Source organism: Sardina pilchardus, chromosome 6 (genome assembly GCF_963854185.1).
Source record: "Sardina pilchardus chromosome 6, fSarPil1.1, whole genome shotgun sequence".
Classification (NCBI taxonomy): domain Eukaryota; kingdom Metazoa; phylum Chordata; class Actinopteri; order Clupeiformes; family Clupeidae; genus Sardina; species Sardina pilchardus.
The window spans coordinates 7,214,983-7,272,482 of NC_084999.1; the positions used below are offsets into that span (position 1 = coordinate 7,214,983).

A 57,500-nucleotide genomic window follows, 5' to 3' on the forward strand; every position below is an offset into this window, starting at 1 on the left:
TAACCAGCAGTGCAACCAGTGTTTCATCACAATAATTGCTTTTTTAGTTGATTTGACTGCCTGACAGAGAGCCTGCTCTGATTCACTGTGGCAGAGTTTCTCATTACCATGCTTGCAGAGACACAGAGAGAGAGAGAGAGAGAACGAGAGAGAGAAAGAGAGAGAGAATGAGAGATAGAGAGATTTCGTATATTTTTTTAATTGTCAGAGGATTGTGGGAGGTTCTCGGTCTGCTGTTTATAACACTTCCATCGTGCGTAGTTATCATCTTTTGCTTTTTAAAGAAATAAGTGAACACATACAGAGAAACTCCTTTTGAGGTACATCAATACAGAAAATGTACTAATTCATACATGATGCAAACATAATGTTATTTACACCTGGAAGCTGTACTTTCGTTACTCTTTGTTGATTTATTTCTTTATCTGACAGCTTTATAATCCAAAACCTTCCAGGCCAACTACCAACTACTGCATGACAGTTGCCAGAGAGAAACTGGTCAGCTGCTATATCTTTCTTTTCTTCAAACACTTGATGTGTCTCTGAAGTGAGGATATGTAGTGTTTTGTTTTTTCTTTTTTTCCTTGTAAATACTTGTGTATCTACAGTAAGCCACCACTGTAAGTGTAACCCCCCCCCCTCCTCCCCATTTTGTTTTGTTTGATTTTCGTACGTTCTTTTTGTTTTCAGTTACGTTTTACATTATGCATTGCTGTTTGGTGTGTATTTTGCTTTTTATGTGAAAGCAGTACAAATATGTTAACAACAACAACAACAAAATTTTGCCAGAGAGAGCTAGGCCAAGGTGACCATACATCACTATTAATCTCAGAGCAAAGCAGAGGCACGCTGCAGAGCTGAGGCACGCTGACCTTGACAGTGTCCTGAGTTCGCTTCTGGTTTTCTATATTATTTAGTCTAACTTTTTGTCGCCTTACTGAAATATCATTGATTTATAGCCATTCAAACATCAAAAACTCATATATCATGAAGAGTAATCCAAACACAGAAAAATACTGCAGCTCGATAATGAGGAAAGTAATATTTTCTGGCAAAGCCTGCCGCAAGGTCATCTGGATCTACCTAACTCTATTCTTCGCTCCTCAACAATGTGAGTGAAATTATGGAATGATGTGAATTGATTTGTCCCCCCATGGATAACGCACACAAAACAAGCCCTTTGCTCCATGTTTCATGGTCTCTTTTGACATCTGCCAGTTTCATGTTCCTTGGTCTCTCACATACAGAGTCTTACATCTAACATAATCTGCAAGTTGCGCATTTGTGTGATTATAGCTACGTACGTACATGTATGTGCAAGTGAATGTAATCTCTCGTAAGGGTTCCCATATGTGCTTACTTCTTCGGAATGCCGTATTCTTAAGCCAACAGGGATGTCTGAAATATATTATGCGGTCACCTTTGACCTGTGTGTTCACGGGGACCGTGCTGCACGTATGGTACAGGCTCCGTATTACACAAGCTGTCACACACACTGAGGCTAATCGATAGCATAAATTGGCATACTCGGAGCCGGAGGCGCTGTACTGGAGCGCCGGCGCAAGTGGGCCCATTGGTGCCCATGAGCATGTTGCATGGTGCATTGAACAGGATGCTGTGCGCAAGCAGATAAGCAGCAGACGACCCTTCTGGAGCCTTCTGCAGCCTCAGGGGAGGCATTTTAAAAGACGGGGCATTTTTTTATTTATTTATTTTTTTCCCCCCCATCATCCACAGATGCTATAAATCCACACAGGTTGCACACAGTACACGGCAACACAACACACAACGCACAACGCACAACACACAAGGCGACACGTCGCGACTCCACGACAGGGAGTAATGAGAGTTCCGTCTACCCCTGGCTGCTCTGTTGTCGACGTTCCGCTGGCATTCCACTGCTGCCTCCGCGAGTCGCGCCTTCACACCTCGCCTGGCAGACACGGAGCGGAGCGGAGAGGAGCGGAGAGGAGAGGACAGACCTGGAGGGAGGCGGGCGGGCGGTGGAAGGGCGGAGGAAGGGCGGAGGAAGGGCGCGGCGTGGTGCTGGAGCTCGGAATGATCACACAAGAGTGGAGATGTCAAAGGACGAGCTGAAGGAGAAACAATAATCTCACTAATGCGCAGGCAGCAGCACAGTCACACACGCACACGCACACACACACACACACACACACGCGTGCACACACACACACACTCACTCACACACACACACACGCGCGCGTGCACACACACACATACACACAAACACACACACACACACACACACATACAAACAAACAAACACACTCACACACACACACACACACACACAAACAAACACACTCTCTCACACACACACACACACACACACACACAAGCAGGCACACATAGATAAAAAAAAGTCATACTTGAACACAAACAATCACACTTACGTACACTGACAAAGAAACTTTCAGGCACATTATATCAGACGAGATTGAAATTGATTGTCATTGTGCAGCATACAGGTGCAAAGAAGATGCAGCATCGTCATACCCATATAGTACATGAACAAAGAGTTACAGATGCACACCAACAAGAATGCATGGAAATACAGCCACAAACAATCATGTCACAGACAGAGTATACCAATAAGCCAACCACACACACATACACACACACAGACGGAGAGAGAAACACGTGCACACATATACAATAAAAACAGAAAGAAAGAAAGAAAGAAAGAAAAAAAGAAAGACAATTTACCATTTCTATTAGTTGCCCTTCAATCTGTGGTCTATGATGGTTGCTATTGTGAAACTCAAGCCAACCCTGACTGCTTCAACAAAAATTTCACCTCCTCACAATGCGAACAAAAGATAAAGACTTTTGGAAGAACCTTCTGGGCCCTGGTTACTGCTCACCTTCAGACAGGACAGGCATTTCGGCGGCCCAAGGAGGGCTCTTTACTGAGCGCCCCCATCCAGGAGGCAAAGAACTTGGACAATCGAGATAAATAAATAAACAACAACAATATATCAACAGAATGGATAATGCATAATATATTCTTTACAATACTATATTATAATAGTACAGATTACACTCTATCAAGATAGTGTTTTTGGTGCACATGTTATGCATTGCCAAATCGTCCATCTCTCTCCATCAAATTAGTTTCAGTTTGTTTCCCCAATAGCGAGCAGTACAGTGACAAGTACTGTATGTGTTACAGTGTGTGTTTGGTACAACAGAGGCAGCCTCATGGTATATTGTGGAACATTATGGGATATGATCAGATGGCATCCAACACACTTCCCACTGTGCACCTCCTCCACTGCATTCACCGACAGTTGAACCCACTGTCTTTGAGTTGACACTGTCTTTGTTTTCCTCTTTCACACGGTGTGTGTGTGTGTGTGTGTGTGTGTGTGTGTGTGTGTGTGTGTGTGTGTGTGTGTGTGTGCGTGGGCATGTGCGTGTGTCTGTGTGTGTGTGTGTGTGTGTGTATAAACGTGTAAGTGTTTGGCCGGCCGGGCTTGTCCGTCGTGCTCTGCTGGCTCTGTTAGCGAACCTGTCTGGTCCGGATTCTTTCTGGCCATTTAGCTCAACTAATGGCCATTCTGCGGCCCCAAACGGGCCGTCTCCGCGCTCCGCCAACTAGCCATCACGATGATGCGCCCTAATGTAAATATTTGGACCTGTACTCGCGCCCCCCAGGGGCACAAAATGAGCTCTTTAATTGATATACAGCAGCTCCCCCCCCCACACCCTCCCAATCCTTAACCCCAACACACACACACACACACACACACACTCCTCTTTGGGGAGGATGAGAGAGCTGGTGTTGTGTGGGTGGGGGGTGGGGAACGGAACAAAAGAGGACCAGTGTGAGTTGAGAGAGGGACGAGTCGCTGCAGACCGGATGAATGGGCTGGTGTCATGTGAGCTCTCAGATCTCACAGCGCTTATCTGCACATCTCACACCAGGAGACAGACCCAGAGGCCCGAAACTGTGTGTGTGTGTGTGTGTGTGTGTGTGTGTGTGTGTGTGTGTGTGTGTGTGTGTGTGTGTGTGTGTGTGTGTGTGTGTGTGTGTGTGTGTGTATGTGTGTGTGTGTGTGTGTGTGTATGAGTGTGTGTGTGTTTGTGTGTGTGTGTTTGTGTGTGTCTGTGTTTGTGTGTGGGTAGGGGGGAGATTCAATTCTCTTGAATATCCCTCGCCCTTAGTGTAGTGGACCAGACACTTTTGAAAATCCACCCATGAACTCTATTTTCAGTGGAATAAAAACAAAATCTCCATTGTCATCTGAAAAAGAAAATACAATTGAAGAAAGAGAAAGCGACTCGGCGGCACAAAATGGTGGAGTTCTGGCTGCGTGGCGTGGCGTGGCGTGCTGAGGTAATGGAGCATGGCAGCAGCATGGGAGAGGAATAGAGGGAGACGCATCTCAAGAGCGCTCCACGATCACCAGCAGGGAGTTAATCTAGTGCTCCCTAACACACGGCTTCGGTTTGGTTTGGGAGAATCATGGCTTTCTTTCGCTCACGCTGACGCGCACACACACACACACACACACACACCCACACACACGCAGATACACACACACACCCACGCAGACACACACACACACACACACACACGCAGACACAAGCACACAGACACGCACACACACACACACACACAGCGAGTGCCTTATTACTGTGGAGAACTGAAGCATACAACATTAATCTCTTCGATAAGCTGTGATCCATGCCAAACAGGCCGTGTCAGAAACAGCGCGTGGCACAAGAGCCACTATGCGCTCACACGGCGGGTTGTTGCATCAAGTTCAGCTAAAAAGTTCATCTGACACTAGGAGTTGAAACCCACATTTTTCCCCTTCTACTCTGAGGAGAACGAAAGAGAAAGAGTGAGAGAGAGAGAGAGAGAGAGAGAGAGAGAGGGAGGGAGAGAGAGAGAATGGTGCACGAATCCTTCACATTATCATGTTTTTGTAAAAACACAAAACATACCATACATACTGTATATATACATATATATATATATATATATATAAAGTATATACAGTATATATAAACACACACACACACACACACACACAAACACACACACAAACAAACACACACACACACACACACATAGACACTTCCCTAAGGGACGGCGCAGGTCAAAGACTAAGCAAACTCATTTAAGAATGCCGGACGGCGCTCAGCCCTTCACACCTCCCCGCGCGCCGGCTAATTGGGCGTAATTGCCAAATTTACTGGTCTGTGATTTAATTTCTTCTTCACACCCCTGTGCCCTGCACTCTATAGTATAGACTTTAAAAAGGGGCAAGGCTGGCTCCGGGTGTCATGTCCAATAACACCGAGCACGGCAGGACCCAATTAGCGCTGTGAGCCGCTGTGCGCTATGGGCCCTTGGAAAAAGGACGCCTCACGGGGATGTGTCCCGGGGACATAATTGAACGTGACACCGGCTTTAATTGTACGAGCGCTGCAGGCAGAGGAGAGCGGCCAGGAGAGGCTGCTGGGAGGAGGAAGAGGCTGCTGGGAGGAGGAAGAGGAGGTCGGCGTTGGTCGGCAAGGTGCGGATAGAGGAAATGGACTGCTGAACAGAGACGCAGATTACACTGCACTGATGGTGTCGAGTTGTGATCGTAATTTGTCTAATGTTTCAGTGTCCAGATTATAAACATTCAAAGAGGAATACTTGAACCTTAAAATGACAGCTGCACTCGTCCCAATTTCAAATGCTATCCAGTACCAATCATAGCCCTGTTATTTTACTTCAGACAAATACTGAATGAATTTATGTTATGTAAATAATTATATCCAAAATGTCAAAAATAACATTCACATTCATATTTTTTTCAGGATGAATAAGCAATCCCATGCTTGCACAGTTTCTATCACTGAAGAGGGTGAACTACACAATGTGTCGAGTGAGAGAGATCAGTATTGTGAAGCAGGCACTGGGGTATCTGTGTTCAGTTATATGTCGTCATTTGCCATATTATTTGTATTATGTTATGTTGCTTTCTATTCCTATTTTATTTTTAGGTTATGCTACGGTTGTAAGCTGAATGTGCAAACGTTTATTGTGGCATATTGTGAACAGACATGACATGAAGCTAAAGGACTTTTATTTTAAATCAGAACATTGTATAGACTGGGTAAACCCAGCTCAATCTGCCGTCGATGGGATTTCACCCTGCAGCTCAGACTGGAAACCTGCACATCTATCTCTCCTGGTTCCTATCCACGTTTGCTGGAACCAATCACAATGGGCTTATCCACCAGGCACCCCCCAGATTGTTGGTCTGATTGGTTTAAGGACTATCCAACTTTGTACAGTCATTTGCAATATGCCCATTGATCATGCCCCATATGCAGAAAAATCAGGCCTACAGTGCAGACTCCTCAGACTAACGTTCAATCTTAAAAGACTGAACTTGGTGATCGCCAGGCTAAACATTGTAATGTATGTATCACCGTATGACGCCATGCCAGCGCAAAGAGAAGAAACACTGATAATAAATAATACATGTACTTAGAATACATTACTTCAGTGATCTCTAATGGAAGATGAGAACGAATATACGTTCAGCAGTTGCTAACTAAGTTAGCAAACTAAGCAAACTTGCTAACTAAGTTAGCAACTAACTAACATACAGTAGTTGCTAACTAAGTTAGCTAATTTGTTTGTTGCAATGCAATTTCCCATTGCCAGCCGACTAAGTTGCTAACAGGTTAGCAATGGCTTTGGGAAACGCACCCCATAACAGTAAATCCCCATAAATGTTCCAACACAAACAGTCCAGCATCAATTGATCAGAACTGGGGCTGGAGGTGCCTGAAAGCTATAGTGTTAAATAAGGGAAGGCTAGGCGACACCAGAGAGGGAGGAAACGGCTTTCTAGCGATGTGAAGGACAGCTCATTCCCTACTGTCATCACCTGAGATGGTGTGAAAGCATCTGACAACATGCTCTTTACCATGTCTCTCTCTCTCTTTCCCTCTTTACACATCTTCCCTTCATCTCTCTCTCTCTCTTGTCACCTTTGTTCATTCATTTCTTCCACTTTTTCTGTCACCATGTCTTTAACTTCCACCCTGTCTCGCGCTCAGACTCTTTGCACTTTGGTGCTATCCCTCGCTCCCATCTCTCTCGTCTCTCTCTCTCACACACACTCACTCTCTCTCTCTCCCTCAGTCTCTCTCTTTCTCCCTCCTAATGGTCTTTGCTTAAGGCGGGTGGTGTGTGAACGTGGTGGCAATGGTGGCAGCGTTGGTGGAGACTTCAAGACCTTCAGATCACATTACCCCAGGCCAGTCCAGACCGGACGCCTGAACTTGTAACCTTATGATCCTCCCGGCCATCTTTAATGGGCACCAGAGTACCAGCCCGCCCCGACCAGCTCCGCGCATCAGCGTGTCCCGGTTCCCATGTAGCGTCCAGGCTCGTCGGAGAGGCCCATCAGGCGGTCAGTTCCCAAACGCGAGGCGACACCCCTTGGGCCTCTGGACCTGCCCGCATTTAACGCCGGCCTCCCCTGCGGTCATGAGCGTGTGCGCGCGCGTGTGCGTGTGTGCGTGTGTGTGTCGTGACATCACTGCCCAATTGCGTTGCCCGGGGCCACCACCAGCGCTGGCTGGGCACTGGGCGGAGGGGAGCGACCCAGAAAACGTGCAGAGCGGCCAGTGAAGGCCGGTTGAAGTCATGTGACCTGCTCCGGAACATCTGGCAGGTATCGCCACGGGGACGGGAGAGTGGACTCGGGGAGTCGGGGGCACGCACAAGGATGAGAGAGGGGGCCTTGGGGCAAGGACCATTACTGCCCTAGACTAGTTGCCCCTCAGGATAAAAAACACACACACACACACACACACACACACACACACACACACAGACACAGACGCACGCACACTTGCAAGAGATGAGATGACAAGTTGAACTCAGAGACGATAAATGGATGATATTTTAGTGATCGCATTTACTGCATTCATGCCTCCAGGCTCCAAGTTGTTTTTTACAATGTAATTACTTAAAAGTAAGTCATTGATAGAATACATTGCACTTCTTCCACTTCAAACCCTTAAATAGACACAGCACTGATACATTTCTGAAAGATATTTATGGAATTATCATGAACAACATTTGTACTATAGTGCCTTATATAAGGTGGATCAGGATCTGTATTACAAACTGTAATATCCACCTCTAGATTGTAATTTTGGCTCTTGAACACAAACAAATGATGCAAATATACACAATCACGTTCACGAGTTTGCAAAGGACGTACAGTATGCATGTATATGCAAATGTTTGAGTGTGTGTGGCATGTACACACGTTTATCCATGTTTGTGTGTGCGACGGAGCATATATGCATGTGTGTACACACGTGAGTGTGTGTGTGCGCGTGTGTGCTGAATCATTTCAATGGAAGGGAATTAAAGTACAACGTTAATTTTATCCCATGCGAGGGGAAGCAGAGAGGCGTCCGTGAGCCTAATCGCTCGGCCCACTTAGGGAGCAGCAGTCAGACGCATTACGGCCCTGGCTGAGGGGGCGGCGTAATGGAGGCCAACAAGTTGACAGGGAACTAGTGAATCTGTGGTGGGCGCTGAGCAGCTGACAAGTCGGCCCCCAACCCCAGCGTTGGCTCGGCTAGTCCTTCATCTGATTGAATTACTGTTACTTAGGAGCCGGGGAGAGCGCTCAGGCGTGACTAAGTCCAGCCTCCTCCTTTCTCCTTTTTATCTCCAACTCATTCTCTCATCATTTATCTATCTATCTATCTATCTATCTATCTATCTATCTATCTACTGTATGTCTGTCTGTCTGTCTGTCTGTCTATCTATCTATCTATCTATCTATCTATCTATTCACCAATATACATTCATTCACCCTCTGCATATCTATGCTGTAGTTCACCCATTCGCTGTTTACAATTCTATGTTCTCTCTCTTGCTCACCTTTTTCTTTCACTTTTCCCTCTCTCTCTCTCTCTCTCTCTCTCTCTCTCTCTCTCTCTCTCTCTCTCTCTCTCTCTCTCCCTCTCTCTCCATTTCTCTATCAGGGCAAAGAGGACAAGGACAGTTTTTAATCTTCCCTAACATAAATGAAGGAAAGTGCCCTCCTTGTTCTAAACCAGCCAGATGCACTGTTCTCAGCGTCTGAGAGGATCTATGAAGAGATGATAATCAGGGACTTGATTTTGATTTTGCTGCTGATGTGCTGCTGGCTTACGACTGATCAGCCAAACCATTTGACTATTTCACACAAAAGATGGAAAAAACATGCATACTCATTCATTCTGCATTCTTGAAAAAAACCCAGAAATCACTGTTGTAACAATGTTGTTCATTTTTTCATCCAGGCACATGTGTGTGTGCTTGAAACATGAGTGTGCATTTCAAGAAAAAAATAAATAAAGGCATTACAGTAACATTACAGTTTTTCTCAGTCGCTTTGGTACATTTCTCAGATCAGAATTGAAATTCTCAAAACTACCTGTTCAATATTCACATCATTGTGTCACTTGTGCACATCAAAAAAGCAGCTTCTCATTTCTTTGAGCAAGTTGCAAATGTTTTGGTCCATCCATGCAAATCATTATGAACAATCTTCTGCTGAATAGTCTCACCCCCAACATTTAGGCATCAGTTTATGCAAAATGGTTTAACATGTTGTCATATGAGAATTTGTGGCCCAAAACACAGAAATGGTCAAATTTCTACTTTATTTCATTTTTTTCCTTTGTACTATGCAGTGCTGTCTTTTCCTTTCTGTGTCACAATGACAGGGTCTGTCAACAAATTACAGTAAAAGCGTAAATGTGAATATTGTCGATCAAACTCCCACATACACTAAGGTGTAACCTACAATTTACCAAGAAAATTTAGCCATAGCATCAGAACATTCCTCCAGAGTACACTTTTATACTGACAACAAGGACTTTTCATTCTGATGCACTGTCTGACATGTTCATTGACACAAATCGAGGGCTGAGAACCAAAGGGGCGTAAGTGACATTTTGGTCAAAATTGAGTTATATATATCACCTGAAAGCTCTTGATGAGCTCTTTCTAGCTGACAAAATTATAGAAGTAAAATATTTATGAATATAAAGTTATTGAACAAAAACCAAAGGTCTTTAACTGTGAACATATAGAAGCAGTTACATGTAGATTTGTTTTGGCTCTCCTGTAAAGTTGGTGAAATGTCACTTACGCCCCTTTGGTTCTCAGCCCTCAAAATATTTAGTTTTGAGAGATGGACTAAGGCTTTTGAGCAAGAAACTGGCTTTGCAGGTAATCCATGGTGTTTTGCTATTTGTACAAATAGTTTTGAGAAATGCACTTACTGTTGAGCAAATCTCAAGGATGATTCGAGAAATGTACCAAAGCGACTGAGAGAAACTGTAATGCTGTTTTGTGACTGTTGTTATGTGGTATGTATACAAATTGCACACTCGCTGTTAGTACCCTGGTGCAAATATACTTTCTTCCTACACTCTATATTTTTTGTTTTGACCAGATACAACCGTAGTGCAATTATTTCAATTAGCCTGGAGTATTTCATCTTTATCTTGCCTTCATGTGGGCATTGGGTGAACTTGGACACTGTTATTCTGTTTCTTCAGAGGCCATATGTGCAAGTCAAAAACACAAGCAGCCAACAGAGGCCAGAGCCCTGTGTTAACCACTGATCAGTAAACACCATGAAAGCACCCTTAAGAGGCACAAATGAACTATACCGACAGACAGGCAGGCGCGCGCGCGCGCGCGCACACACACACACACACACACACACACACACACACACACACACACACACACACACACACACACACACACACACACACACACACACACACAGACACACACACACACACACGCACACATGCTGTACGCATACACACACATATCAAAACCTCTCTCCTATTCATACATGTCATTATTTTTTAAAGTAGTCTGGTGATACAGGTCTCTGTTTTCAATTAAGTTATTGTGTATTGTGCCACAGGTGCATTGTCCATCTAGCTGTCCTGTATGCTATTGTGACCACTAACAACAGATAATGAGGTTCAATATACAAACACACACACACACACACACACACACACACACGCACACACACACATACACACACTCACTCACACACATAAACACACATACATGCACCTTAAAGACCCCTCAACACACACACACACGCGCACATATACACACACACACACACACACACTGCGCTTACACTTTCATGTAAAAGAAGAAAACCAACATATATCACCTTTTTAAGATATTGCCTTCATTATACAGTTTGTCTCTGTCAAACATTTGAGGTCATTAAAAAGCTGAATGCATGCTGACTTTTTCAATGCATTCAGCATTGTTTTTATTAGTTCTTGTGTGTCTTTGTTTACATTTGCATTCACGATATAAACATCTCAGCCGCGATAAAAGGCGGCAGCCCAGGCTGAAAGGGACTACTGCCAACACCACTTCACTTGTACCTGCCCTGTCCAGGCCCTCTGGCTTTGATGTCAGTCTGCATTTAAACATCAAAAATAAACTAACCTCATCCTCTCCTTGGATCATTTAGATGCTAATTTGTTGCTGAGATTGGTTTATGAGGCATTCACGTACAAGGTCAATGGGCCAATCAGTAGAGCTCTTAGACAGATGCTCCTCACTCTCTGCTGCTGCCTACTGTAAACATAATAATATAGCTTCATAAGTACTGGGGGACATGATGCTATGGTGCTCATGGAATGAAAAGCAGCACTGGTTTGAATATTTTTCAAACCTTTAAGCTATTTTTAAGTATTTTTTAATGATTATTATTATTCTCTTTTTATTCCTGTAAGTCCAGCAACACAGTCAGTGACACAAAAAAAAGAGGTCCTCTTCACTTCTACTGAATGTGGGCTTTCAAACACATCAAATCAGAGCTCTTATAATGGGCATGGTTAAGTGGCACACGTTGTAGTGCTGATCCTAACAGCCAGGATACACAGGGTACATAACTGAAGCATTCCTTTCGTCGTTCTGTGCCACTGGAGATGCCTTGGGAAAACACATTTGTCTATGCTATTGAAAAGGCCTACAGTCGAAGCTAATTGTTGCAGCATACGCTCCACAAACACAAACTCTCAATAGCGCACCCGGTGGAGCATGTCTATACAGTGGCTGCTTTCAGACACAACCTCTGCAGTAAATGCGGATCCTTGTCAAACAGAGAGGTCCGACCCTTTGGCTGATTCAGACATGATGCTAAGCTGTGGACATTATGTGTGAACGACAACGACGCACATGTAGGCCTATAACAGGTTGAATGTGGTTGAATACAAGAACAGAATCACCGCATGTTCTTTGCTTCATTCAGCCAATTTACATACTGTAATGTATGTCGGAAATCCTTGGAGACTAGTGTTAGAGCAGGTTAAGTTAAGAACTCCAAATAGCCAGTTGCTCATATATACGGCTCAACCGCTTGATATCGGCAGAACATGCAGACCTACAAGTAGGTCTGAAAGCAGCTGATGACTAAGACCATGTCCACACGTAGCAAAACGAATTTTCCCCCCTCCGTTTTACCTGGCAGCATTTCAAGAGTATTTGCGTCCAAACGGATCCATCTCAATCGATCTCAATACGACTCAATACGCTACTTCATATTCCAGGCCTTTACGTGGCGCTGTTTCAGTTCACCAAATCACCAAAAACGGAGAGGAAGAAGAAGTTCTAGCTTTAAAAAGACTTGGTTCTAATGAGACGTCGAGGTGAAAACTATTTTTACAGATTATGAGTGGAAGGCTAGAGCACCTGCCAAAAACTCCCGTTTCTCCCTTGTTTCTCTCCTATCTTAAGGTCCTGCCGCCCTCCCGTTTTGTTGTTTCTCCCGAAAAACTCTCGTAATTTGCATGGCCATCATTTGAAAATCACTGATCCATTCATTTTCTGACAACAGCTTGCCATACACCCGACACATATAGCCAACGCAATCACTTACTTTCAATTTATTTCAACCGTTCTGTCAACATAAACCCAATAAGGAAACCGCTGCAGTTCACAACCGAGTCTCGCAAGCAAGTGGGCTAGTTGTTAGCCTAGGCTACTCCAGAATTAGCTGTTATGAAATGGTTGGAAATGTAATTGATTAACACATCACAAACTGTTCTTGAGTGTAGCCTAACTTGTGTCCTCGAAACAAAATCTGACAGCAGCTTTGGAGTTTTGGAAGTAGGCTGCAGGCAGCAGTTGGATAGGCTGCATAGGCTCTAGGTAAGGTAAAAAAAACAACGACCAAAATGCAGTAACGTTATCCCGTTATTTTGAAAGCTAAATGTTGACAGGTATGGACTAGGGGTCGAGGAGTGTGGCGATGACATCATCGAAACGCAGGTATGCGTCTTCCCCCGTCCAAACGAACACTAGAGGGCTGCGTATTCGAACTTATGCACTCTGGGACCAGGTTTCAGATTGATTCGTTTTAGGGCTATGCGTTTGCAGTATTCGTTTGGACGAACGGCCAAAACGAAGCAAAACAGCTGCGTTTCACCCAAAACTCGTCTCCGTCTGGACAAGGCCTTAAATTCACACCCCTGTTACAATCACATTAGTCTTACTGAGATACCGTACATAATGGAATCAGTCAATGCATTTGGCAGTATACTGTATGTATGTATAGGTTCCACTTAACTATGCCGTCCAGATTATGACTGCAGGTATGAATTTGCCCATTGAATTTGACAGAAATAATGAGGACATTTTATATGTGAGATACATTTTTAAAATGGGAGCAAACCACTATATGCTTCACACGTTCAGTGTAAATATAGGCTACTTGTTCTTTATATAGCTGTTAAGTTTTATTGTTAAGTTGTAAGTTGTCATGTTAAACTCATTGTAACTGAACAACGATGGACCATTCCAGGGATATTATGGCATAACCTTGAGCTTCATGTAAGCATCCACTGTGTATTTCAACAATGAATGACTGCTGAAGAAGTACATTCAGTTATTGTGAGAGCTGCATGGCGACAGCAAAGGAGAATATGGTCACTGGTGTGCGAGTAGGAGCCCACAGAACTCTGGACGTCGTATAACTCCTTGTGCGACCACCCGGAAATTTGGTGATGAGGAAGTTAGTGACAACATTTTTCAAGGTTAAAGAAAACATGGCTGCCCGTGAAGCTGAAATGAAAGTGAAAGAACTCTGCTATCAAGATGTCCCAGGGAGGACAGACACTGGTAAATAGAGAACATGGGATCCTGTACTCCGTCACACGACAGAGAACTCCAACAGGCTAAACTAACAAGCATCACTACTGTGTTAGGTCTTAAAAAAAAGGCAAAAAGGAGACAAAAAATCGAGCAGTTTGCAAGCAGTTGCAACATAAAGAAGAATAGCTAGTTATAAAGCCAAAAGGAAGACAGGTTCCAATCGGATTATGCCAATCTCCTTTCACCAGGATACTTTCGGTCTATTCTTCAGAGATTACTTACTACAGCTGACTACAATTGTTGAACATGTGACTCGGAACCAGTGCTCAGAACCTTCAAATTGCATGTATTCAACCACTCACACATAAAGACACGCGCGCACACACACACACACACACACACACACACATACACACACACACACACACACTACAGTATTATAATCTGCATTGAAGCCTCCTTGAGTGGTCTGCTGGGAGAGGGTATTATCCCGTGAGTCAGTGCTGCTGTAAGCACGAGTGAGTGAGCGAGCAGGCAGGAAGTCTGGGAGGGGCGACAGGAGGCGGAGCGGGGACGACGCAAAGAAGAGCGGTGTGAAGCGGTGTGTGTGTGTGTGTGTGTGTGTGTGTGAGGGGGGGGGGGGGGGGGGGGGGCGGTGTGGCATGGCGTGGCGTCCGACTCACGCCCCTGCTCAGCTCAGCAGGTAAGGACATGAAACACCCACTGGATTTACATGCCACAAGTGATGCGGAGAAAGAGCCACCTCGCCCGCCGCAGCCACATCAAAGCAGGCCGGGTTATTAACTGGGCATGGAGAGCACGAAAGGTCCAATTTCCATCTCGCACTGTCCCTCTCCACAAACAACCCCTCACAACCCCCCCGACAACCCCCCCCCCGAGCTCATTGTAAATCAACAAGCGCCATTAGACATACGACTACTTTTAATGTCTCGTTCTGCCATCATCGTGGGTGGCGGGCATTGTCCGTGCCCCCCTCCAATTCATTAGGCAACTTATTGGGCTCAAGATTCAATATGCATGTTAATTTAATGGGTTTTCTGGTTTGGAGGGAAGAAAAGGGAGAGGCTTTGATGTTCACCAAACTTGGCAGTCAATCGTCAGTGGCACGGAATCACGGCATTAATGAAGGCTGAGGAGACAATGGGCCCGGCTATTGTTTTAGGCACATGCATGTTAATATGCTTCATTCACATGCATACAGATGTGCTTGAAAGACCTTTTTTACCTGTCCAGAGCCTTCGTTCTCGGTAATGGACATGCAGATGGCGGTTATGTCCTCCCTGACCTCAAATCAAGTCCAAAATTGTGGACTGTAAAAAATCTAATAATATCTGTATCACTACCACCTGTATCTTAGTCCCAGTGGCAGATACACCCCAACAGAAGGATTTTTAGATTATATATTTATATAAGCTGATCTAACACCTTTACTCACCTCCATCGAAAGTGGTGTGCAGGCTACCCATCACTGCATCCTAAACTGAAACTTTAGATAGGCCAAGCAAGCAGTCGATTCTACAGACAGAAAAAAACGAAATAAAAAAATATATTAATACATTACAAAATATATATTTTAAGAGATGCATGCAAACTATCACATACCCTACAAACCATGACCAAATACGCCTACTTCAGAGGATATGGAAAAGGTCTGACAGAAAAAAACTAAAATATGCCACAGCCAGTAGCCTTCAACAGACGATGTTTAATATTCAGCCACTCACTGTGCAACGGGGAGAGCGATTCAAACCAGTCGCTCTTGGGGTTTTCAAGTAAACACATCGAGAGACAAGGTGCTGAAAGAACATTTTCACCATAGAGCCAAAGTGATAGATTGAGGTCAAATGTAAAAGCCGGAGTTGGTTTGTCATAGTTGGAGCATGTGTTGATCCATCTGGAGCCCTCGATGGCGAGCCTTCAGCACCACAAGCCGCGCGAGCATGTGCCTGAGTTGTGCAAGCGGGAAACTGAGAGAATACATTGGCCTTCACGCGAGTCAGACAGAAGAACTCAATCATCTTCCCATAACTATAGGGTAGTCTAGCCGACTACATTTTATATTGTGTTGTAATTGTCACTATAAAGAATAACGAATAAATCGTATTTCTTTTTTTGGTTTCCCTTAGACCCAGCATAGGTCAACCTAAACAAAAGGTAACTGCACAGAATCAGGCCTACGCGTCTCCCGTTTTAAATAGTCTTATACAACGACCTGTAACCGATTTATCAAGCACAGCACAGAGTGGCTTCGAGGGAACAGGAAATTAATTAAACGCGACTTTAGTTCGTGATCACACTTGTCATATAAGATTCCAAGCGTTTAACACGCCGGGCCGCATGCGGGGCTAGAAGCCCAGTCTAATTACGCAGAACTTGTCAGGCTTCTCGCTTCGGTTTCTGTGGGTGGCACCCGCCCGAGAGACAACAGGCTGTTGGAAACCTGCGCGCACCACTGCCTCGCAGGCGAAAACCTGTGCTGCACCCGGACACACGAGTCGGTTCCAGAATAGCAACGTCAAAAGAAATTAATTCCGCAGTCGTCGTTAATCCTCTGAATTTTGCCTGTTAATTTCCCCTTGTTGCCTTCTGTGCTTTTATTATGGACTGGTACGTGTTTACATCTTAAGCCCGTGTGCGACAGGCCTATGTGGCATCAAATTGTGTTCTGATAGACTGAAAACCAACGGGTCAGGTTAACCTTATGCCACACCTGTAAAGAAGACGCTGGGTGGCCAGGGTAGGCCTAGTGTAAACCAAACATTATTTGTACCCTTTCTGAGTGAGCCAGCTTCCTTGAAAAATATAGTTCAGGCTAAACAAGACTTTATTAGTGCAGAAGGCGTAATCCAAAATCCTAGGGCATCCCGATAAACATGCAGATGATTCGGGTAGATGGATGGAGAGAGAAAGACAGCGGTAATGCTTAGCTTGTAAATTATTGTTCAAACCCCCAACCATTTCAGTTAGAGTTGGCTATTGCCAAAGCGCCATACCAGAGGAGGAGGCTAGCCTAGGCTAGATATATGTTATGTTGCCTGTGGTCTTTCGTTTGGAGACATCAGAAGTAGACTTTGTAAGACCCATGTAAACATTCAGTAAGATACGTCCCGATATTCAAACATGTACGTGCATCCTCTCCCCTGAATTTACACAAAACAGCAGACAGAAAATGAAGAGACGGCGCCATCTACCGTTGAAAACAAAAACAGTAAAAAAAGAAATAAGATAAAAAATAAAGCAAGACATAACTGAACAATTTCTACCAGGGTTAATCCATACTAAAGGCTTGAATAGATTCTGATGGAAGAACATGGTGAGTTTAAAGGCTATGGGTGGCAGAGGGGCTGATGACCAGACGTGGGACATATGCCACCAGGCTGCCGGGAATCCTCTGAGGCAGCACTAATGAGGTCTTGGTGTTGGCGGACACCGGGCACAAACAAGGTCAAACAATGTCAGGTTACAACTGTCACTCATCCATGACCCTGATGTCTGCTCTCTCTTTGATTGGAACCACCCAAACGGCACTCACAGGCACATGTAAACACACACGCACACATACACACACACACACACACACACACGTAAACACATAACACAGACACACGTCATAAACGTACACACACCTCGTCACTGACATCCACAGATACTGGCAGATAGCAGGCGCTTTAGTTTTATTTACATTTAATCCTTTATTTGTTTTGTTTTGTTTGTTTGTTTACATGCACAGATATACATGTCCCCTGGGTGGATTTGTGTAAGGTGTGTGTGTGTGTGTGTGTGTGTGTATGTGCGTGCATGCGTGCGTGCGTGTGTGTGTGTGTTTGTGTGTTTGTGTGTGTGCGTGCGTGCGTGCGTGCGTGCGTGTGTGAAAGAAAAGCTACTGTTGTGTTTGTCAAGCAGAGATACTGTATATGAGAATATATGTAACTACAATATTGTGGTGTCAAGAAATATGTTACTCTTACTTTTACAATGTGGTGGCAAAGAAAACATTTAAATGTAAATGCATAATTCTTTCCAAAAGTACAAGACCCTCACTATTAAGACACAAACTGCCATACCGTAACATTGTCTCAACTTGTGTGTTTTGTTTTGCTGTAAGATTGTAATGGGCAGATAATGGAATTATATCATTGTAATATACTGTATACAGCATATGTGTTATGGTTTTGGAGCCTTAATATGTGGCTACTTGCCAAACTATACTGTCACTTACTGAACACAGAGAAGTCACTCAAATATCAATGATGTTTATTCAACTTTTATTCCGATTCTTGATTGATACACAGAGCAATAACATGACACACTCTGACTAGGAGAGTGAGAGAGAGAGAGAGACAGAGAGAGAGAGAGAGAGAGAGTGAGTGAGAGAGAGAAACATCATTCTGTTTCAGTGATCCAGAGGAAATGATGAGAACAAATGAGTGGTCTCTCCTCTCAGGTTTTCAGGTCCTGCTGGTGCACAAACTCATGCTTGCTTCTCGAATGTTCTCTTTGACACCACATCCCCAAGCTTAAATGTCTACAGAGAGGAACAACAGATGAAAAGAGTTGGGAGTTTAGAGAATTGATAATAAAGCAAATTTATATAGGGAAGAGAACAAGAGGAAGAGAGGTAGAGAGGGATAAACATAGAGAGTTGTATTTTAGAATAGAAACATTCTGACCCAAAACATCTTTAGTCAAACTCAATAAACTGCTTGTCTCCACAAACAAGACTATTTGAGTTGATATTTTGAGTTCTGGAGATCTGTTTTGCTTCTTACCGTGACAAACTTGTTGTCGCTCACAAACTCTCTCACGATGGTCGTCTCCTTGCCATCCCATTTCTGTCTCTGGACCATTTTGCCATTGTCCATGGACACTACATTCTGCAATTCAACACATAGGAAAGAAACCCATCAGATATCAACAGGTAAATCGTCCCCAAATGGCAAACCCTTGATATTTCAAATGCTTTATTGACATGACAATGGTACCTGTGCTATCAAAGTACGTATACAAACATGAATATAGATACATAGACTTGTGATAACAATGATACTATTAATAATAATCAAATAACTAAAACAAACAAAAACAGAGATGTTGAGGTAATCAGATAATAATTCATAATAAGATGTTGACTCACTTTAGTCTGTCTGTCGTCACCAGTGGTCTCTTCGAACTCTTCGTTCAGTTTGAACTTGATATCTTTTCTTCCCCCACTCAGAGTTATGGTTCCATCAGCATCCACGGAAATGGTCATAGTCGGTTTGGCTCTGCCGGCTACCTGGCGGATAGCAAAGCCCACACCTGCAGAAAATGCAAAAAAAACACATCAGATGCCTCACTTACCCAATCTGCAGGTTAACATGCCACAAATACTGTACACATACATGTCTTACATCTTTACCCGACCCTTTCTACAAAGATGTCCTTCAATTGTTGGTGCTGCTCAGTTTAATAAATGAACCCTTTTCATACCCAGTGCCTTGAGGTAATCATCAAAGTTTTCGCTCTCCACCATCTTCCAGGTCCCAACGAACTTCTGGGCCATGATAGCTGTGATGTGTGGTCTGGTCTCTTGGGTGATGTGTCTGAAAATCAACTCTCAGGTGAAGCGCAAGGTGTGCATAGGCTCTCAGGCGGAGGGCTTTTCAATCATCTCAGCAGCTCAGCCAGGGCTCAGCCAGCCAATCAGAGCCTGTGACATCACACCACGCGGAACAAAGAACGAGTTCCGCAGGTGTCTGGTGAGTCACCTCCGACTGGGTGAGAGGACACGGGAAGGAAACCACAACCAAATCATCTAGTTGTGATTGGTTGTGACTGAATCAGTGGTTGTGGTGCAGTGTTGGAATAGTCTGTGTTATTGGATTTTACAAGTGTAAATAGCTTTTGGCTTGGTTTCATATTTTACAGTGTGTTACATGTAATGATAAATAACTTTTGGCACTGTTTCATATTTTACAGTGTGTTACTGATAAATAGCTTTTGGCACTGTTTCATATTCTACAACATGCCACTGATAGCTTTTGGTGCAACAGTGTGCCACAGATTTACATTGTGAACATTTTATTCCCATAAAATCTTCTGCATTCCATTGTTTCAAGATTCAAGATTCTAGATTCAAGATTCAGCCAGCCAATCAGAGCCTGTGACATCACACCACGCGGAACAAAGAACGAATTCCGCAGGTGTCTGGTGAGTCACCTCCGACTGGGTGAGAGGACACGGGAAGGAAACCACAACCAAATCATCTAGTTGTGATTGGTTGTGACGGAATCAGTGGTTGTGGTGCAGTGTTGGAATAGTCTGTGTTATTGGATTTTACAAGTGTAAATAGCTTTTGGCTTGGTTTCATATTTTACAGTGTGTTACATGTAATGATAAATAGCTTTTGGCACTGTTTCATATTTTACAGTGTGTTACTGATAAATAGCTTTTGGCACTGTTTCATATTCTACAATATGCCACTGATAGCTTTTGGTGCAACAGTGTGCCACAGATTTACATTGTGAACATTTTATTCCCATAAAATCTTCTGCATTCCATTGTTTCAAGATTCAAGATTCAAGATTCAAGATTCAATTTATTGTCATTCTCTCATGCACACCTGTACACAAAGAAAATGAGATACCGTCCCCCTTAGCATTTGGTCAGTACACACATAAAAGAACCTCAGAGTCTATACACATAAAATAGGGTTAAATGAATTTTAAAATATCTTAAAAGAACATTTAAGACACTACAACATCAGACACACTACAACATCACAGAGAGGAGGCTGCTGTTGCTGGCTACAGTGCAGGTACAGTTCTATGCCATAAAGTGCAGTGTGCAAGGACAGTCCATAGTTCTTAGGGTGGCAGTGGAAGAGGGCATAAGCTGTTCGCTATCTTCAGTGCTTGTGGGAAGAAGCTGTTGAGCATCCTGCGTCCTGAGCATTGTGCATCGTTCTCATCCACTTCTAAGGGAGGGGACTCTCCTTTCTGTGAGGAGCCTGCACACCTTCAAACCTAATAATAGCTTATTCAATGGATCAAATCATGGATCAAAATGTCTACTTGATTGTTTCAGATTATTGTATTAAAGTTTTCATTGCTCCTCTACACACTGTAAGCAAATATATTAATGTCTTCAGTGATCACTACAGCCAGACTTTTTACTGTGACTAAACTTCCATTCAAAATGTTAAACATTATCTACATGTATTCCCATGTTTTTGATACAATTCAGATACATCCTCTCTTCCTTCCTAACACTGTTCTGAAAGCTGAAACAGGAATGCCAGTTGTCCCATGGTGTGTCATCCTAAGGCTACAGTGCTCTGTGCCACACTAAGACCCCTGCCCATCCTAACACCAGTGCCCTGTGCCACACTAAAGCCCAATTCACACCAAAGATTCCCGACACGACGAGACTGAGTTGCAGCTGTGTGAATTAGAAGTTGCACGTAGTTGCAAGCCGTCGCAGAGCATTAAACACGTTGAGTCGCAAGGTATTAGAACGTCGCGGCTCGTCTCGTCTCGTCTCGTCGGGAATCTTTGGTCTGAACCCTACTTAAGACCCCTCCTTGCCCATCCTAACACCAATGCCCTGTGCCACACTAAGACCTCTCCCTGCCCATCCTAACGCCAGTGCCCTGTGCCCCAGTAAGCCCACGCCAAGACTCGCTGCAGCCAAACCAGGAATGCTGAGATGCTAACGACATTTTTCCCACAAGTTGGCTCTCCGTGACCCTTACACACTGTAACGCTGGTGCCCTCTGCCACAGTCAGACTGCGCCCACGCACCCTGTTTCCTCACACGCGTGATTCAGCATCCGTTTGATTGTGTGGGAGGACACGGTGGAGAGAGAGAGAGAGAGAGAGAGAGAGAGAGAGAGAGAGAGAGAGAGAGAGAGAGAGAGAGAGAGAGAGAGAGAGAGAGAGAGAGGGGGGGGGGGGGGGGGGAGAGGGAGAGAGAGAGTTAAAAGAAAGGATTAGTTTGATGTCTGGTGTGGAATGTGCTGCGAAGCTATTTCCTCCAAAGTTGATCTCTTGAGAAGAACAGGATGAGTCATGCCTGGATCTCAGTGAACAACTCCAACCCAAGTTGGTCCCTGGTCAGAATCACTTGGGAGTGAGCGTAAATCCCACCCAGTCAAGCACCATAGCAATGTTGCATTGTCAAAATCTATAAGACAGAGGTAAACAACAGAGCCTGGGTGGCATCGAGACACTTTTATTGATCAGCACAATTGCAGAGGAGACAGACAGAGGGGGTGGGGTGTGTGTGTATGTGTGTGTGTGTGTGTGTGTGTGTGTGTGTGTGTGTGTGTGTGTGTGTGTGTGTGCGGGGGGTAGAGTGAGGGGGATCTCCCCCAGTTGTGCCCTGCAGCTATGCTTGGGGAGAGACGCTGTCCTTGTACTCGTCTGGTCTGGCCTGGTCGGGTAGCTATCGATCCCATGCCAAGGGCAAAGTTTGGGGGGGGGGGGGGGGGGGGGGGCGCGACCCAGACACTCTGGCCAGCCAGTCCTGTTCCTGGTGCTCCAGTGCTGGCTTCTCACAGGCGCTTGCTCTCCCTTTCCCGATAGCTAGTTTAACACACACACACACACACACACACACACACACACACACACACACACACACACACACACACACACACACACACACACACACACACACACACACACACACACACACACACACACACACACACACCTTCCCTGGGGCTGTCTCTAAGCCCAGCCCAGCAAACACCAGACAGCTTCAAAACACCCCTAACGGTTTTCAGCCACACAGTCAGTTTTCATCATAAGCGACATCGATTGGTATTGACTTGTACTCACTCACGGGCAACAAAGATACTGGGCACCCCAAAAGTGTACACACATTCATTGAGGCATGTTTCATGCACATCGATACATTTTTCTTTCTGATATATTTTCACAGCAGTTTAAACAGGGTGACAACACCACCCCACACTGCCTTGCTCAAAATAGTATATATATATATATATATATATATATATATATATATAAAAGAAATACATTTAGGGCCATGCTTATTGAACATTTACATATATTTAGAAGTTTCTGGGTAGATGCATTTTCAAACACACTCAAAAATACAAATACAGTTATACACAAGGACAATTGAAACATAATTCATTATTCTTTACAACAATATTAATTGTACATATTCAACAGGATTGTTTGGCCATCCCAATTTCAAAATCAGCCTGTTCTAAATTCTGCCAACATGAGCAGTTACACTATGACATGTAATACCATACATTTTCACCAGGGGGAGACAAGTTACCACTGTATCAGTGGTGAATGATGCAAGCTTTTTAGTGACACTTACTTCTTGGCTTGTGGATTCAGGCTTACTTGGAGAAAAGACAAATGCACATTGCTCTTTCTCCCCAAAAAGTATGTAAATCATCTGGCATAACATAACATAAATAAAACAAGAATCTCTAAAATACTTAACAAACCGGTGTCCCGTTCATCGGATTAAGCCTGAAAGAAAACTTCAATGAAAATCTCCATTGACAAAAGCATTTATTGACTATCATGTAGCCAACTGCCAGGCTTAATCCATGAGCGGAAAACTATATGATAATTGGGTCTATGCTGCATCAAACAGGGACACCTTTCACAGGAATGTGGTGGATTATGCTGTGGAATCACTGTGCAAAAAAATGACTCAACAGACGGGACATTTGACATCATCAATGGCGTACTGCCTAACATGGCCTAGTAGCGGCCAAGGAATACAGTACAGTAGCCTACATACAGTATAAGACAAAGCATGTGCATCTCATCATGAATACCGTAACAACTGAAGTGTCTCAGAAGACCTTAATGTACAGGTGATTTTTGACGTTTCTTGCTTGCGTCCTCCATAACCCACCCTGTGTAGAAACTCATCTCCTAATTATATTACTGGAATGCAAACACAGAAAAAAACGTAATCAGTAATCCAAGCTCTCACTGGGTCCGACCAACACCAACTGGAACTGTGCTGATGAACATGGGATCACATTCGGGAATCTGTGCACATTAGCAAGTGCATCACCAGGTAATAAACTCTCTGCTTTCTGAATCCAGTGGTCTCCCCCTCTGTGGCATCAGAGATGTAGAACTCCTTAGAGCTTGACTAATATCGGATATCAAAGAATGGCCGTGTTGATGACAAATATGAACCACATTGCATTAGGACATGCCACGGATCAGGAATTTGATCACACTGTATTGTGAGTCAGACCATGGGCAGTGGGCAATAAACTGGATGAGGACTGGCTGTGCAGGTTCAGATACTGGATTGGGGTGTCCTACGCTGGGTTGGGTCGCTGGGTTGGGTCGCTGGGTTGGGTCGCTGGGTTGATCATCTGTGGGTCAGGAAAGGGTCCTGCGCTGGGGTGGGTGGATTGGTCACTGGGATGGAGCGTGCGGTGCTGGGTTGCTGGGTTGATCATCTGTGGTCAGGGGTCACTGACTGGGGCGGAGTGCGCTGTGCTGGGTTGTTGGGTTGATCATGTGTGGGTCAGGGGTCACTGGCTGGGGCGGAGTGCGCTGTGCTGGGTCGTTGGGTTGAGCTGGCGGCCCTGTGCCGTGTGGTGGCGGCGCAGCCGCAGGCGGAAGTGTCCGCTCAGCAGGATGTAGATGAAGGGGTTGACGCTGCTGGCGGCGTAGCTCAGGCACACGGACAGGTAGTAGCAGGTGTGGTAGGCCAGCGAGGGCCGGCGCACGCTCAGGTTGACCAGCTGCAGCACGTGGTACGGCCCCACGCTCACCAGGAACACCGCCACCAGGACCAGCACCGTCTTGGTCAGACGCACCACCCGATCCCTCGGCACACTGCTGCTGTATCTGCGGCACAGGACAACACAGCAGGAGCATTGAGTAAACAACTGTGGGGGGAATGTCAACAAAAAACATGTGTGTGATAAATAAATAAACAAAATGTCAGCAAATGTTTGAAATAGCAATAGAAAAACATGTTTGTGACGGAACGGGACACGTCAACAAATACTTTAAAGATCGGTTGTCTTCATGCAGTGGACATCATGTAAAGTAATAAGTGGTTCTTGTAAGTGATAAAACAAGCTTGAGAGGAGGACTCTCAGGTCCCTAAAGGGATCATGGCTCCAGTGCACTTCTATCCAAATGTTGTTGTTATGTTTTCTCAATGAAATGATCTACTTTAGGCCTGGGAAATAATGATGCACGGGTTAACCCATAACCTGCAGGTGCAGGCAAGAAGTCCAGATAATGCGCATGGCGAGTGGACCAACTGTGCTTGGACAACCTAGGCTTGGTATAAATATTGTTTGTCTAGTTACTGTTAACATACGAGTCTGTAAGCAACAATACACTGTGCTTTAAAAACTGTTTGAAGAAAGCCACAGGTGGCTGTCAATCCCCCAGCATCTAAACCTTAAATAGAAACATTGATTTTCTTGGCACGCTCTCTCGCTGTGTTTCTCCCTCTCTGCCCCTCTCTCTATCTATCCACCCATCCATCTATCCATCCATCCATCCATCGTTCCACCCATCAGGCATAACTCACTGGCGCGCCTTGTTGTTCCTCTGGTACATTCTCCAGGTGTAGCAGAGGATGAGGATGTAGCAGAGGAGAATGAGTGGTAGAGGCAGGAAGAAGGACACCAGGGTCTGGTAGATGGTGTACCTGCAAAGACACAACACGCACACAGCAAATAAACGTGTGTGTAAGGTAAAGCTCCGGAGAGAGTACAGCAAGAACACAGATCAATCTGCCATTGATTGCCTATTGCAAAAGGATGATTACCAATTGGGGCTTAGTGGGTGAGTCATGCTATCTTGGCCCCTGGCAGGATTTACAGGGTGTTTTGTACCTTGAGGTACCTGACGTCAGTCCTTGAGAAGCAGAGGGCATGTGCGTTAGATGTGTTCTCATTAGGCTGAAAGGTTATTCTATGGCTGAAATATTAGCTGTAGCTCTGAAATAAAATTTAATTGGTGCTGGTGACTTTGGATAAACACGTTTGCCAAATCAAATCAGGCTTATCGACCATGTATACTTGCATATACAAGACATTTGGTCTCTGCATTTATCCCATCCGTGAATTAGTGAACACACGCAGCACACAGTGAACACACCGTGAGGTGAAGCACACACTAAGCCGGAGCAGTAAGCTGCCTTCATACAGCGGCGCTCGGGGAGCAGTGAGGGGTTAGGTGCCTTGCTCAAGGGCACTTCAGATGTGGACTGGTCGGGGATCGAACCGGCAACCCTCCTGTTACAAGCTCGACTAACCAGTAGGCCACGGCTGCCCAAATGAATACATGTCAATGTAATGTAATGTATCATGTACAGTATGTGATGGTGAGTGCACACCAAACCGACTTCAGAAGCACTAGATTAATCTTATGCAGATTTTTGGTTGTATTCTATGAACCATTAAATTAGACCCTGGATCCCCTGTCTATAACCATATGTCTTAACCTAACCCTGTAAACCACTACACAGAACCATGAGTTATTATTCAGTTGGATAGGCAATGCTGTTAGAAATCTGTTTGTGATCTATGTGCCAGCTAGCAGATAATATTCACTGTTCAAACTAGCATTGCAGGTATGTGTTTCGCCAACATAAGGCTGTTGTTTAGTAATGAGTTACTTACTGTTAAGTAATAAGTAATAAGTATGTATTTTTACATTGTTATTTCTACAAGTGGTAAATAAGTCAAGTCACAATATGTAAACAAAAACATTTTGGAATTAGAAGTCTATCTTGTCAATTTTGTCAAACAAACTGGTGCAAACCATTTCCAGTCAGTTATGTGAACTTAGGCCAACAGTGGGGGTGTCAGCCTGGGTTATTGCATACACAGGGAAGAGAAGGGAATTCTTCCATGATTCTTCCAAAGACCAAAATCTTTCCATGCCAAAAAGTACTAGATGAAACAACTAGATGAAACAAACAGAAAAATCTAAATACATCTGACTAAAAAGTAAAACATTTAAGATGAACAAACACGATCTAAAAACAAACCCCTTCTCCCTGAAGGGTATTCTTTTATCTAACTCTGATTTAGACTGCAAACAAGTTAATTTACCAAAAAGTTGGTGCGTTCCTTCCATGAACATTATGCTTTAAGCAGAGTGTCTCAAGCACAGTGCAAACTCTTGATTCACACTGCACGATTATGTAAGGCTTTGTGTGACAGTCAAAATTTATGAACACGTCACGACAACATATGAGTTATCAACGTATAGAGGTCCGGACCCAGACACATCCTGCACATGGCTCACCCATATTTACAACTCCGGCACCAGAACTCCCCTATACATTACAGCAGTGGCGCCTGCAGGCGTACGGCCGTACGCACTGTGCGTACCTTGAGACTACTCATCAAGGAAAGAAAATTACCCTTGTGCATGTGTATTAACATCAAATTGGCCTACCATAACTTCCCAACTATGCACAGTATCCCATTAGCCGCATGCCATGCCATCAGGCTATTTACAATTTTCTATATGAAGTTTGTCAACACGTTATCAAAATTAACTTAATGCAGAGCTACTGTATATCCACGCGCACATATTTCATTTGAGCAGGAGAGATTACGCACGCAGGCGCGCAAGTAGGCTACTTGTTGTTTTCTTTTACTCGGCTATCTATTATGGTTATCAGAACACAATGTGACGCTAAATCACTAACTCAAATACTCATAGTGGATATCGCAAGTTCTTTTAAACAACGAAAAGAGAAAGAATGGAAGATGGAGGCAGGAAAGCTAGAGGAGATTCCAGATGGGCAATAACAAGCTAGGTAGACAATTTGTGTGCTTGTCGGAACGTTAGACTAGCATTACAACACTGTTTAACATCAGACGTTAATGCTTGAACAAAACTAAACGTAACTTAGCAGTAACTTAGCTGTGTAACGTTGTCCAAATGAGTATTGTGTAAGGGATAATCAACGACGCGCCGTGCGTTTATAGGAAAATAATGCACGTTCGAAGTGGTAATAAGGACCCGACGCCGCAGGCGGAGGGGACTATACACTTCGATAAGTGCATTATTTTCCTATAAACGCACGGCGCGGAGTTGATTATCCCGCTTATACCACTGCTACTATCACTTTCAAATTTCTAATTGTGTTATCGCATGTGGATGTTATAGCCTATTGATTGGTGTGCGTACCATAGCATTAATTCCTGCAGGCGCCCCTGCATTACAGCATATCCTTCACATGTTAACTAATGTGTATCTTTACAACCATCACAGAAATGTGTCTTAATCTATGTGGATAGTGTCTTCTTTTGCTCACAGCATGTGGATGTGGATTACATTTGCAACAGAGTACAAAGTCCAACAGAGAATTTCGTTTCTGAGGAAACTTAGATCCTTTGGAGCCAATAAGGACACCCTACACCAGTTCTTCACATCCGCAATACAAAGCATACTGATTCTGAGCACAGAAATGTCTGTGTAAACAGACATTTAAGTATCATCTTATCTTATCTTATCTTATCTTAACTGGATCGAGCAGGCTCTCTGCTTGGACCCCTAATAGTAACCATCACCGTTGTCGTTGCTGCTGTGGCCCCCCATTCTCCCCCCCCCCCCCCAGACATCGGCTCACGGTGCGACGGCGTACGTACCAAAGCAGCGCCCTGCGGGACGGCAGGTTCATGGAGCAGCTCTCCAGGCCGTCGGGGAAGCGCAGGACCTCGGAGTGGACCCAGGCGGGCAGCGCCAGCACCCCGGCCACGGCCCACACGCACAGGTTGATCCAGATGGTCTTCGAGCGGGTCCTCAGGCTTGTCAGGCGGAACGGGTGAACCAGCGCCAGATACCTGGGGGGGGGGGGGGTAGTCACCAGCAGAGGTCAAAGGTTAGAGGTTGAAAGGTAAAGGGGGTCAAATGACTCAAAAAAGCCAACTCTGGCCAGGGAGTTAAAAGTCAACTCTGCTGTGAGCTGCGGTTAAGCATAGATAGACCTTTTGAATAGACAGGGGAGAGAGCAGTGACCCGACCTGGCCCTGACCCCAGGTCTACGGGGTACCAAACCTGCCATGTGACCACCGTGTCAAAGGGTCAGCCTCTGTGTATGGCAGTCAGAGGACATAGCCTACCGTACTCAACCTGCCGTGACTGTATGATTTCACTGAGCGTCTGCAACAATATCTACAACTAAGCACTTGTGATCGGATCGCCCAAGATGCATTTTAATAACATAATGTAAACAGGGCCTGAGTGACTTAAACTATATGACAACTGTAACTATTGTGATGATAAAGGGTGCCTTTTGTTGGCATACAAACTCATGTGTTATATACTGGCTGATTGTCTTTAATTGTCTGGTACTACTCCATGTACTCCACAAGATCATTACACCACATATACAGTAACACCACCAGTAGACTCGGTAGACAAACACTGAGGGTCAATTTAGCAGATCAAACACAGGGAAGGTAGATCATCAACGAACAGTGTAGCACATTAACCTCCTGTAAAAGCCTTTGACGAGACCTCATGACAGCTTCTGGAAGACACTAAGGAGTTATGTCATCTCGTCCCATATGGACCGTGAGCACTGCAGTATAAACGACGACATGCCTATCCTGTTCCTCCAATGGAGAGCAACAGTACAGTGAAATCTGGAGTTCGTCAAGGATGTATAACATCAGCACTACTGTTCAACATCATCATGGCGCATGTCGTGCAGAGGATAACAGACAAAGGGAGAGGAATCTCTGGTATCCAAACATGCTATAACACCATAACCTTGCCGATGACCTCAGTCCTAGATACAGTACACGCATACAGTATACTAAAGACAGCCATACTGCATATCCCATAGACAAGTAGTACTGGTCATCAACCATATTAAAACTCAAGACATGCCCATACACATATGTATACCAAAAACAACTGGACAATACATAGGGGACATAGCTGACTTCACATAACATAAACATAACTGTGTACTACAATGGACATTTATGAATGAACCAGATTAACAAAACAAGGATCACCTCCACTAGATCAAAGAATTGTAGATTGTGGATACAGTTTATAAAGCACACCACAGACCTGTGCTGTACACTATCAAGTCTATTCAATGATGCAAAATGGCGACAAAAAACACAAGAGGACACCTACTGTACATGTATTATGCATTATGGACTTCTGACACTCTCTTTAAAAACCCTTAGGTGTTTCTTTTATGAACTATTAGGGCTGTTCGATTTTTCCCAAAAATAAAATCCCGATTTTCTTCTCTCAAAATCCGATTTTCAATTATGATTATGATTATTTTGTAAAATGACAGAAGGCAAGAAATTATTTCAAATATGCTGTTTATTATTGAACATTTTGCAAATAATTTCCCCACTGGGATTTAAGTGCAAAACTTATTAAACTTATAAAACAATATTAAACAATATTAGTTATTAATAATTCATTTTAATTGATTAATTGAAGAACCTAAAGAACCATTTAGGGATGCGATACTGTATATGAAGCATGCATTTTTGGTTCTACAGTACATGCCATAGCACCTTCCTTTTTAAGAGTGCAGCAGCTTCTCATTCACTTCTTCACCTCTCTACCCTCACAATGCACAACCAACATAGTTGTGACAAGAGTGGCTTTCAAGAATCCAGCTGAGAAAGACTTGATATACTGTAAGGACACCCACACACGGACCTGCCTCACATTATGCATGACGAACACAATCTTGAGCTGCAGCTTCCCAGCATGTGAGACTGAAATGCAGAGACCCATTAGAGAGAGAATGAAAAACAAGCAAAGTGCGGGGACTGTCATCACTGTAAAAATGAATAATTATATTAAAATAAAACCAGAAAAAGAAAAATCCTTTTTTTGTTCCTACTGTCTACAGAGTGCTGGGGAGATTTGCATAATGTAAGAAATGACATACGAACACACGTTATTGCTGTGTATATATTGCCATATATTCTACAAAACATGAGGATGACTGTGATTAATAAATTAATGAGTTAATGAATGACCCAGAATCAATGCTTCATGGAGAGGTTAATGCACTGTGTGGGAGCATTGTTCTTGTGGTTTACTAACATGTGTGTGTTTATGTGTGTGCGTTTGTGAGTGTTAGTGTGTGTGTGTGTGTGTGTGTGTGTGTGTGTGTGTGTGAGCGTGAGAGAGAGAGAGAGAGAGGGAGAGAGCTATATTGTGGTGGTGGTGGTGGAGATGTTTTTGTTGTGAGTACAATACAACATGAAGGGATCTGAGGCTGTAGAACTGGTGACATAATTATGGCAGAAAACACAATCACAGTCGTTTTAATGCTATCCACTTACAGTAGTATGCCTTGCTTGATACTTTAAGGGGGAAAACAAGCAATATGTTCTCTCACCAGTGAGAGGATCCAATTAGCTGTAGCGCCTTATCTAAACACATGATGCACACAAACACGCACGCACACACACACACACACACACACACACACACACGCACAAACACACACAAATACACAAACAAGCATACTCTAATTTACATTTACATGAATGAAATCCATTTCATGTTATCTTGTAGGCGGGATGAGGATGCACTGCATATGCTGGCGTGCACCTGCTCCAGGCCCATACGTTTACATTACATTACTGCCCGGCTCCAGGGCAAATCTGATTTAGAACCAAAGAGCTAATGCATATGCTCTATAGAACCAAGAGCTAATGCATATGCTCTATGGAACCAAGAGCTAATACATATGCTCTATAGAAGGGCAAATTACGGTGCCTTTAGATATAGCTTCGCTTTGGACAAAGGTGTCTGCTAAGCAGCATAACCATAGCCATAACATAACCATATAGTGGGGGTGTAAGATTTGATTTCTGGGTAGCACACATCCTGTGACCCTATACTTGCGGAATCTATGCTATATACAGAGTTTCTAAAACGGATTGTTCCGGTCCTTGATTATGATTGGCTGAATCGCATTTGACGCTGTTGTAAAATCCAACACAAACATACATACATATATTGGGGATGGCCACTTCCTGTTCCAACATGACTGTGTACCAGTGCACCAAGCAAGGTCCATACAGACATGGATGACAGAGTTTGGTGTGGATGAACTTGACTGGCCTGCACAGAGTCTTGACCTCAACCCAATAGAACACCTTTGGGATCAATTAAAGCGCAGAGAGCCAGACTGAGAGCCAGTCACCGCGTCTAACATCAGCGTGTGACCTCAAAAAAGCGCTTCTGGAAGAATGGTCAAAAATTCCCATAAACACACTCCTAAACCTTGTGGAAAGCTTTCCCAGAAGAGTTGAAGCTGTTATAGCTACTGAGAGTGGACCGACGTCATATTAAACCCTATGGATTAAGAATGGGTTGTAACCGAAGTTCATATGGGGGTCAAGGCAGGTGACCCAATTCTTTTGGCAATATAGTGTAGATATGTCCAAAGGTGAACATCCATAACTCAAGCATGAGCTCTCTGCATCTGCTCCGTTACTCGATATTATTGGGGGGATCGGGATTATTGGGGAAGAGTGCGGCATCAGTAATGTAGTCCTAGACTCTTCTTGGGGTGCTATATACAGTAGAACTATGCTGGCTTTAAGGAACACTTTGGGGTTCCTCTGATGAACTTTTCAAAATGGTTTAGAGAACCAATTAGGGGTGTCATATATGAAGCATGCAGAACCATTTTTGGTATATATAACACCTTTTTTCTAAGAGTGTACTGTATATCTAAACAGTAGGCATATTGACATTGATATTGATATCCACCGTTCACGACCTCAGCACAAGCTTGGTTAGACAACTACAATTTACATATCATTGCAACACAGCAAAATAGATATGAATATCATTAAAAGTGACTTGGAGAATACACTGTTGAACTAATTTGGGATACAAGTGAACTGGATTCGTATTCAACTCAGCTGAATCTTTTTCCCATATATCCCCATTATGCCATAGAATAGATCACTCAGGACAGTTGGCATGGCATATGTTATTGACTGTACACATGCTGGATACCAGATAAGGGTATGTATTTAAGCCTAAGTAGCTTACACTGCTGTGTAGTAACTGTCACCAAGACTCTTGTAATTAACACATTGTGTGTGTGTGTGTGTGTGTGTGTGTGTGTGTGTGTGTGTGTGTGTGTGTGTGTGTGTGTGTGTGTGTGTGTGTGACTGTGTGTGTGTGTGTGTGTGTGTGTGTGTGTGTGCTGCATCTCTCTCTCTCTCTCTCTCTCTCTCTCTCTGTTTATGTGTCTGTAAGTCTGTTTTGTGTGCAAAGGAATATCCTGCACCTCCCGCCCACACCTATTGAATGTTATCAGTGTCCTTCATCTTACAACATGAGCAGAAGGTTAGAGGTCAAGGAGGTTATTCAAAAGCCTTTTCCACAGTCTCTTTGTCAAGCAACTGATCACTAGATAATCAAAAACTCCTGTGTTCTATGTTGTCCAGATCGTCTCTGACCAGTTAATACAATAACCAGCTAGCTTCAGACTGACCATTCTCGTAATGCGACTTGCTGTATCAAATACATGCAAATCAATGAAATAATGACATATACCATCATTTCTTTTACTATCAGCCGCGTCTTATACAATGATTTTGCAAAATATCTTCAGCTATGAGGTTAATACACGGGGGGCAGTTAATAAGGTACTAATGATGGTTTTGTTTCTTTTAAACCTGCATAAAACACTGTCCTGCGTCTTATATGCACAATGCGGCTAATACACAAGACACTCAAGACACTGAAATCACATACAGTAGCCCCTTGAAACAGTCACAACATTCATGTCCTTTTGAGTCACGCACAGAGGCAGACATCCCGGGTTCAGAACGTGAAAGTCCTGACAAGTATTTGATCCAACCATTTAGTAGACCAGCTCATCCTAATTAGCTGCCAGGTCAGATAATTAGTGCTATCACCTGTGTTAAGTGCACAGGTAGAAAGAATATCAGGCAGGACCTGGGATGTCTGCCTCTGATGCCGTGTAGTGTGTAAAGGGAGTTTTTGTATAATGCTGATTGTTGTGAAGACTGTTTGTGGTTCTTAGCAGATGCTTTTGCCCCAAGTTACGCAACATCAATAAACAACATTACATTAACATTGCAATTAACAGCACTGACGGTCATGCTGAGCAGACACTGCCGAGCGCTGGACTCACCTGTCCAGACTCATGGCCGTCATGATGACGGCGCAGGCCACCTGGTTGCAGTTGTCCAGCGAGGAGATGACGGTGCAGAGCGTGTTGCCAAACACCCAGTGCCCGCCTCGCGCCCACTGGTGGATGAGGAAGGGCATGACGGTCACGTGCACCAGGTCGGCGCCCGCCAGGTTGCACATGTAGACGTCGGGCACCGTCTTCTTGGGGGACCTGTAAAGTGGACCAGGAACATCTGCAGTTGGTACAGTGCATTCCCCCCAGTCTCACAACAACAAACAGACCCCAACCATAGCGTCATTTACAATGAGAATGTGTGTGTGTGTGTGTGTGTGTGTGTGTGTGTGTGTGTGTGTGTGTGTGTGTGGTGGTGGTGGTGTGTGAGTGTGTGTGTGTGTGTGTGTGTGTGTGTGTGTGTGTGTGTGTGGTGGGGGGTATGTCTGGTATGGTGATTGCTGGAGAATGACAGTCGGGGGAGTGAGGCTGAAACTGCGTTAATGAACTAGTTAAGTTGTCAGGAAGAAAATGCTGATAGCTTTAGTTAATGACATCGTTGCATTACAGTACTTGTAATTTAGCAGGTGCTCTGATTCAGAAAGACTTGCAGCGCACTAACTCCAGGGGCAGTCGTTCCTGAAGCAGCTCAGTAGCAGTGGTGGCAGCTCAGTACAGTACAGGGCTACAAGCCTTGCTCAGGAGCAGTGGTGGCAGCTCAGATCAGTACAGGGCTACATGCCTTGCTCAGGAGCAGTGGTGGCAGCTCAGTACAGAGCTATGTACTGTAAATGCCTTGCTCAGGAGCACAGTGCTGGCAGCCCCGGGTGACGAACTCACAACCAGATTCCTGATCCCTTACTCTCCACAACCACAACAACATGTTACTGCATAACTCACACTGATCCTAGTCCCTCCTATGCAGTGCTGTGCTGCCTGCCCCTATCACACTCAATCCTTAATCTGAAGACCGCTCGCTGGAGCCCTGCTGCCTCAGGAGGAAATCCTCTACCAATAGCACAAGGAATTTAATATCTCTCCTGTGTACAGTATATCTGAAATTACCATAATGAGTGACAGGCATAATGCATCCCTGTGCAGAGATATACTGTAGATCGCAGGATCCATCCAAATCTTCTTACTGGCAGTGAAAACTCACAGATTCTCCAAGTTCTTGCCACAATTCTCTGCAGAGATGTCTGGCTAAACTCGACCAACATGGTTTGTTGTGAGATATTTTGAAACAACATTGCTTGGCTCTGAAATGGAGCCTGAGAGCGAGATTACTTTTTTATTCAAACAATCCATAGCTGATAATATTCTGGTCTATATCTTCACATCCAACACAGCCACAGGTGTCTTAAAATTGTTGGCAATATGTTGAGTTTATTTTTGCGACTTCAGAAAACTATTTTAAGGACTGATCAAATTTGCTTACAGAACCTTTTCCTGGCTTGTACTGTAGATTTTGAAATAATGTGTCCGGTGAAATAGCTACATCCTAACAAGGCAAGGCAAGGCAATTTCACACTCATGGGCAAATTCAATGTGCTTCACATAATCAAATACAGCAAGTAACAGTAAATAAAAGTATAAAAGGGTTCTGTTCTTAGCAAGTATATAAAATAGAATGATTACTCTCATTTAAATCTAAAATAAGACAAAAAACAGAGCATATCTGATGAATAGGAAGATCATTTGATCAGTTACTGTAGCAGAGAGCATCTGATAGCAGTTAGATCTTAGATTTCGCTTTTAAACCGTTAGAGCATGTTTCATGTCATGCCTGGAAAGTGTGCGCTGCTGAATGGTTTAAGGAAACAGTTCAGACATCTGCATGGCAATGACAAGAAATCCTGAAATTCAATCAGCTAATTGCATCAAAAGGAAAATCGTCCAATGTAAAGAACCATGCATTCGAGGTAAACTTTGATGACACAATACACATTACGGTTTCATAATGAAAGCTTACTCAGTAAACTTCTAGGGAATACTGCAGATTATTAATTTGCACACTAACGGTGGTGTAATCCTGGACTATATGATTCGTTCTCTATCTTTCCAATAAAAATAGCCTACATTTGAAATAAGTCCAGTTTGGACAACATTAACTTATATCATACCTCAGAATAGTTACTAGTACCAGGATGTTCCCCACTAAGCCCGTGGAACACAGAAAGCCCACGAAAGCTGGTAAAATAGTTGTTTCTGTGACTTTGACAATACTGTAGTACTCATCGTTGTCGACATCGTCACTCCATGAGCTGTTTGGTGAAAATGTGCAGTTCACAACAGTTGAATCCGCTTCGCTCATCTTTAAGTTTCTAAATATAGACAAAAAATAGTCCAACCGTTAAAAAGAATCAGTGTTCGTATATTTGATCGGCATATTCTGGCCACATATTAGTTGACGCTCTGAGGTAGGTCATTTCTCTCCCCTCCGCTCCAAGAAACCTGCGTTTTGCGCGCATCGCACAAGGTGCACTGTAGCCTACACTGTAGCTATATCCAGCTCAAGCCTCCATTCACATGCTTTCAACGTAATTGACGGTCGAGATGTAGCCGATAAGGAAGAATGAAGGCAGCAGACACTCAACTTGTTTTTCTACTTCCTCTCGCTCAAACACATAACCATTTTAAAGTCACAAAATACATGTTTATTTAATTATTTTCCATTTATTCACTCAATATATTTTCTCATTTATTAGACGGTTTTTATTCAAAGCGACTTAGTAAATGAGGAATAACATTAATAATTCAAGTTATAACACTGAGGAGATCTTAGGTAACAATGGCTTAAATACTATGACCAGACAGGCGAAGAATGTATTAGTTTAATAACTAGTGAAGTGTATAAAGAGATGGTGGAAGGAGGAAGAGGAGGAGGAGGGAAGAGGGAAGTGTAAGTGCATTTTCTTCCTTCTTGTGTAACACATGTTAATCTGTTCTATACTAGTCCAGACACCCATTTTGACTGTGTATGTGACAAATGGAAAGAAAATGGAAAGAAGCTAAGAAAATGGATGCTGGAAAGCTATATAGCCTACTATATACAGTAGATGGATGTTACATTACATCACAACAACTTCTCAAGTACCAAATGGTCACCTACGGTATAGTGTAATTGCACATGAAGAAGACCTGTATACTGCCAAACCCAACACAACAATCTGTAACATGAAGGGATGTCTGTGTGTGTATGTGTGTGTGTGTGTGTGTGTGTGTGTGTGTGTGTGTGTGTGTGTGTGTGTGTGTATGTGTGTGTGTGTGTGTGTGTGTGTGTGTGTGTGTGTGTGTGTGTACTTTACATGTGTTGAATGAAAAGGCTATTATGCACAGATGAATGAATGGATGAATGAATGAATGAGTGAGTGAATGAATCAATGAATGAATGAACAAACAAACAAACAAATGAATCAAAAGACCTTTATAGTAATGTGCTAATATTTCCACTTTACATAATATGGTCACTTATGCGCAGCACCCATTTAGACATTGTTGACGTTTTTGTTTCTGGTTTCCTCACCACTGATGAAGCACCTCTGAGAAATGCACCTACAATCATGTGCGTATAAAGCCACACCTGAACTGAGAGCCAAACACCAGTTTCACTTATAAGGCAGCAGTTCAGCTGACCACATAAACACGGTCAGACAGCTGCCGTGCAAAGCAATGAGAGGGGGTTTTTGGAGGCGAATGAAGAGATCAGATGATTCCCTTTGAAGCTAGGTGATTAGAGATGGAGGGAACAGACTCTTCACCTCTCAGGAACATGAGCAGAACATCTCTCTCCGGAAAACAGTGATGGACGCTTAGTCAATGTGGATGCTCTACTGGTTATGGCATGACAAAGCTGAGCGATTATACCAGAAAAAGACACAGAGAGAGAGAGAGTGCGCAAAAGACAGCATCATTTTTCAAGAGTCTAACAAACAAGAGAAATGTATACTGTAGGTTATGCGTGTTTGCCTGTGTTTATGTGCATTTCAGTTATTTTGTGCGGGATGCAAATGGGTAATTTTTCATTTTAGACAAGAAAAATAAAAGTCATATTCCAGCTGCCAATGCAAACATGAAGTGTACAGTAGCCTCTGAACGGGCTGAGCATTCATTCATACAGCGCCACAGCATAAGAGCATGTCTCAAACCACAGAGCCCAGCTTGACTTTGATCCTCGGTCAAGATAACACAAGACTTACCATCCCCCTTATTCATGGTGATGTTTTTGCATATTACTGTAAGGGTTACGTTTGCCACCACTCAACTGTGCACGGCATGGCGACGTATCCTGCGTCATATTCTGTCATGTTAAACAGGCTTGGTTGTTGCTTGGCCACCGTGGGAAGTACCCTACCTACAACACATTGGAACACCTCTGCTGTGTGCGAAAAACTGTTTAAAGTGGGTTGTTCTTGACCACGTTTGCCTCCCCATTGCCACCATACTCGCTTGCTGTGAGAGGGCCTTATACTGTATGTGCTTTGTCAAGTGCTGTTAGACCATTTCTATTGTTTGTGGCACAGTAAAAATGAATGAATTTACTGAATAAAAACTGAATTCAGTGACATTTATAATGCACTTTGTAACAATGACAGTAACAACTGATGGCAGTGTACTGATGGCAACCTATAGTCTGGTTTGGTTTCTGTACTCACAGAATAATGTTAGTGTCTAGGTTTAAAAGCTGACATCTGACAGAAGGCTTCTTAATGCATCTGGTGCTCTTAATGGGGCATCTGGTCTGGTGTGTCTGACTCACCAAATGCATCTTTGAAATTGGATGTATTGTCCATAACTAGTACTGTTCATTGCAAAAAAGAAAGAAAAGAAAAAAAAAAGAAAAATGGTATACTGTCAAGTTGCCTTTCAAGAAGGGAATTTGATTTAAAACCACCATCAGCAGGATAGAAATAGAGCTCAGACACCGAGAAGAAAAGTGGCATGATCAATATGAGGTAATAATTATATTGTAGTTTTTGTCATCAGTCTCCTAGAAACACCTTTTCTTTTGTTACACAAGGGGACTAAAGGAGTAAAAGAAGTCTAATTCTACCTTTCAGGGCTCTATACAAATCATCAAAATTGAATAAAATTAAATTCACCATCACTGAATGATTTAAATAAATCAATTAAACGCGGAGAACATTCTGATATAGACATATTATGAAATGGATGAAGAAAAACAGCACCTGAGCTTCACCCTTATGCACCGAACAAGAGAGTGTACTGTAGGTGATAGAACTCCCAAGAGGGCTGGAGGAACATCTTACTGAAACCTCAACAATAAAATGAAATAAATGTGGCATAATATTTTATTTATGTTTAAAGAAACGTACATCTCTTTTTAAGCATAGCTGGATTCTCCATTATTCAGTATTTACTTCACTATAAAGAGGCTGGTGAGGTGCTGAAGGACTGTTCTCTCTCTCTCTCTCTCTCTCTCTCTCTCTTTCTCTCAAGGTATATTCTCAGGAGGCGCAATTACAGCAATGTGAGTGTGGTGCTGCTGTGAGGTAATGTTAAGTCCTTCATGTACAGTGTTGAACGATAAGCTGGAGCGAACAGCGTGATAAATGCCAAAGAATGAAATGGACAGAAGTCCTGCAGCTGCCGATTTATCCTCTCCGACTTTCGCAATTATACAAGTCAATTAAAATCCACTTCAGTAAGTTTTGTTAAAAGCTTGTTTCAGTTTTAAATGACCTTGAGGATGACGAACACTTCACTATGAATGCCCAAACAACAGGCTACCCTACTGTGAGGAAAAGAAACAGCACAATGATTCCTCCATTGGTTTCCATTGCCAAATGCAAATTTAATAGTAGATTCAGCAAGGATATGTGTGTGTGTGTGTGTGTGTGTGTGTGTGTGTGTGTGTGTGTGTGTGTGTGTGTGTGTGTGTGTGCGTGTTTGTATTGGCTTCTTAACAGATGGAACTAATGAAATGGGCTCTGGATCACAAAGATAAAAAACATCAAAACTTTGGGGAAGGTGGTATCAGGTGATGATCTAACTGCACTGTAATATTCATAGTCTGAACTGAAGGCCGAGACAGGAAATAAAGGCATAATAAAACAATAAGACAAAATCAATAATACTGTAATAATAAAAATGAGACATAAATCAATGCACTGCGTAGTATTACGCTCAATTGTTTTCATAATGCAACATGCATTCCCTTGCATTGAGATCACAGTGGTCTAGGTTTTGATTCAAATTAGAATCAACAAAGTAGGCAATGGTGCTCAGTCATCCAAGACAGGCAGGGCTTGAATTTCAAAAATATTCATGGCAACAGCTCTGGGTGTTTGAGAAGGATCACTATCACTGGTTTGCTAAATTAGACTCTTATCTGACAAAGTCTATTTGCAGACCTGCATGCTGCATTGTATAAGTCTTTTATGTTTTCTTGTCAATTATTCTTTATTTTAAAAATATTTTACCTTGATTTATGCTTTCTTTTTATGTTTTATTATGATTTTACCTTGATTTATGCTCTTTTTTTTATGTTTTATTATGATCTTTACAAAAAAAAAAAAAAACCACTCTGCCCATCTATGCTTTTCTCTGCTATTACTGTTTGGTTTTTTGATGATGTAAAGCACACTGAATGACCTCTGTGTATGAAATGTGCTATATAAATAAACTTGACTTGACTTGACAAACGGCTCCTGGACGAGTGCGTGAGCCAAGTGTGAGTCCAGGCGCGTGAGTCGCGTGGGGAGACTGAGAGAGGAGCTCTGGTCAGGCTGAGTCTGCTGCTTTGAGGTGACCTGCTGGTGCATTCACTTGTCTTTCATAACTAAGACCACTGTGATCTCACTTCAGCCTGTGGAGAAATTTAATGTTCCAGGACACAGCTATGTAGCCCCTGCTGGAATACTCCGTGTCTTTCATGTGTTGTTTGAGTGTGTGTGTGTGTGTGTGTGTGTGTGTGTGTGTGTGTGTGTGTGTGTGTGTGTGTGTGTGTGTGTGTGTGTGTGTTAAAGAGAGAAGAGAGAGAGAAGCAGAGAGAAAGTGCGTATTTGTGTGTTTGTTTGTGTGTACGTTGGTGTGCCAACACTTTGATTTAGACATCCAATGTCAACTTCTAACACACATCATGTGTGAGGAGATTTAATCAGCTACCGGTAATGACTCACAGAATTTATGCATCCGTGCTACTGCAGTACATTCGGAAGGACACAAAATGGCATTTCAGTGGTAATAAAAACACCTTTATTGAGTTAATTTCCTCATTAAATGTTTTAGATTCCTTTGGGGTAGACAGGGGGGCAACACACAACAACATACAAAGCATTAAGAACATGTAAAAACAGTGCTACGATCCATAAAGCTAATTCCTTTTCCTCCTTCTCTTCCCCTTCCTCCTCCTCCTCCTCCTCTCCTTGTCCAATCGTCTGACCGTGGTGACCGTGTCCGTCACAACTTGCAGCTCTGGATGGTCATGGCGTCCTCTGGCCAGCGGAACGCGTCGACGGCGAACTCGTCGTACTCGGTGCTGTAGATGAGCGAGCGCACGAGGGCCGCCTTATCTTCTGGCTCAGGGCGCAGCATGGCCATCTTGTGCTCGTACGCATACTCCACTATCTGGGTGGGCAAACAAAGGGACGATCACACACACACACACACACACACACACACACACACACACACACACAACACACACAAATATACACATACACACAAACACACACACACACACACACACACACACACACACACACACACACACACACACACACACACATAGGATATGAATATGTGTGCAACATGGCACCATACTGGCAATTTAAGCTGACACTTTAATGAAATGTAAATAAATACTCTTGGTTATTATGTAATCTATCGTCCAATAACAAAGCTCTGAGCGCAATAAAAATGGGAGGTATTCTCTAAGGAGTCATATGGCTTTCTTGTACTAAGAGAATGAAGCCATTGAGTAATTTTGTTATGGCTATTATTAAGAGATTTACCATCTATGCTGAGTTAACAAACTCAAAAAGTGAAAAAAAAAAAAAACCTCACTGATCCACAGACTTGAAATAACCCCCCCAGATTCAGCCATTAAGAGGCAACACACTACAAATATTAGGCTTGTGTCTCTGTAGGGGAATGTCTGATCGGACTGGGCTCCTTGGCAACAGGTAGGCAAGCTACAGTATAGGGTCTCAAGAGCTCTCTCTCTCTGACCAATGGCTGCGAAGCTGAAGCAAGGTCAGGTCAAATCAGCCGCAAACGCGTCAACAAAAGCAGTTGGTCCAGAACAGTCAATAGAGACTATATATTTGGGACTATACCTGTACATTTCAATGGATATTTTTACATGAATACTGAACTGAACTGATTGAGTAACTGACTTGTGCATGTGCCTATTCACCGTTGACCCTAGCTTTGGCTGGAGCACAAATATTTTGGATACCGAAAGGTTTGACTGGGATCTGAGGTTTCTTTGCAAACTCGTTCTAAACCTCTAACCCTTGTTATGAGCTGGGAGCCTTACTCTAACCAAAACCTTTGAGGAACTCTGGCCTTCAGTTTTCATCAGCAGAGTTAGCCTGAGGCATCTCTCTCAAAAGACTGGTCTTTGGTCTTTGTGAGGAAGCAATCTTTTTCAGGGGGCCCCAAATGTGTGTCCTCTGTTGGCTACGCGTCTCAAAAGCTCAAGTTTGTCTCCGCAGGGGACTGAAAAGCACACTTTTGGCATTTGGGTGGCAAAGGCAAGACAAAGGAAAGTTGCTAGTCATGTCACCTTGACGGCAATCTTGAAGGACACGTCCTGGATGGTGGTGAGGGGAGGATACAGTCTTCCCTCGGCCAGGTCGTTTTCCGTCACCAGGTCGGCGATGGTCTGCAAGAGGAACCAGACCACAAATTACATAACGCTACTCCAGCATGTACAAAACACAGATGCAGAAGTGCACGCACGGACGCACACACTGACACACACACACACACACACACACACACACACACACACACACACACACACACACACACACACACACACACACACACACACACACACACACACACACACACACACACACACACTGACACACACACACACACACACACACTTGAATTTCCCCTTGGGGATCAATAAAGTATCTATCTATCTATCTATCTATCTATCACACACACTCTGAGGAAAAAAAACATTAATCTCCTTCAGTCCTATCTCCTCATGCATTCATGCACACAGAGAGGAGTGTGCCTCAGCGAGCAAGCTTTTATGAGGAAAACTGATATTGCTCAAGAGCAATTGCAATGCCTTGCTACCTTCCTGGATCTGAGCTAAAAACCTCATCTTACTTGGGAGCTCCCCGGCTTTAGACTACAGCCTCACGACACGCCCCACCCTCTCTCATCTCCAAACCCGCAGATTCCGTCTTATCTCGATATTATTATTACGCAATACGCACACAACTGAAGATGCTTATCAGGACTTTGTGCTCCTCTGTCAACAAAGGTCATCAGTCTGTGTGTCATGAACACATTACACAAAGCTCTGACCGCTAGCTGGGCTTCTTTCTGTCTTTAATTTGACGCGCTGTGATTGGTTAGCTCTGTGGTGAGTAGAGGGGCAGAATGCACTAACAGATGAATAGAAAACGGAAGAACAGAAACATGAGGCTCAGAAAGTGAAATATTCTATTCATGGGTTTCATCGGGTCCCTTTCCACAGATGTATACAATCAAGCTCCTAGATTATGAATACAGACTGCATGGTGCTTGATTAATACACCTGTGGAAAGGGACCTGATGAAACCCATGGATATCGCTAGTAACACTGGTGTGACTAAAATGGATCTATTGGGATCGTGGTGAATGAGTTGGCGTAGTCCAATAGACTAAGTGCACAAAAGGCTCTTCCTGTACACTAATTTATTTCCGGTGGAAATTAAACTGTTGTAACGGCATCTTCTGTTATATTATGCTCGCTAAATCTTCCACTCTGACACTGAATATCTTGTTCAACTAATAATAACAATTTCAACACATATAAATCTTTCTTTGTCGTAACGTGCTGATTCCCAGGTGCAGCATCCAACCGGGTCCGTGTAGACACTAATTGCATTACCAGAGCCCCTTTAGGGAGAGCCGGTCCACTTCCTATTAACTCCATTGTACCGGATTGTTCATGCAATCTGTTGAAATTCCGCTGGGGGCGTTGCCGAGCAAGTGATAAATGAATTGTGGTCTATGGGGCTAAGCGGCTAGAACTCGTTTTTTTCACAGTTGACAACTTCATTTCTTAATGTACATTGTCGTAGTAGCTACCTGAGTATAGGTTTTCCACTGGAAATGAAATAAAAAGTCACTCATGTCCTTTCTGCTTTTCATAGGATGGGCCGTTTTCCCTGTAACATGCTAGCATTTAGCTCATGGATGCTCGCGACAATCGCGACCGATTACGACCGTCGTGAAGCTGAACCTTCTTTTAGGTCTATGGCCGTAAAGTGGTTCGCTTGTATCACGTGACATGAAAACTTTGAAAGGATTTTTAGGAATAACAACACATATTGAAAATTGTATTGGTGAGCTGATTGTCAAGTCAAGTTATCCTGCATCGCATGCATTAATGCAATTTTAGGAGAAAAAAATATATAACGAGAAATGTGGTACTGGGGGGTTCAGCTCCATTGCTACCCATTCATTCATCACTTGCTCGCGATCGCCCTCTAGTTGCAGTACCATGCGGAAGTATTTCGCTAGTGGTCCTTCTCCCCTTATTAGACATTCTCTGATGTAGCCTATTGTCCGCACGATCAAATCCCTAAGAGAAGCTGTGGCACCAGCGTGGGCATAAAGGCCATGACAAGAACTATGAGCGAGACGCCTCCACCACATTAATTAAGTGTGTGGGCCACAAGAGGCTGTAGGGTCTAGGGATTTGGGAACAGCTAAGGAGTATTGTAAGCACAATGCTTAAGCCCCCCCCACCCCCGGTTCTAACATCACTGGAACCTAGAGTCCCATAGGACGTATTGCTTTTCTAAAAAAACCCTGAAAAGATTTCATTAAAGAAAGACACAGCTGTGAGTAAAATGACATTTCAGCTCATCAGTCATAATCAAGGACCGGAATATCTATTATCTATTATTCCAAACCCATGCCATTCAGGAGGGCTGTTCATTTCCTAAGCATCAGCATGTATACTGGAGCTGAAGGTGCGCTGTAAGTCATCCCTATACGTGCAGTAGCCTAAATAGTTCAAGTATTTTTTTAAGTGGAATACTAGAACTACTAGGTCTACTCTGTCTGTCGCTGCTCGTTGACCTCTCTTTGTATCATACTAAAGTATGTATGTATGATCGCTAAACTTTGATTCTTTTTAATGTTGCAATATTCAACTGCGCTTGTGGTTCAGCTCTGCCTCTGCACACGCAATTGGCGTTGTACAGGGGGCGGGGACGGGCCGTTATGGACGCAGTTAACGTAATGAAGTGACAGCTTAGTAAAATCCACGCAATATAGCAAAGCACAGCGTTCGCATTCTGCGCATACAAAAACTCGCTATTAGCGTTGTCTTAGTACATCTGGCCCTGAGTGTCTAGATGTACTAAGATCTAGATGTAGGGAGAAACTCAGCACTCAATCAAAATGGGTTTGGAGGAAAAGACGAGCATTATTCCAAAGAGCTGGCCGTGTCTGCAGTGTCTTTTTCACAGGCGTTTGTGTCGGATGTGAGCACAGCAAATCTTATCTGTCTAGAGACCCACCACCACTTCAAAATAGAGAGTTGCCATCGCTACACTCATTCACTCATAAGCACACAGACGAAGAGAGAGGGAGAGAGAGAGAGAGAGAGAGAGAGAGAGAGAGAGAGAGAGAGAGAGAGAGAGAGAGAGGGAGAGAGAAGCTTTGTGCACTGCAAAAACACATTTTCACAGTAGCATATCAATAACAATATCACCATGGTGGAGAGAGAGAGAGAGAGAGACTGAGTGAGACGGACACACACTGATACCCAGATACACACTATCAAAAACAATCAGATTCCCTTGCATCCCACACAACTACATTTAGTCACGCATGACAGCATGGTCTCCCCTGCAGAAGAGAGATGCGGTGCATTTAAAACACTTATTATCCCCCTCAGATCAACAGACATTAGCCAGCACACACCGTCTACTGTGCCCACCTCTCCCGTGCCTCCACACCACACCACACACACACACACACACACACACACACACACACACACACACACACACACACACACACACACATGCATATTTATCCAGACGTGTATACTGTATATCAGTGACTTAACATTCAGATCATCTCACAGATTACACTCGCTGAGACGGTGGCATTAATATTTATATTGACTCATTTAGGGGGCCGCTTTTCCACCAAAGAGACTAACAAGCAACGGACGGGCAATCAAGCTTCAGCGAAGTCGGAGACCTTGGAGACATTCTCCGTCGCTCACAGGTGAGGAGGACATACTCTATCACACCTGTGTGCTGTTAATTAACCCCCGGTACAGTTTGCGTCTAGGTGAGATCTGCATAGTCAGTGGAAATCGGGGAAATATAAACAGATTGCTATTAAAGAATGCGAGACTGTTTACCATAGTGTGCGTTTAAAAACCCCTGTGCCCCCGAGTGGAAATGACATGCTGGTTTTTCCAATTATAGAATATGCCCCAGGTGTTTATGAGATGCAGGGAGGCCGGATGGCCTGTTTGCGTTGTGAGGTACAGTTTGTCCATCCTTCTGTGTGAGCGTGTGTGTGTGTGTGTGTGTGTGTGAGTGTGTGTGAGTGTGTGTGTGTGTGTGCGTGCGTCATATGTTTGCTCAAACAAAGGCTATAGGGTTTGTTTAAACACAGTGTGATCAGGGGGTGAGAAGGGCATGTGACAATACTGAACAGGTCAAACTGAGGAGACCCTGTACACGTACACTTACATCTCTCTCTCTGTGTGTGTGTGTGTGTGTGTGTGTGTGTGTGTGTGTGTGTGCACACTGTATGTATGTGCTTGTGTATTGTCTTGTCAGTGTGTGTGTGTGCGTGTGTGTGTTTATGAGAGGGGAATGTATGCATAATACATATACATTTTGCTTTATTACACAGATCTATATCTCTAATCTCCGTCCCTGTTGGTCCAGCCTGCATCTATATGGCTAGTGGCATCCTCTGATGGGCATCCAAAGCCATTAGTGGAGAACAGAGCCGGTTCAGAGTTTTCAGTTGTATGTCAAGGCCCACCCAGCACTGACTACTAATAACATTTGAAAAGCCAGGCCATCAACTAGCGACCTTGGCCAAGCGTGCTCCTGAAGTCCCCTTTCTAACAAGCTGCTGTGCTCGGGGATTTGTAAGTCTCATGAAAAGGCACGGCAGACTGACCGATTGAGTTTTGTAAAATATACACGCTAAAGCTGTAGGGGAAGCTCTGCAGAGAAATATGCAAGCATAAAACGAGCGAAAACGAAAAGCAAAAACGAAACCGGCGATGAAATCACCAATCCTGCATAGTTCACCTTTAAAGGCCAGGTATTTCATGGATGCAGGACACTCTGCACCCTGGTAAAGTTCCCTTGGCCTTTGGAATTAAAATAGCCCCACATCATCACATACCCTTCACCATACCTAGAGATTGATATGGTTTTATTTCAGTTAGCCTATCAGCCTGTTTGATGCTCACTGAACTCAATGCAAATCAAACCAGCTAATAGGCTAGCTGAACAACTGTACACCAGCTTTCACAGAGTGAAGTGTCTGTGTAGAAATGGATGGGGGTGGAGAGAGCATGTTACCTCGGCAGTGGTGAGGAAGATGTCTTCGGTGATGTTTCGGACGGCACAGGCACACACTCCCAAAGCCACTCCAGGAAACACGTAGGAGTTGTTGCCCTGGCCGGGGTAGAACTTGCGGCCATCGGGAAGGGTCACGGGGTCAAACGGACTTCCGCTGGCAAAGATGCCTCGACCCTGAGGGCACGTGAGGAAAATGGAAGGAAGTGTTGTCGAGGAACAGTTGATGAATGCAAATAAACACAGTCACATACACACACACACACACACACACACACACACACACACACACACACACACACACACACACACCTCTGTGATGGTGTAACACTGCTCAGCAGTGCACTCTGCTTTGCTGGTGGGGTTGCTGAGAGCGAATATGATTGGTCGCTCGTTGAAAGACGCCATGTCCCTGATGATCTGCTCCGTGAAAGCACCAGCAATGGCCGCCACACCTGCAACACAGCAAGTCAATTCATATCATTACACACACGCACACACACACTCACGCACGCACACACGCACGCGCGCGCACACTGGACAGAGTGCAAAACCATGTACCGCTATTTTCTGAAATGAGGTTTTGTTTAGAGCTAAGAAAAGTGCTGTCTGTCACACTGATTGCTGAAAATTGCTGTCTTGCACACACACTGCATAGCTTACAGCAGCATTAAAACGGCTAAAACCTAGCTAGCTTGACACCGTGGTGATATTGTTATTGATTACTTTGTTACTGTAAATGCTATGTGATTTTGCAGTGCACAAAGCTTCTCTCCCCCCCCCCCCCCCTCTCTCTCTCTCACTCTCTCTCTCAGTCCCAGATGAAGGTGAGGCCTGGTGAAGGGCAATGCAATTCTCCGCACATCAAAGAAATCTCAGAGTAGAAGTATGCTCTACAATCAGTGGCTGACACGGTTGAGAGTGGTGCAAATGACACCTACAGTATACATGTTTGTTTCTAAGGACGCGGAGGCACTTGGTACAAGCTGGAGTGCTATGAAAGCCTTGGCCTGTATGTTAGGCAATGATGAAGAGGGACACGATGTCTGCAGCAACAGATAAAAGCATCGTGGTGATGGCTATATGTAATGTATGTAATTACCACATATGTTTTAATTTGCTCTGAGTGTGTGTGTGTGTGTGTGTGTGTCTCCGTGTGTGTCTGTGTGTGTGTGTCTGTGCGTGTGTGTCTGTGTGTGTGTGTCTGTGTGTGTGTGTGTCTGTGTGTGTGTGTGTCTGTGTGTGAGTCTGTGTGTGAGTCCGCGTGTGTGTGTGAGTCCGTGTGTGTGTGTGTGTGTGTGTGTGTGTGTGTGTGTTCCTGCGTGTGCTTGTGTGAGTGCTGTGTGGAGAGTACCTATAATGGCTGTGGGCTTGAGCTCCTTCACCACATCCTCCAGGTGCTTCATCTGAGGATGCTCATGGGCAAACCGCTCCTTCTCATGGGTCAGGTGGTCTCGCCCCTGAGAGAGAGAGAGAGAGAGAGAGAGAGAGAGAGAGAGAGAGAGAGAGAGAGAGAGAGACAGAGAGAGAGAAAAAAGGGAAGAAAAACACACTTCCTCAAAACACGGTAGACTGTCAGCCTGGCCAGAGGGCAAGGTTAAGCAGTCTAACACACATAATCACAAGCACATCATCAAGTGAATTGCGGCACACTCTGGCTTTCACGTCAGTCAGCTGCCAGCTCTGAACGGCAAATCTCATGCTTTTACATTCGGTCTCACGCTGTCGAGGACAAAGGAAATCCATTGACACAATGCACCTCACTCCAAAACCACTCCTTATGAAGTCTTCACGCCAAGACTGCCTTGAAAGCTGCACATTGTGTGAGTGGCCAAAGACCAATCTCCCCTTTCTGATGAGGTTTCCCGCCTGCTGCCTGAACTGCGTGAAGATGCACATCCAATATCCAAAATCAAACCAAAAGGTCAAAAGGTGTGATTGGTAGGTTGGTTGGTTGGAAGGTTGGTTGGTTGGTCGGTTCTCCAAAATGGTTCTGCTGCACATAGGGAACTACACACCCACAGAGTGATTTGATTTTTCATAGAGATCTGTTTCTCGAGGTCATGAGTTCCGTCGGTATTAAAAGAAATCCCCCCCAAAAAATCTGTTCTTCCTAGCTGGAATTGCTGCAGCCAACAGTTAGAGCTTTCAGGCAGCTACTCTACAGTGCTAGTGTTCCAGCAGCCTGGCTGCTTCACCAACTGTTTTTGGGGCGTTCTTTCGTACTGACAGCGACCTCAAAGAACGGAGATCCATATGAAAAATTGTCGGATTATAAGCTTCATTTAAGCTCCGTGTATGAGCAACATTTTCTAAGCAGCTTGCCCATCACTGCCACTACTCAATACAATAGACCTATACAATCTGTACGAACACACGACTGACCAAGCCTCCCCCATAAGCCTGACTAATGACCAGCTCTCATGTCGTCGCTGGTACCATGACACGCTGTGCCTGTTTCATCTGGTGTGCTTTCTGCGCTCGACAGGGCCAATTATCACAGGTGGTCAACCGTGGCGAATCACCTTTGCCACAGCTATGTGACCCCCTCAGTGGTGCAACAGTATGCAGGAGAGCCGACGGAGAGGATTACCTTGACGATGAGGCCCTTGGAGTCGACCATCCAGATCTTTCTCAGGCACTCGTCCTCTGGGAGTCCTTCCTTCACCATTGCCATGGCGATCAGGTCAGCTATGCCCATGGCAGCCTGGGAAACAAGCAGGAAGAGAGATAAAGGAGAAACACCGGATGGGGCTGAGGGTGGTGCTGTGTTTTTAACCTTCATTGTTTGTTTCACAATCACGCGGTTCACAAGTAGCTCCGCACATCTTCTCAACCGTAGATACCCTTTGACCTGAACGGCTATTGACCTGAATCATTGTTGACTTCTGTCAACCCTGACTGATATTGATTGACCTAAAAGGCCCTCTAACTGCATAACAAATAGTTATTACGGTAATATACTGTACTGTAGATCAATAGAAACCTGGTGTGAAGACTTGGTTTATCACTACAACGGAAACAAGAAACATCTGGCTCGTTGCGCAATTGTTTTGGTTGAAAGTTATGACCTATTTTGTTCAGTTAATCTCTGATTTGCAAATAACTAGAATAAGGTGAAAAAGTCAAACAAAGTAAGACAGTGTAAGAATTGATGAACTACTTGTTGTCAATTTTCAACATTCATGTCAGTGTATCATCAAAGTGCATTTAAAGCCGTTATTTTGAGGTAAAAATAAACAATCAATGTCTGATTTAAAGAACAATCATGTGTTGCTTAAGTCCTATTGATCCAGCCGTGCCTCTCTACTTGGTCATCCACCATCTGACCGGCTTCATCTTGCGGCGTGGTCAATGTTCGGCCCTTACTCTGGTACAAACAATTATTTGCTAATTTCAGCATAATTGACATGTTTATAGATGACCTGGCGTTTTAGGCAGATTAAGCTGGCCATTCTGGCCTCTATAAAAACTGCTCTGATGGCACAAGGGCTATGGAAACAATGGCTGGTGGTTAGTTCTCTAGCAATTACAGTCAATAAACTAGATGTGCTACATACTGTAGGAGCTAGCCAACTGAATGATATAACCCTGGGCTATGTAGTATTATATACAGTACAGTAGATCCATATAATACACTCAGTAGACTATATTGTCTATATCATATTCATATTTTCTGATTAGGTCAACAGACTTACCTCCCCCGCTCCCTGGAAGACAATGGTATGGTCTGTCATTTTGCTCTTAGTGATGCGGAGGGCAGCAAGAAGGCCAGCCACTGCCACTGCGGCTGTGCCTGGGGGGGGGGACAAGAGGATAACACACATATGCTCTCAGCGCCCAACGATAAGGCTCTGTGACTAAGGGCATCTGTACACACAGATCCTACACCATATCTGGTGAAATACATTCATACTATCCAGAGCACAAACTGAATCAAGAATACATAGTATTTACAGAATGATTAGCTGTGTCTTACTGCACAGAGTTGTTGCATTGTAATTATCTCATGGCCTTTGTTCTATTTACAGTAAGACCAGCCAGAGACTTCCCCTCGGTAAATAGTCTCGGTCTTCGGTTTCCATTATGTCGTAAATATCAAGGGCATGCTAGAAACTAATGAATCGAGCTTAGCAACGGTTTCTCCAGAAGATGTGAAAATAAAAATAAAAGATCTTGAATTAAAACATGACATGAACAATGCCATTTTGACATATCTGAAGGTGAGTTTTCTTTTCAAACACAAGTAATGTCTGCCACTAGTCAAGCTAAACGGTCACTTCCGAGCTGTTTTGCAATGTGTCTGCAGCTGGATCTGCTGTATTGCTTTATTGTCGTCTGGGCCGCAGTCGGGCCTCGGAAACAGAACAAGTCTTGATTGCAGCCTGTTGGCATGGGCTTGCCTGCTGATGGCAGGTCTTTAAAGGACAGTGAGCGAGTGAGAGAGAGAAAGCAGAAACAAATGTGGCTAAAATTAAGACCCTTTCAATTTGAGGGCTACTGTAATTACAACTAAATCCTGTTGGAATGTTGTTTTCGTTTGACTCAGACGAGGAGCTGGTGGCGGACGTGTGGAGAGACCAAGCTGGCCGGTCGGCCTCTCATTTATCTGAATCAGCAGCAGAGCTCAGCCTAGCTATGTTCTCGGTCCAGAACACATGTGTCTGAGGAGGGAGTGTGTGGAGGAAGAGGTGTGTGTGTGTGTGTGTGTGTGTGTGTGTGTGGAGGAAGAGGTGTGTGTGTGTGTGTGTGTGTGTGTGTGTGTGTGTGTGTGTGTGTGTGTGTGTGTGTGTGTGTGTGTGTGTGTGTGTGTGTGTGTGTGTGTGTGTGTGCGTGCGTGTGTGTGTGTGTGTTTGTGTGTGTGGAGGAAGAAGTGTGTGTGTGTGTGTGTGTGTGTGTGTGTGCGTGCCTGTATGACAATGCAAGTCAAACTGTGTGTGTCGACGTGCACACAGGTACTGTATGTCGGGAGGTAGAAATGTCTGCGTATGCAGTGTGTCTGTGCGTGCGTGTGTGTGTGTGTGCGAGAGTGTGTGTGCGTATGCAGTGTGTCTGTGCGTGCGTGCATACTGGTCTGTGCATAACGTGCTACCTTGGATGTCATCGTTGAAAGTGCAGTACCGGTTGCGGTATTTGCTCAGCAGGCGGAAGGCGTTGATATTGGCAAAGTCCTCAAACTGGATCAGGCAGTCCATGCCAAACCTGCCCATCAGAGAGAGAGAGAGAGAGAGAGAGAGAGAGAGAGAGAGGGGGATGACAGGGTCAGACTCCAACATGATACACAGATGCCAAGGCTACAGGTGGAAAGCATTCACAAGATTAACAGAGAGAGAACATTCTAGAAGAGAGGCCAGTTCCCTTTGGCTATCACAAGCTCCGGGAGCGGCACAGAAGTTTGAATGTGGTTTCTGGTTACATCGTTCTGGCAAATCCTGTTTGATGAAGCCCCTCACAACATAATTTGATCACTGTTTTTTGTCCGATGTTATGTAAGCACAACCAAAAATAAAATTAAATAAAATGTAAAAAAAGACCCATGAGAATGCTTTCTCTACCCATGTAATCATTTTCTACCTGCTTTGTGTAGAAAGCTTTTTAAAAAGTAAATTAAGCAACATCTGCATTCAGAATGTCTGAAGCCTACATGCCTGCATGCCAATAAAGAGATGTAATGACCTTAGGCATTACAGAGTATGTGATTCCATATGTAAACTTGCATGTGTGTGTGTGTGTGTGTGTGTGTGTGTGTGTGTGTGAGAGAGAGAGAGAGAGAGTGTGTATAGCTGTCTCTCTTAAATGGGATTGAAATGAAAGTCAATTAAAAACAGTGGCCGTAGGCGAACTCTGCTCTTAATGGAGTCCAATATCTGCTTCTGTTTGGTCATTTATTTGTTTATTTATTTTTCAAATGAAGCAATGACTGATCCATTAAGATAATCGTAAAGCAGCAGCATGATTAACGTGCCTCTTCTTGGAGAGAGAGAGAGAGAGAGAGAGAGAGAGTGTAAATATTTCTGTATGTTATGTGTGTGTTGATGTCCATTGGTGTATATGTACATGTATGTATGTGAATAAGAATGCATGTTTTCCATGTATGTGCAGTCCAACATGTTTGAGCATACACTTAGCATCCACAATACCAGGATTGCACATATGAACATGCACATACCAACATGACACAGCACCACTCAACAGGCAAGATAGGTGATATCATTTCTAAATGTATATTAATGTTAATGTTTATATAAAGGGGCAATAATATGTGTGTTAATACACTGTTATCATAACTGATCACCTTCCATTGACTTTGCATTGTGTGAAGGTGTCTGCCTGGCATTTTTGATATCTAATGAAAAAGACTGGTGTGGGAGTATGATGTATTACCACCAATACAATACGCTAGAACAAGCTGCAGAACGACATGAACATCTCCTATATGTGTAAAGCAGCTTTCAGTTAACCCTCATCTGACAGTGATACTGACGCCCCCTGGGCATTCCAGAACCAACCTGAGACCTGTGCCCCCTCTGCTATCCTGAAGAGGGCGCCATTTCGCTGCTACCCCTGCTCTCCCTGAGTCCTGGACTGCACCGCGCGTGAATGAGGCACAGCAGTCTACAGGCTCGGAGGGTGAATCTACCACTTCAATGAGCCTGTCTAGGAAACGTTACTGGTCAGTGACTGCAAGTCTCAATGAAGCCCCTCACAAGGGCTAAACGGTGGCAAGAGGATAGACCCACATATTTAGAACATACGGCAGCAGAATTGCAGAGGGGGGCACAGGTCCCAGATCAGTCCTAGAAGGGCCAGGCCCAGGGCCAGGGGGTGTCAGTATCAGCTGTGCTGACAGAGTAAAGCAGGTCTAATGTTATTGAGATGCCAAAGCTACAGTATGTAAAACTGGATTAGCTGTTTGGATAAACGGAATTAGATAAATCTGTTTATCATTGCTACTTTAAATGTGTTGGTTCCAGACAGATGGGCTTGTACAGTACATAGCCTGACATTGCCAGACTGGATTCTATTCAGAATGTGAGTCTGATGCTGCACCACTGGGATGTGAGTATGGGCCGTGTCTGAACCGATACAGACCTAACCAATCAGGGCCGGGTTTCCCCACTCTTAAGTGCTAAGAACTTCTTAGGAGCGTTCTTAGAACGTTCTTAGAGCGCTCCTAAGAAGTTCTTAGCACTTAAGAGCTTCTTAACGAATCTGGGAAACCCGGCCCAGGGCAATGAAATATGTGAATCCTGTAGGGAGAACAGCCAAATTATCCTTCTTCCTGACAAATGAAATGCCTTAATCCCCGATTCTGTTTGTTTTCTTAAAGGGGACATAGAATGGAAATCATTTTTGTCTCGGTTTTGATGAATTAGGAGAGGTTGTGCATAACCAAAGAGCTATCATGAACATGAGGCATGGCTGTGCCCTCTTTCATACGAAAACCATTCACTTACGTTTGGTTTCTGTATGTCAGTGCGGTTTTTATGCCGTTCACCTTGCCCATGGGAAAACAAATTAAGTCTGTACTGAGCTGGAGTGAAATAAAGTCTAATTCCTATCACTAACTTAACCGAGCGCCCCCAAGGCTTGAAGAAATTGATACTAAATAAGCTGGGACAAAGTAATGGAGTCCAATCCCCCACAGAAGTAATCGTTCACATTACAGATTCATTACCCAGGACTGGATGGGGGATTTGACCAAGAACTTGCCATTAACCTTGAGCATTAATCAGCTCCAAACAGCTCCAAGTAGTACATAATAAAATGGGAGGTCAATTTTCAGCGCTGTTACTAGAATTAGATCAGGTTTACAATCAGAGCGTTTTTACGACAGACCTCCACGCTCTGGTTCCCAAGCAAACACTGATCCAGTGTGAGCAAACGTGTTGAGCTGAGTGTTGTATGTCATTCACGTCAGAACAGAAGTGGAATTAAAAGCAATGTTCTCTAGATGGGGAGTCACACAATACACACAGAGTACAGCACACACCACTCTCTCTCTCTCTCTCTCTCTCTCACACACACACACACACACACACACACACATACACACACACATGTAAATATGTATTTGCCTGTACAATAATACAAGCTGCTTTGCATAAAAGTGTGATAAATTATTCAACATAAATGACTAGATAAGGCAACCCGTCTCACAGGTCTCCCGTGAAAAAAGAAACCAGACACGCCATCAAAGCATCTACATCTGCTAATGTATTGCTCCATTTTTGTTTTGCTTACATATTTGCTTTACTGTTCACGGAATGCTCTAGAACTAGCCTACAGTGTCTCCGTGGCAATGACTTGTGTTGTTGGTTACTGTACACAGTCCATAGCTGTAAAGCTGTAAAGCAGTAGCCATGGTGCTAGTAGCACAACCATAGGCGGAAAGAGCACAATGTAAACAGGAATGCTGAGGTATGACAGAGGTGCTGGATAAAAAAACCCCACTCATTTACTTTAATAAGTAAATGCAGAAACATGGAGAATTGCTAACAGCAAAATGAGCCCACTCATCCCCCTCCACCTTTTTCCAGTCGTACACCAAATGTATTTCACAGTGCGCCATTTAACACTTCTGATATTACTGTAACACGGTCATGAAAAGAGGAGTGCGTCACCACACAAGAGGAACTCAAAGGAACTGTATGTTCACTAGAAGGCTTAAATTAGTCTTTACATGGAGCTTTATGGAGCACTGTCCTCTTTTCCAGGCATGCAGGTGTGTGTGTGAGAGAGAGAGAGAGAGAGAGAGAGAGAGAGAGAGAGAGAGAGAGAGAGAGAGAGAGAAAGAGAGAGAGAGAGAGATAGTAGTGAAGTATGGGGTTCACTCAGTCATCATAGCTACGCACACTGGGAAAAGCACACTATAGAGTCTTTACAAGCAGAGTTCTGCAGATACATCCTACAGGTGCAGAGAAAAACACCAAACAATTCCTGTAGAGCAGAATTAGGCAGATACCCACTCATAATTAACACAAATAAGAGAGCACTAAATTTCTTTAATCACCTTACATCCAGCCCCCAAGACACCCTCCATTATAAAGCCCTCCAAACCCAAGAGCTGAGCCCAGAAAAAAGTCCCCTGCATCAGTTGTTGTTGAGACTAACCCCCCCACCCAAAACACACCCTGACCAGTCTCACAACAACACTGTTTTCCAAAAACCAATCAGAGTCAACCAAATTATAAAACAATGCAAAGACAACTATTTGGAATATTGGAAAGAAGAAACTAAACATCAAAGCAGATTACAATGTTATCTGGCCCTAAACAGAGAATATAAATTAGCAGAATATCTCTCTACTGTCAGAGATAGAAAACAGACTGACCCTAACCAAGTACAGGCTAAGTGACCACAAA

General features: G+C 43.9%; 3 protein-coding genes and 1 long non-coding RNA gene across 4 annotated transcripts in view; all 4 read right to left on the bottom strand.

The window, feature by feature from the left end:
* Positions 1 to 2,074: 2,074 nt before the first annotated feature.
* LOC134082969 (uncharacterized) lies at positions 2,075 to 15,729 on the bottom strand. The gene is made up of 3 exons (XR_009939680.1): positions 15,651 to 15,729; positions 15,441 to 15,500; positions 2,075 to 2,093 (listed from the first exon to the last, which is right to left on the bottom strand). It is a non-coding gene; the product is annotated as an uncharacterized LOC134082969 (long non-coding RNA).
* Positions 15,730 to 18,463: 2,734 nt separating this feature from the next.
* Positions 18,464 to 19,847, bottom strand: LOC134082013 (fatty acid-binding protein, heart-like). Its single transcript, XM_062537645.1, has 4 exons — positions 19,685 to 19,847; positions 19,350 to 19,513; positions 18,985 to 19,089; positions 18,464 to 18,740 (listed from the first exon to the last, which is right to left on the bottom strand). Exons 1-4 carry the CDS (start codon positions 19,755 to 19,757, stop codon positions 18,687 to 18,689), a joined length of 396 nt encoding a protein of 131 aa, XP_062393629.1. The 5' UTR covers positions 19,758 to 19,847; the 3' UTR covers positions 18,464 to 18,686.
* Positions 19,848 to 24,746: 4,899 nt separating this feature from the next.
* mchr2a (melanin concentrating hormone receptor 2a) lies at positions 24,747 to 36,680 on the bottom strand. The gene is made up of 5 exons (XM_062537933.1): positions 36,490 to 36,680; positions 34,376 to 34,585; positions 28,848 to 29,042; positions 25,766 to 25,885; positions 24,747 to 25,065 (listed from the first exon to the last, which is right to left on the bottom strand). Exons 1-5 carry the CDS (start codon positions 36,678 to 36,680, stop codon positions 24,747 to 24,749), a joined length of 1,035 nt encoding a protein of 344 aa, XP_062393917.1.
* Positions 36,681 to 41,567: 4,887 nt separating this feature from the next.
* me1 (malic enzyme 1, NADP(+)-dependent, cytosolic) overlaps positions 41,568 to 57,500 on the bottom strand; it is a 119,521-nt gene continuing 103,588 nt past the window's right edge. The window contains exons 7-14 of the mRNA XM_062538251.1: positions 53,228 to 53,337; positions 51,834 to 51,931; positions 50,729 to 50,842; positions 49,490 to 49,595; positions 48,448 to 48,590; positions 48,139 to 48,312; positions 43,119 to 43,217; positions 41,568 to 41,956 (exon numbers count right to left, since the gene is read on the bottom strand). Of these exons, the coding sequence (XP_062394235.1) occupies positions 41,789 to 41,956; positions 43,119 to 43,217; positions 48,139 to 48,312; positions 48,448 to 48,590; positions 49,490 to 49,595; positions 50,729 to 50,842; positions 51,834 to 51,931; positions 53,228 to 53,337 (1,012 nt within the window). The 3' untranslated portion in view covers positions 41,568 to 41,788. The remainder of the gene's footprint in view (positions 41,957 to 43,118; positions 43,218 to 48,138; positions 48,313 to 48,447; positions 48,591 to 49,489; positions 49,596 to 50,728; positions 50,843 to 51,833; positions 51,932 to 53,227; positions 53,338 to 57,500) is intronic.

What these genes read in the sequence shown, in the direction of transcription:
- LOC134082013 (XM_062537645.1), bottom strand. Translation starts at nt 19,757, where the DNA reads ATGGCCCAGAAGTTCGTTGGGACCTGGAAGATGGTGGAGAGCGAAAAC. An exon ending in TGATTACCTCAAGGCACTGG is followed by an intron (nt 19,514 to 19,684) that starts GTATGAAAAGGG and finishes CATTTTCTGCAG; the next exon opens with GTGTGGGCTTTGCTATCCGC. An exon ending in GTGACGACAGACAGACTAAA is followed by an intron (nt 19,090 to 19,349) that starts GTGAGTCAACAT and finishes GTTGAATTGCAG; the next exon opens with AATGTAGTGTCCATGGACAA.
- mchr2a (XM_062537933.1), bottom strand. Translation starts at nt 36,680, where the DNA reads ATGAGCGAAGCGGATTCAACTGTTGTGAACTGCACATTTTCACCAAAC. An exon ending in GTACTAGTAACTATTCTGAG is followed by an intron (nt 34,586 to 36,489) that starts GTATGATATAAG and finishes TCCACTTTACAG; the next exon opens with GTCCCCCAAGAAGACGGTGC. An exon ending in AGGAACAACAAGGCGCGCCA is followed by an intron (nt 25,066 to 25,765) that starts GTGAGTTATGCC and finishes CCTGTGCCGCAG; the next exon opens with ATACAGCAGCAGTGTGCCGA.